Source organism: Colias eurytheme, chromosome 10 (assembly GCF_061535395.1).
Source record: "Colias eurytheme isolate Ceu_HAF_F1 chromosome 10, ilColEury1 Martin Lab GWU primary, whole genome shotgun sequence".
Classification (NCBI taxonomy): domain Eukaryota; kingdom Metazoa; phylum Arthropoda; class Insecta; order Lepidoptera; family Pieridae; genus Colias; species Colias eurytheme.
The window spans coordinates 1,921,818-1,983,481 of record NC_142989.1 but is presented as its reverse complement, the minus strand read 5'-3'; the positions used below and the strand labels follow the sequence as shown (position 1 = coordinate 1,983,481).

Here is a 61,664-nt window from a genome sequence, read left to right as displayed (position 1 = left end):
TAATGCTTATATATGTTCCGTGAAATACATCTTCTCATAAACGTCCTGACTATTGTATGTCTGAAGTTCTGAAAGAGAAATTAGTGTCTTGTTACAATTGCTTCAGTGTTCAATTTAGATCGTTAGTATAAGATAAATCGCATAGAGTGTATAAATATATGTTGTAGGCGCAAGGATAAAATCGTTTGAGACAAGTATTTACTAATAATCTCATACAATTGGTTTATATCATTAGTTGGTGTTTAGAAAGTAAACGTCTGAATATTGTCTGAAAGGTGACTTATAATTTATTTACCTGCGTGACCGTGATAAAGAAAGATATAAATTTCAAATCTCTACATAAAAAATGAAGACATAAATGATGGTGAATATAGCAACTAGAAAGGATATTATCTGAAATTAATGGTGTGAGAGGACTACTAAATAGGTTGATCTTTGACAAAGAAACTAGAAGAGATTTGAATGGATATAAGTCGAGTAAATTAGAATAAGTGGTACCTAATGGGATGTTGTGCGATGCAGGTGAAAATTTGGCATAGGTATGATAGACGTCTGGCTTTAAAAAAGCTAATATATTGCGAAGTTATGAAGCGAATCAAATACTGTGAAAAGATACATACAGCTTGTTTCAAAACGATTTTCTTCATTGGCCCTACATAAATATTTTGTTAATTACATAGTGTGTAGTCTAATTTATTTTTCTAGATATAATATCTGTTCGTAGACAAAACTGTCCGTAGGTATCGCTTTACTAATTAGGTGCTAAATAACGTATACATAATAGATGTGCACTTATTCATTTTATATACTTAAAACTGAAATGCAAACGACATTGACAATATATGTTTCTTTGTATTATGATTAAATTCATATTCTATATTGCGTGTTGGAGCTTGCGAGGCGAATTGTTTCATAATGAATCTCATTTTGTAAAATATAGTTTAAACTATGTTTATATTATGTTATAAGTACTTCGTTAATTGAGTATAATCGTTTGTACAGTCGCACGATTTGTTTCTATGTAGCTTAATCGAGATATAATTTTTAAATCATTAGATTGTATTATTAGGTTAGTTTTAATGATTTGCTTTAAATATTTAATTACTTATTCTGAAATAAATAACTCAATAAATTTTAATCAACCGCTATTTGTTTTATTTTAGATATAGTCGCCTATAAACAATGTGATGTATCAAAAGCTGTTTGGGAGAGCAGAAAGCTTACCATAGGAATCTTCACCCTTCCCTGTTTATTCTCTTCCCGTCGTCCAAGCTGTCTAAATACCTAAAGCTAACAATTCCGAGATCCGTTTACTCTTTTTAAATAATAATTAAGTTAATAATCAAGTTAGAACAAATCCTAAGCTCGTACCTACTAATTAAATTTAAAACCATACAGAATCGTAAAAAAAGACGTGTGGCACTCGGGGACTACCGCGGTAAAGCTATTGCATAGCATACTTCAAGCCACACCTCCGTGCCCGTCGGAGTGGGGAGCGTGAGTATTTTCGTTACGGAATTTCTGGATTCGGTCCCCGCGCTCAAGGCCCGCGATAGAAGCTATGCAATAGCTTAATAAAAAAAAAAATTAATGGGAAATATGAATGGATCTATGGAATGGATCTACATTATATTTCCCAGTACCTACGCAACAGGATATATCTCTTTTTAAGAGTTACCTACTTATTAACGTGTAGGCAAATAATATTATATTAGGTATAGTTAAAAATAGCCTAACTAAGCAGTAAGAAAAGCTCCATAGTGTTTGCTTCGTTGTAGGTAGGTATGTAAGTAAAATGGAAAGGAAATTGCTTTCTCAGCATTGGACAAAGACCCTCAATGTCAAGATATCTTACCATTAGTGAGGCTGATGTGAAATGCAAGAGTATAATATTACAATTAGACATTTTTTTAAATTGGGCAAAGTATTTTATAATTTAATTTTATTTCTTTATTTTACAGGGCAGGTAAAATAAAACACATATTTTTCGATGAGTTACTTTTATTGGGACTTTGGGAAGGAAATCTCTTAACACCTTTGACTAGAATAAATGGTTTCACTACTTATTACATTTCTACGTTCACAATAAATATTCTCAAGCCATTTTTACAAACGATTGGTGTAAGAATACTTTAACAGTTATTCAAAGGAAGATTTTCATGGAATTTAGATTTAACCGTATTGCATCGATACATGCTGTGTTCAGGTAGATAAGCCTATTCACTACATTTGAACAAATACATAATGTCTAAGCCTTCATACCGCGTAGAATTCTTTGTAAAACTCGGTGGAGAAACACGAATGAAACTTTCCACGACGCACATTTCTTGTGGCTTAAAATTGTAAAACAAGTTGGCTTAAAATTGTACTTGTTTTACAAAATAATGTTACAACAGATTGTAAAAGTTTATGAGGGAATCACTAGACGGGTTTATATATTTAAACGTCGTTTAAGCCACAGATTAGATCGGCGTGTTCTATGTGCTCCATGGGGAGCGGCGAGAAGGCGAGGGTCACAGAGTTTTGGAAGCGGCCACTGGAGACCAGCCGCACTACCGTGTCTTCGCAGGCTATGGATACGAGGCGGCGGGCTGGAAACACAGATAATTTGGTTAATTTATTATTAAGTATAGCAATTTGATACCTATTAGCGTTATCATTTATTTATGTTGGTAAACATTTACGAATTCTGATTAGACCTTAAACAAGAGAGAGGTAGCAGATGTACAGAAAATAAGCCAGTTGATAATTATTTCCGTTTTCGACTTCTATTATTTTTAGCATTAGACATGAAAATATTACCATCCTTGTTGTTTTTTTTTAAATATACCTATGCGTAATAAATGAATAATACTTTACCTTTTATACCTACTCATTATTGTAATTAAATATACCTAGTTTTAGCTCTATCTACATTCTAACAAGGAAACGCTATGAAAGTCCACAAATAATAAGAGTTATAAATCCTTGGGAATACGAAAGTCAACAGTCAATGCAAAGAAGTAGTAAGTAGTAGAGTATGCAGACTCGTGTTTGCATTCATACTTTTAAAAGTATTTTCTGATCGTAAATTCTACTTCTAATTTCCGTTGATATGTTTCCATAACGTTATAAAAAGTGTACTTATTATTTAGTAGTAACTCCCTTTTGCCTTTTAATTCTTTCCAATTACATCAATACACCATTTATTTTTAGATATAATTAAATTATACCAATTCATTCTTAACAATAATTTAAGAGATTGAAAGAAAGTGTGAATAAAATGAAAGAAATATCAAAATTGATATTAATATGATGTCTCTATAAATTTTATGGGTCAACACGTATTGGTGAAGTTAAAATAGATTTCAACGAAGGTTTAATGAAAAAATAAAACGGAATAATTCCCGCTCTGGTTTATACGTTAAGGGCCGATTTTTCAATGCTTGGATAAAACTTATCCGTCCAATAAAGTATTACACGATAATATTAAAATGTCACGTAAACCGTCAAATACAGGCAATTAGAATACGTTTTTAAAATGGTAGTTTTATACATTATTCGACGAATAAGTTTTATCCAAGCATTGAAAAATTGGCCCTAAGTGTAATGCTGCAGAGATAGTAAAGAATAAAGTTGTCTTAAAAAAAATGACAAACCATTTAAGACACTTGATGATAAAAATGTTTCCGTTGGCAAAAGGAAAATGATGACGTCATCTCAACGTCTATAGACTGACAATAATTGGATTTTAAGTGCACCTTGTAACAGACGGCCATTATCGACTTTTTATTTATTTTGTACAAACAGCTTTTATGCTTAAAAATAGAAAACTTTTTTTTTACTTAGAGATCGCGTTGATTTGTGACATGTGTAGAGATTTCAAAAACTGTATTAATAATAATTTTTAAATAAAAAGCTCGAAACTAAGTTGTAGTTTGATATTAAATTAGTTTTAACACAAAAATAGTTGAAGGGACTTTGGTTTAATATATAACAAGTAGATGGTGATAAATTGAATAAAAGCTAGATTAACTGATGATACTTATACATTTTTCAAAAGTAAAAAGCTAGCTTATAATTATGTATTTTTCAGTTATTTATCAAAAATTCATTTTTTGCGCTCAACTAGTTTTGAAGCCGAGACAAAATTATTAACTTTAACCCCTGTTCCATTTACAAAAATGTTCCATGGAACATTTCTAAAAGTCAGCTTTCATACCTATGAATCAATTGCACATTACATATTTACGAAACAATCATTTTTCTGTTCCGCGTGTTACAGAAACAAAACAATACACAATTTGAACAATATATTACTTTAGCATTTGTCAAACACAATTTGTAACATTTTGTTGTGCAATCAAACTCTTTGAACAATAAGGGCGTATGATTGTATGGAATTGAATGACCATTATTTAGTATACGAGGCCTGAAAGAAAATTCTAATAAGACCATGATTGCATTTATATTATAGAGCATGTAAGTATAATATTTATTATGGTTAAGGCGTAACTCTCGAACCAAAGCCTTTTATTTGTTTTTGGTAAAGGCAAATTAGTAATCAAAAAACGACTATAAAAAGGACAATATTTTATTTAAAAGGCGCTATTCTTTAGTGACCATGAAATATGTTTATTTGAAATCGTCCCAAAATTAATAGCTGTGTTTTACCTGAAAATAAAACACATATTAAATACTTACCTATATTTGAAGCTTACTTCATTGAGAAGGCACCTAGCTTTTTCCGCCTATTCTTCCCTCTCTTTCCGTTGTATGTATGCTATCTCTCTCGCACACCTCTCCACCAGGTGGCGGGGCGCACGATAATGTCGGGCGCTGGATGTTTTTCATTGAGTCGAAATCCACAACAGGTGGACGTTAAGTGTAAGCTTCAAATATAGGTAAGTATTTAATATGTGTTTTATTTTCAGGTAAAACACAGCTATTAAACACTTGACCGTAATTTGAAGCTTACTTCATTGAGACCTGCTTGTTACCCACCTGGTGTACAATATATGGACGCCAATGTGAATCTGAATACATAAGTAATTACTTATTTCTTTATTTGAAAGAGTAAGGTGTGCAGATAGTATACCTACCAATAAATCACACAAATTTTTATATTATATAATATATTAACAATCCCAGATGAAAAGTTAAAGTTAATCATAATGATTAAAAGTATTAGAACTTATGAGATTGGTTCAAGCGTACCTTAGTTAACCTTTTGGGCTTGAAAAGTTAAAGTTACTACAATTTTCACTATCTTTAGCGTAAATCTGCGAAAGCGCCAGTAACGACTTTCAATTACGCATTTAGATGTTACTTACAAAATGAAGCAACAGCTGATCCCGACGAGGCAAAAATACCTCAAACTCAAACCTTTATTTATTCAATTAGAACTCTGTAGAAGCACAATTGGATCATCTTAACATAGAATTACCACCTGTCTCAACTCACACAGTTTTAACCCAACCTGCTACAAGCGGACAAGAAGAGAACTTGGTCCTTACTTTTGGGGTCAGAAATAAATTTAAAAGGTCACCCCTTGAATAAGGCAATAAAAAATCAAAACAGGTAAACGGTTTTAATTATAATACAGATTTTTAACATCCAACCAAACCGTGCGGTATCTATTAATGTTTAGAGCCAACGCCACCAATCATAATCTAAACATGGCTAGTACTTTCAGTACAATGCATGAATTATTTATTTAAAACTGATAGGTCATAAACTCTGTACTGGAAACAAATATACTGAACTGAGACTAAAATGATAAGGAGCTTATCTGTGTCCCAAAACTGCAATTACTACAGCCAAGTACGTTACTTTTAATCAATTCGGTTTTAAGATATAATTATGATTTACATCAGAACTTATATACCGAAAGCCTCGGGACTACATAACGTGACTTATCTTCTTATACTTATATAAAAATGAATCGCAAAATGTGTTGGTAAGCGCATAACTCGAGAACGGCTGAACCGATTTCGATAATTCTTTTTATATTCCTTGAAGTACGAGGATGGTTTTTATGTAGAGAAAACGTAAGTACCACGAGCGAAGCCGGGGCGGACCGCTAGTTTATAATAATAGTGTTTGTGCACAACACTAGGCAGTCAACAGCTATATGAACGTCAGATAGGAAAAGAGCCAAATTTATCCAGTCAGTAACAAAGGATTTTAACTATAGTTACTTTATTCTAATTCAACCAACTACTACTAGCTACTCCGTATGTCTTTTGGATAGACGGAGGCAAAAAGGATTTTTATTCCAACTATATCATTTGATATTTTGAAAATGTACTCCACATTTTCATACCGTCAGAGTCATTTTGCAGATTATAGTGGTGCAGCACTGAACACTGTCTATTAGGTGGCTGATGCTGCTGACCGGGCCTTCAGTTCCGCTTTCCAGAATACCTTCACCCTTCTAGGTGTTACTACTACTGAAATAGCGGTACTCTATCGCGTCGTTCAGGTCTCTAACTGACTAGGATTTCTCATATTATCGTAACAACCCTTGCTCGTTCTAACGAGGATAAATTATCGCCAAGGAATTCTGCTGCAGGATAATGGCAAGAGAGATTATAAGCTTAACTATGCATTATTATGTTAAGGAATATGGTGGGTTTTGAATACTATCGTCGTCTGAAAGTATCTCCTTTCGATTAACTGCATTAAGGATGCAGATCTGATCCCATCTTTGTTCCGTAGGAATGCTACGACAGTCTAAACGTTACACTGAACAAAGAAAATTGCCCTGAATATAGTCGGTTGTTCCAACATCCGTAATATGGCTAGCCTAAGGTTAGTTATCCCTTGATTGTAACTGCTACCAATGGAGGCATCGCTCTTGTGTTGTCCACAGTTGTGCGAGTGCAAAAATGAAGAACTGAGCTCGTGGGGAGCTATGTCGAATGAATCTGTGTTAAGATTATGACAGTATAGGACAGTTAGCTGTGGATGCGAAGACAGGACATTACTTTATTCATCCGTAAACACGCGAGGCAGCCACGGACAGCGATATAGCAAGAACTAAACTAGCAAAGTTTAGTTCGCTTACCAGACTTTGTCATGTTTTAAATGCAGTATATCCTCTGAATAGCATTGCATTTATGATTATTGATAAACTTAATTCACCCGTAAACACGAGAAGCAGGCACGGATAGCGATATAGCAAGAACTAAACCAGCAAAGTTTAGTTCGCTTACCAGACTTATATTTTAAAAGCCGTATAGCCTGTACATTTCATTTATTGCCCCCCCCCCCCCCTCAAAGCAAAGAAATGAGAAGTCATTTGGCAGAGCTTTCTCGTTAAGGGTAGGGGTTCCAAGTAATATCTAATAATAAGAGGCTTTTGTTTGGAAAGATTGACTTTCCGTTATTTATCCTCTATCCTATGTAACTCAACAGTCAGTATTCTCAGCATTCGTTGAGTACTTAAACGTTTTACGTTAATAGTTGTATATAACTTTATTATACAATATAATAATCCTGGTGGGATGACAAAAAACTTGTCTAACAAACGATTATCCTAATCCCTCAGCGATTTATTGTTTGAGCCCCGAAGAAAAATCTCATGGGTGCAATAATGAGGTCAAATGGGTTGAAAAACGAGTCAAATAAATTGCCTACAAGACCGGGCAACTAAAATAGGCCTATGAGAGGTCAACTATACGTAATCAATCGTCATTTGTTACATTCAATCGCTTTGCGATTAAAAAATCTCTTCCGATGTTTGTATATGAAAATTGGTCGGCTAGTGCCATTTAATTACGATACCAAACATACCGTTGACACAAGGCTTGGTGACAATCCTCGAAACCACCGCCACAAATCATCTGCGAGATGATATTTGATCCGACTCGCCTTCCTTTGTTGTGATTAGGCTTTGCATTGGTAAATACAATTTGTTCAATTCCAATTTCCATAATTGGTAAACCAATGGTGGTTTCCTGATTCCTGAAGCGTAAACTTTTAGGATACGAAGTATCAATTTCATGCGCCCATTATTTGACGTATCTAACCTTTATTGTATTTATTAGGTCATTTACTATACTGCCCACTGTGAAGTAGATTTCAAAACCTTTTTCTACCTACCTTAGAAGAGTGAAGATCCGATACGGTCATATCCAAAACTTCTTTCGTGGGTCCTCGTTGACAAAAGCAAATATCTATGATCATTTTAATGATCAATCCTTTGTATATTTGCACCAATCGCCATTAAAGCCCCGCGAGGGCTGATATATATTTGCACCATTTCCCCGTGGGGACGGTTGTTATCAAAGCCCCGCGAAGGCTGATATATATTTGCACCATGTCTCCGTGAGGTACTGTTGTAATCAAAGCCCCGCGAGGGCTGATATATATTTGCACCATTTCTCCATGAGGGACGGTTGTAATCAAAGCCCCGCGAGGGCTGATATATATTCGCACCATCTTTTCCGTGAGGGACGATTGTAATCTGTTGTTATCTTGTTGGTATAGTCAATAAAAACCCAGGTGCACGTTTTACAAGAAAAACTTTATTAAGATGAAAAATATACGTGTTACACGAGCAATGTCCGCAGAGAAGAGGAAGTACAAAACAAAATGTTGCCATTACATGAAAAGTGACCACAGATTATTGAAGGCGCAAATTTATTACAACACTCCTCCTAAATTAATGCCTTCAGAATGCAACAATTTTACAATTTTACAGAAATTTAACTTTTACTGTTAAAAACAAACACATTATAATTATTACACGGTACACAAAAGTTTACATTTACTGCATAGCTCTCATTTAACGTTTGCTACAATACTCAACAATCCTAACTTCATACAAAACAAATAAAAGAAACAACTTAACATTTTCAAAAAGAAAACTAATAACTTAACACTTGATATTTGTTAGAATTCTAACAGACAGTTTACAGAAACAGTTTTACCTTTTATACACAGAAATACATGAAATTAAAATAATTAAAATAATTTATAAACAAAGTTTACATTGGCTTATACAATATAAATAATCAAGTGTTACTGGTTACAATATTGAATTCCAATTTTGTCTCTCAGATAACTAAATTTTACTTTAGACAGTGGTTTGGTAAAGATATCAGCAAGTTGCTCATCGCTACATACATAGTTTAAATCTATAACTTTACTATAATATTTCTCTTTAATAAAATGAAATTTAATATCTATATGCTTACATCTTTTATGAAAGTTAATTTTTTTATTACACTTATGGCACTTTGGTTGTCTAAGTTCAAACATACTGATTTTTGATTAAATTCACCTATATCACATAACAATTGCTTAACCCACATAGCCTCTTTGGTCGCAGCGCAGGCTGCCATGAATTCAGCCTCGGTAGTGGAGAGGGCAACTGTCTGCTGCCTTTGAGAAGCCCATGTGACTGCTCCTCCATTCCTCATAAAGACATATCCCGTGACTGAACGTCTAGTGCTGGGGTCGTTTGCATAATCGGCATCACTATAGCCAATGATTGTGTTAGGTTCAGACATTGGAGTGTAACATAGACCGTAATCTTTAGTCTCTTTTAAATATTTAAAGATTTTCTTAACAGCGCTCCAATGGTCTTTGTCATAAGAATTTAAAAAACGGCTTACCAAACTCACAGCATATGAAATGTCAGGTCGGCTTACTGTAGCTAGATGCATCAATGAACCAACCGCCTCTCGATATGGAATGTTCTTTTCATTTTCCCCTTCTCCTTTTTCTAGTTTTAAATGTGGATCAATTGGAATGCTGTTGGGATTACAATTATATAAATTAAATTTGTTTAATAACTTTTCAATATAACTTGACTGATGTATGAAAATATACTTGTCACTTTTCTCTATTTCCATACCCACAAAGTTTCTGAGTGAGCAAGTTTTAATTTCAAATATTGATTGTAAATCATTAATCAACTCCTTTAATGTTGATTCATCTTTTGAAAATAATAATCCATCATCAACATACAGACATAGGTAACATTTTTCTCCATTGATAGTGCCAATATACACACATTGATCAGCTTTACTATTAACTAGTCCAAATTTCTTTAAAACAGTATCAAATTTAGAGTTCCAGCATCTGGAAGCCTGCTTTAAGCCATATAAACATTTATTAAGCTTACATACCTTGTTTGCATCATAGGTTAAGCCCTCTGGTATGGTCATGTATATGTCTTCTTCAAGCTCACCATACAGGAATGCTGTTTTAACATCTAGCTGTATTATCTGAAGATTCTGTTGGACAGATTCTGAAAGTAAAATACGTATGGAATCATACCTGACTGTCGGAGAGAATGTTTCCTGGTAATCGATACCTTTTGTCTGTGAATATCCTTTGGCACAAAGCCTTGACTTAAATCGTGGACCTGTAGTTTCCTCTTTAATGCGAAATACCCATTTACAACCAATTATTTTCATATCAGGGGTTTTATCCACTAAAGTCCATGTGTTATTTTGTTGATGAGAATAAAGTTCTTCGTTAATTGACTTTATCCATTTAGCAGCATCAACAGAATTAATTGCTTTTTCATAATTATAAGAACTTCATAATCTGGTTGATCTCCATAGCACAGGTAAGAGCTTTCACTTTTATTTTTAATATTTAAACAGATATATTATCATCCGACGAGTCATATTCAATTTCTTCTACATTCTGAGTTTTATTTAAACTTTTATTTGTGGCTGATTCAATAGGCACATAATCTCTTTTCACTGTTGATTCTAAGAATATAGCGTCTCTGCTTTTAATTGATTTTCTTGTATTAGACGCTATAAATCTGTATCCAGTACACATCTCTTCTGGTGTTTTATAAGATAGCGATCTTGTCGGAGAGCGATTAACCAGGTACTCAGCTGTGTACGTTTGGACAACTGTTGGTCTGCGGACAGCTGTAATTGGTCTACGGACAGCTGTTGGTCTACGGACAGCTGTTGGTCTACGGACAGCTGTTGGTCTACGGACAGCTGTTGATCTGCGGACAGCTGTTGGTCTTCGGACAGCTGTTGGTCTACGGACAGCTGTTGATCTGCGGACAGCTGTTGGTCTACGGACATCTGTTGGTCTTCGGACAGATGTTTGTCTGCGGACAGCTGTTGGTCTACGGACAGCTGTTGATCTTCGGACAGCTGTTGGTCTGCGGACAGCTGTTGGTCTTCGGACAGCTGTTGGTCTACGGACAGCTGTTGATCTGCGGACAGCTGTTGGTCTACGGACAGCTGTTGATCTGCGGACAGCTGTTGATCTACGGACATCTGTTGGTCTTCGGACAGATGTTTGTCTGCGGACAGCTGTTGGTCTACGGACAGCTGTTGATCTTCGGACAGCTGTTGGTCTGCGGACAGCTGTTGATCTACGGACATCTGTTGGTCTTCGGACAGATGTTTGTCTGCGGACAGCTGTTGGTCTACGGACAGCTGTTGATCTTCGGACAGCTGTTGGTCTGCGGACAGCTGTTGATCTACGGACATCTGTTGGTCTTCGGACAGATGTTGGTCTGCGGACATTACTCAGTGCAACACATATATTTTTCATCGTCTGAAAGTTCAACTGACCCATTCTCTGGTGCCACAGGTAAGTATCTTGCTTGATTACATCAGATATGCATGCATAGCCACCAGGCATATTTAGGCGATACATATTATTAATCAAATTTGCTGTAGCTATGATAACATTTTTATTGTTCAGTATAGCACAACCATTCTTATTAAATCTTACTTGGCCACCATTGTTAACAATTTGACTGACAGAAAGCAGGTTTGTAGTGAGTTCAGGTACATATAAAACATTTGTAAATATTATTTCATTTTCATGGCCTCTATCGTTAAAAACACTCAAGCTAATTTTTCCTGAGCTTTGAACAGGTAGTGTTTTGTTGTTTGCAACTTTAATTGATTTAATATTTGAAGTATATTCCTCTATGAATAAGTTTTTATGTTTTGTCATATGTGCAGAAGCGCCAGAATCAATATACCAGTAATCAGAGCACTCAGAAGATGCTATAAATACAGCAGCATATGATGACCTGCTAGTCGGTTTATAAGAAATCTTCCGATCATTATTTACTGTATTTGATTTACACTCAGGACTTTTATGACCATATTTGTTGCATGTATAGCAGCGGGGGCCTTTAGAATTTCTTTTACATTTATTATTAAATCTCTGACTTGAAGCAAAAGCTCTATCACTATTTGATTGTTTGACATCCTGTAATAATTTTGATTTGACGGAGTCTGATGAAATTTTCATGCCTGAACTTTCTATTGCTATAATCATTGGTTTATAAGTTTCAGGTAGACCGGAAAGCAGCATGGTGCCGAGCCACTCATCATCTACTTGAAAACCAATATTTCTTAATTTATGAGCAGTAGTCATAATTTTACTCACGTATTCCTCAACGTTCGGACATCCCTCTAGCGTTGTGTTACATAAGTCACGTAGAAGACCAACTCGCCGTGTCAGCCCGGAGTCATCGAAGACACGAGACAAATTTTCCCAGACTTCTTTCGCAGTTTTAGCTTCTTGTATGTGCACATAATTTACCGGATCAACTAAAAGAATGATCTTTGATCTTGCTTTTGTATCTTTTTTCTTGTCCAATGTCTGATCACCCACAATGCAGTCCCACAGTTCTTCGTGTTGAAGATATGTTTGGACAGCAAAACGCCATGTGGCGTAATTATCGCGGCCTGTTAATTTCTCAATTAATGCCAATGTGTTTGACGACATACTGATATTGTTGTTGAAAGAACTTTACCACGAATCTTTACACTTCAGAACACGTGGCGTGACCGGTACAATTATTGTTACTTTTTCTTCGTAGGTTTTTATACTGATTGACTATATTTTGTTTCGTAGCCTGGGCCCATAACCTGTTGTTATCTTGTTGGTATAGTCAATAAAAACCCAGGTGCACGTTTTACAAGAAAAACTTTATTAAGATGAAAAATATACGTGTTACACGAGCAATGTCCGCAGAGAAGAGGAAGTACAAAACAAAATGTTGCCATTACATGAAAAGTGACCACAGATTATTGAAGGCGCAAATTTATTACAACATAATCAAAGCCCCGCGAGGGCCGATATATATTTGCACCATTTCCCTGCGAGCGACAGCTGCGCGAGGGATGTTTGTAACTAGAAATAAGTAGGGCCTGCCAAAAAATGCTTAAGAGACACCCTGCGAGGGTGAATTTGACCTGGCTAACCCCTGCGAGGAGTAGTGGCCACATTTATGTATTCTGCTTCGAGCAAGAATACACCTTAGTGCTAATATAAAAATAGCAGTAAATAATCATTTAAATAATATAGCAATTAACAAGGTCCTTTAACTTATTTTCCAATGTTAGCGACATTTAATAAATTCATAATTCAAATCAATTCACTAAATTTTAAAATGAACTTCGATTCATATTTATTTTTGTTCATGCAATCGATGTAACATTTAGTTGCTTTATATCCGTTAACATTCCTTACGAACGCAACCATACCGTCGTAGGACGTTATATTTAATTGCACAAAATAATCTCCACTCACCCGCAATTTTTTACTTTTTGTCAAGGTGTACAAGTTTATAATATTATTCTAAAACGTTAGAAGTGAATTGTAAATCCTTTGAAATAAGTGTATCTAAATCTAATTTATATTAAGATATCTCGATAATTATTATACGATAACCCTTTCAGCACAAGTTCAGTAAACCAAAGAATTTAATTGCAAAATTTTTGGTACTTACTCGTTTTAACAAAAAAGTTGCATCATTTGAACATAGGAAACGTAATTTTCAATCAAATTAGCCGTGTGTAATATGTCTATTTTCACATAAAAACGGATCAGAATAATACTCATAAAAGGACACGTATAGACTACGGATAGTTTTGAATGTGTGGAACATTCATGGTACGTATCTACTATACATGAGCGAATTCCATCATTATTCAGTTGAGCGGTAACTCCCGTACGATTTATAAAATAATATCACAACGTGTTCTGACATGTCGTGACTTCTTGGAGCTGACTCATCTCGTTCGATAATTTTTAGTAATAAACTATGATAGGAATTCCGAACCGTTCCTAGCGATAACGACAATGTAATAAAGTCGTAGCAATGGATTGTATGTGTAATTTTTCCACGAAAAATTCACTTGTACCCTTGTAATAAAAACACATTATTAAAAATGAAATAAAATATTAAAAATATCTATATACAAGAGAGGGTATTTGATATATCTAGTAATATCAAATAATCACAAAAGTAATATTAACGATTCGAGTAAAGCCGAACGGTAACACCGTTAAAATAGCTTTACTCACAGTATTAAAAATTCAAATATTAATTAGTACATATTGCATAATGAAATATTTCAAAAGAAAAGTTACTATTTCAAGTAAAATGTAACGGTTGTATCGTTAATTTTAAATATCTTTATTCATGCTATTAAGTATTTAAGCATATTGAAAAATAAACTATTGCTGAAGGATTCATTAAAAACCTCAGCATTTTAAATAAAGTCCAACGATTATACTATACCGTTGACTTTAAAGATTTTTACTCATTTTTAAGTAAAATATTATTAGAATAGATGTAAAAATAACTCACTGTACCGATCCGACGGGATACACTTTTTAACACTTTTAGCACTTGCTTTAAGCAATACTTAATACTTAATAGCACCAAGGTTGTAGTCTTGTAGACAACCTTCTCGCGGCGGAAGCTAGACGCCAATGAAACCATCCAGCGCCCGACATTATCGTGCGCCCCGCCACCTGGTGGAGAGGTGTGCGAGAGAGATAGCATACATACAACGGAAAGAGAGGGAAGAATAGGCGGAAAAAGCTAGGTGCCTTCTCAATGAAGTAAGCTTCAAATTACGGTCAAGTGTTTAATAAAAAATCCGCCAAACAAAAGGAAATTTCAAAAAGAAGTTTCTAATACAAGTTTTAAATAGGAAAAAAAACTGTTCCCATTTCGCAAACACATTATAAATGCAAGTTGAAAAGCCATTTATTTTTCTGCAGATCATTCATCAATCAAATGTCCTTCGAGATCAGACGCCAACTGTCAATCTATGCTATTTCAGACCCACCATTTACTATTCAGTATGGCTTCAGTAGAGTCATGATATTTGCATATATTTTTTACATGTCTTTATTTATAGCTGATGATCAATAACATAAAGTCACATGTGCAGTTTTTAACGTTTTTTAATGTTCGATCAATGTGTCTGTTTATTCCGATAAAACCTTAAATTGGCTTAACTAGTCAACGGGAACTTCTGTTTATAATGAACAATCTATTGGTACATTATTGTTCGGGAAGATAATCAATATTATAGTATTTAATCAATTCTGGAAAAGTGTTGAAATTTCAATGTTCTTATTCAAACTAAACGTGGAAAACAATATTATAACCTGAACCTATCAGTTTTTGTTTTATGAAAAACTCTGCCCACGCAACAAAGTAAGACTTATACCTACGTGAAAAACGTGTCAAACCGTTCTGTAAATTTATGTCAAAGATCTAGTTATGATTCCTAGAACTATTAGCGTGCATTAGCAATGGAAGCTTCTAGGAAAAAATAATGCTGCATCATTGTGATATCTATGAAAGTTTTCGTTTATACGTAATTCTTATGTCTTATGGAGTTATACAATGTTTTTAGGGTGCTTCATAATAATATTATAAAAATTTTCTTAATAAAATTCAACATAATATTAATGAAAATGAAATAAAAATGCCCAAAGAATATATTTATTTCAAATATCATAAAAATAAGAATAATAATGACCATTTGTCAAAAGCCGACCATTGACCATCGCAATCCCACAAATACTGTACAACAATTCAAACTATAGCTTAAATTCTAACCTGCACTTAAACCTAAGCAAAATGTACATTTGGCTTATAGTACTATTAGCTTTACCTTCATTAGAGTCCAGTCCACACACGCTGTCGAAAACCTCCATGCTAGTATGGTCCAGCCCGCTCGCACCGCCTATCTCCACGAAGTCATGTAATCCCCGCTTTGTGCACTAACAGGCCGAAATACCCTCTAATTAATCCTTAGGTACGTATTTTTAATATAACAAAAGAATGTAAATATAGAATTCGGAACAAAAGAATTTCGCATGCGAGAGGGGACATTTTTTACACTCATTTTGGAAGCTTATGATTTCTTTGACATATATTTTACTAGCTTACTGCCCGCGGCTTCGCCCGCTTTGTCGAAAACCTAATAAATTATATACTAAAACCTTCCTCTTGAATCACTCTATCTATAAACCGCATCAAAATGCGTAGCGTAGTTTTAAAGATTTAAGCATACATAGGGACAGCGAAAGCGACTTTGTTTTATACTATGTATAGTAGAGCCATTTTAATAGGCAACATTTGACAGTTCAACAAAATTCAACAACGTAACCTAGTAACGACGACATAGAATAACATGATATTTCGTTTTGTTAGAACTGCACATTTGCTGAACTTTTTTCAATTACGACTACATATTTATAATAATAATGACCGATACAAGTAATTTTAAGATTTCATTTTACTGATAAACCATTCTAAACATAATAAACAATTTCTGAATTGAAGAACTGACGTCACTACAATTTTGTGTCAATAAACCTTTTTTCTTTTTAAATACCAGAGACGTTACTCTAAAAATCGAAATCTGACATCTTGAATCGAATGCATTGATTACTTGTGAATAAAAATCATCATAAATTAATAAATTCGATTGACAAATGTTTCAAATCCATATCGATTAATTCACTTTAATCGATGTTTTTAAGCAGGTTACCTCTCTTCGAAGATAAAATTGATAGACGTCAAATGTTGCCTATTAAATTGGCTCGACAATAGTGATGTTTCGTTAAAACAATTGCTCAGAATTCAAATTGAACTAAATACCTGAAGTTTGCATAATATATTATGAGCTGATTATTGTAAAATGATCAATTTTTTTACACACAATAATATGACTGAACAACTCGACTCATTGATCATAGAAACTCTAGAACTAGATCATACGAAACTTTACAATGTGTCCTTATAATCAATACCAAGTACCTTTGTTATAGTTAACTGTATACTATCACACCTTATTTCATAATAAAAAAGGAAAGGGCTCTAAGCATACCTACTGAATATCTTAATTGTATTGAAATCAGTGAAAACGTGAAGATACGATGTAGAAATTCACCTTACAAAGTTACAATACAAACACTAAAGTCGTGTTTCCTACCACTAAATAATGAAATAATTTATATAGTAAAATGGGATTAATTTGTTTTCTTACATTTTATTAATTAATAAATTATCCATCACTTTATTAATTATTTTCATCAAACGGAATTTACATTACCGAAGTTATCCTTTATTACAAAAATAGAAGTCCATTGACCATTTCATATAAAATACGAATATAAATTATAATTCTAATAGAAAAAGCTTTCCAAATCATTGGTCTGTATAATACAGGGATTGAAACGTGTTCCTCAAAGAAATAAGTGAATGAATGTGGGTGTTTGAGTTCAAATTAATTAAAATTTTAAATACAAAGGAGAGAAAAATGATCAAATCGATTACATACACACTCAATAGAGTGAACAATAGTGCATGAATCTTTTATAAAGCTTCTTCGTGTATATGTTTAAAATGTAATTACTATAATAGATTAATAATCTCTATATAGATTTCTTAAAACGGAAAATGAATTAAAGATACAATGTGGTGACAACATTTTTCAATGAATTTAGAAGCACTATTCAATTGTTAGGATGGCGAACCGAATATATAAGATCAAAGGTTAAAAATATTAACATTCTTTGTACGTTGGTTATTGCAAAAATTAAAATAATACTTAAACCTTTTTTATATTATATTCCTATATTACCTACGTAGGAACACGATAAAAGCGATAGTTAAGAATTATTTTTAAACAATATTCACTAATTTTTGCATGCATACATTACATGCACAGTTATCATAATTTGTTAAAATCTGATTGCAATTATTTTTTTATAACAAAACCATAATATTTCAGACTGCCACGAACCTTATGATATAACTATAGACTCTACTACTATTCATCGCACCGGAAATAATTTCTCCCCAACGATAAAACGATTGACCGACCCCTATTACCTAAAGTCCTAAAGAAAGAAAATCCAACTATTACTTATCATACAAAGACATAAAGACCCACTCACTCGATGTAAAGTCCCCGTCTCCACATACAATAAAGTCCCACGCTTCACAGTCTGGCCGACGTTGAGGTCCAGAACTCGTACCGTCGCGGGAGATATAGCAATGAGTGAACAGTTGCCGGTCTCCCCGTGGTTCCGTAGCGTGTATACGCCCTCCGAGCCGAAGAGCATTAGATTACAGGCTAGAATAAATCATTATGTGTGCTACTTGTATTGACAGAATGAGCTATAATAATAATAGTTTAAAAAAAAAACTAAAAAACACGCTTTTTATAGAAAACCGAGCTAAAAAATATAAAATTTTATCAAATTAGTGTATTGTCATCGGTCCTCAATAAATCTACAAAGTTTGAACGAAATCTGGCCGTTTAAAGTGGGTCAAAATCGCGCCCAAAGAAGTCGGTTACAAACAAACATACAGGTGAAGCTAATATAAAGCGTGTAGGTAAAAAAGATGTAGACTAACAGTGCGCCACATCTAAACTTGATCAATAAAATATAAAAAACGTAGTAACTATAATATTTCAGGTTTTGTATTGACTGCACAAACAATAAATATGCTTAATCGAACGTTTCCTAGTAAACTAAGCAAAAGCTTCATGGTGAAAACTAGGCAAGTATGTTAAATTATCGAGCATATATATGCTCGAAGTTATACACAAATATAATATATTCCAATTAAATGAATGATTTGTTGAATGATGATTTTGAGTTGCGATTTCCACACAATCGATTACTTACCATTTACCATTACTACTAACCTAACTATTACTATAGTTACTATTGTTAGGTGCTGGTCCAGCAATTTTACCGATAAATTCTATTTGCAATTCAATTAGGGTTTGGCAAACTCATATAAGTTAATAATTTAATTAAATATTCTGCTGCATATAAATTCAATGATTAATACTCAATTGAATGATCCATAACGTTCATATTATGCATCCTTTCTAAAAGTTACTTTGATTGCAATTTTACAAGCTTAATCATAAATTGTTGTAATGACAATAAACTAACAATGCTGTAGAAATAAACAAGAAACCGTGTTAAAATAAAACAAGTGGAAATCTATTACATTTAATTTGATTTGCGCGACAAACAGAATCCCAATTGTTCTCTATAATTCGATATCTAGTTACACAGAAATAATTAAGAAACGAAATCACCTTGTTGGAAAGCAATTCGTAATACAATGTAACTTAATATACCTCCATACTGTTTATATAAGACAATGGACAATCTATTACAGTTACTTGGATTGTGAACCATTTTTCACGATCAATTACATCTATTTATAAATAGTCCTGTTTCTAATTTACTCGGATTCATTTCAATTTACTTGGATTCATTTCAATTTACTTGGATACATTTACAATGTACACTGTTGTTTTTACGTTTAATTTAGACAGTGTCGTAGCAATCGTTAAAGAAAGCATTAAAACGATGGATAACGTGGTTTGGGAAACAAATTGCATTTGAAATTCGTTACAATTACAGAAACAAAGGTCAAATTGAAGAGTTTGAACTTATTGTTACAATAAAATCACGACACAAATTAATAAGTAATAACAAAAAGCTTTTTAGTTATTACCTCAAATTCATTTTTCAGAAATAAAATTATAGAATACAAATCATTTAGTTATAAAATAACTTAAACTTATAAGATTTTTAATTATTTAATATTAATAATATAATATGACTTTAATGCTCACGCGAAAAACATAAAAATAAAAATGCCAATAACGTCACATTATAGGAGTATAAAATTCACATCTCTTCCAAAAAAGTTAACACCATGACAGGACAAGGGTCTCATTTAATAAGCGTATCCCAAAATTATTAAACATTAAACTAATTATAAGTTCACTCACGTCTGCTATTCTTGATGTGACGTATTGTGACAGCAAAGCCCTTTCCCCTGGCTGGTACTCTGTACTGTATCAGGGCTGCGTTCTGTCGAGATATCAGCTTTCGCTGTGGCCTTCTGTCGCAGGACTCCACGACTCTGTCGTCGTCCCACGCGTCAGCGGGCCAGACTTGACCGTTTAACTCCCAGCCATCTATCCACTAGAAATTATTAGATTTTTATAATTGGTGTTACGCATATATTCTGGTCTTATATGTCAGTTAAGATGACTATGTTGGAAATAAACGCTATTAGGTACAACATTTTTAGCGAGTGTTAAAACTGACGTTAAGGTCATTAAAAACATTTTTAATTAAAATTTTTATTAAAATTAGGACGCATAAAATAACAAAAATGCCGGCTCTATCGATGTAGAGCCGAGGCTAATTTTTCTCCAAATATAATAATAAATGTAATTTAATTTTTACATCTAAGTATCAATATTTCATAAAATGACTGCATATTGCTGTATTTGTAGCGATTTATCCAACTACGTTGCTTAAGTTACGTAAAACAGCATATTAATTATTACATTAAATAAACTTTTACTCCAGTCAGTCAAAGCAGGCTTTATTTCTAACAATATAATTGTTTCGTACATTGAATACAATAGGGAAAAAAGTTGTGTTTATTTACGGAAATGCGGGCGCCAAAAATCGTCCATTAGTAATATTACAATATTGCGGAAACAGAGAGCTTCACAATTAAATATTGCATTGTTTCTGTGTTGATTTGTTCATAATATGAAACAATATAATAAATAATAATATAATATAATATGTAGATATATTAATGAAAATCTAGTGTGATTTTTTTTTATTTATGCTATCTGTGGCGAAAGCTGTATGAAATGACGTTAAAACTGGTAAACACGATTATGCAGCAAAGGTAATCAGATTATGCCTGCTCGTGCGGAGGCATGATACCTTTAGTTGAGAAAAACACCATACACTTTCATTTTTATATACTGACTTTGTAAATCATGAAATATGTTGTTCACACACAACAGCATGTAATTGTTTAACAAAGAACAATACACTAAAAACATATCCTGTACTAATTTTACCATACTGTTTGATAAAATTTACAACTAGGTACAGCAAATTCTTATCATGTAAATATCTTAGCAACTTATTGAGTAAATATAGTTAACAGTACTTTACGTATGAAAGTTTACAAATGTAGTTAATCTTCGTCAATTTCAATGTCTATGTAATAAATTGTATTGTTGTGTGTATGTATTTTCTATATTCGTAATCTTCGGTACATTTCGATGCATCTATAATCCTATAAAAACATAACTCACAGCCACAAGTCCGCCATTGTCGCAAGGCACGTCGAGGTAGTTGAAAGTGACCTGGATTCGCTTATCTGGCTCAGCTATCATGTAGATACCACACACCACCGGCTCGTCGGAGGGCGACTTGAAGAACAGCTCCCCTTCTTCTGATGTTACCATGAAGCAATCTATACAAAATTGGTACCTAGTTAAGTTTTGAGCTATAATTAAAAAAAAAGTTCGATAAAATTGATCCATCGTTATAGATTTTGAAACTATTCAATACATAATATTATGTGGGTACAAATGAGTTCAATGTAGGGTAATCATTTTCCAATATTTTATGGAACGTTGCTAGTTTTTAGTTGGCTTTATTTGTGCTACTGAAGTTTCATGGTATTTTTATATTGAAATAGCGCTCAAAAGTGCGTAAAACTAGTAGATTTATATGTCATAAAAAATACGATGTATTATTATAATCTTATTAATTTAAATTAATTAACAGTTCGTTCTAACTACGCTTTATAATTTTTGAAATAGCCAATAATAATTATATGTATTAGCATAGCGAAAAATTAGGGTTTCAGATTACGCTATTACTAAGCGTATTAACATTGACTTGAACATGATTCCGGATCATATTCAGACTCGTATAATTTCTGTTTCAGGTAGGTATAATGTTTCGTGAATTATCTCTGAAAAATGTATGAGCAATTACATTATGTGTTACGTTCTAACCTCACGTTAGTACTAACTACTAACATATATTTAGGCAATACGGTCATACGGTTTGGGTGGGATGAACTTAAAATGGCTCCATCCCGCAACCATTTTCCATAGGCAATATGTAGGTATAATATATTATGTTATGTATAGCGATTTCTTTAACGGTGTCGTTTAATAATTCTATAAATATATGTAGAGGAAAGAAATAATAGATATTATTAAGTTTCAATTAGTTTCCATTGTCTGTATATTATATCGACATTTGTAATAAATACAAATTATAATCATGATACAGATTTAAGGAACTTAAAAATATTATAAAAGAAATAAAATAATTATTGATACATAGGAACACATAGTTTCAACTATGCTCAGTTTTTCCCACACCCGTCTATCACCCGTCAAACTTAACTCTATCATTAATTAATATATTATACATACTTATAAAAGGTATTTCTTTAATATTCAATAACAACTAACCTTCATTTGGATCTATGACGCGATGTGTCAGTACAGGCATACGACGTACTCTCGAGAACCACGATAAAGGCGCATCCCTCGACGCGTACCGTAATCCCTGTACAATATTACATGAGTACAAAATAATATTATAATATTACTATACTATATTAATAAGAGGAGAAAGCTTTGTGCACAAAGTTCATAATAATAAGGTGTTCATGGAACTGTCTTGTCTAGAATTCTCAACAGGTTTATTATTAATTACTATACCTAGTGTAATTACAGAATGAAAATAATTATACTGCGTATAATTTAATCCTTCTCTAGAACAGAACTGTTTGACCAAAATAAAGTTAAAAAAAAGATTGTGCATAGCTTTAATCTTAATATATCTTAATTTATATATATATATATATTTATATATAAATCTCGTGTCACAATGTATGTCCTCAATGGACTCCTAAACCACTTAACCGATTATAATAAAATTCGCACACCATGTGCAGTTCGATCCAACTAGAGAGATAGGATAGTTTAAACATGTAGGTACCACTGGCGAAGCCGGGGCGGACCGCTAGTTATATTATAAACATTATAATACAAACATATTTATAGAAATGTATGCATGACGAAAAATGAAAACTAAAAAGTACCTATGCGTCCTAGAAACGATGTCCAACATACATCTATTGAACTTTATTTTACGTAGGTATTCGTGTTACAAAAGTTCCTTTCATAATATTTTTTTTTATAACACCCGTTCATTTCCCGCGATCACATCTTTTTTTTGTTTAAATAACGTGGGAAACTTTAGTTTCAATACAAATGTTTCATTCGTTCATTCTTTCTTTAAACTTTTAGATTTTTAAACGTTTTTCAGTCTGAAAATATTGGCTGAAAATATTGAATTTTTTATTTAAAATAAAGGTGGGGAATACCCCACCTTTATTATAAATAAAAAATACATAACGTCAACCTGATGTCCGGTGTAAAAGTGTAGTCTAGCCTTGTTTCTATTTTTGCAACAAAGTTGATTACGATCCTATCTGTTTTTTCGTGGAAGAGTAAAAATCCACCCACACCAGCTTTCACATTGGAAACACTCGAAGTACAAGGATGTGCTAACAATTATGTGCGTGATTATTAAATATTATTAAAAACATATAATTGAATGAATTGGTGGTGTATGTTACAACTTTACTGCAAGAAAATAACACTTTAGAACAAAAAATTGTTATTTATACAGTTTTATTAAATGTAACCTAACCTTAACTTGACAATGGACAAATTTTATTTGAATAATACTATATTTTTTGACATGTATTATAAATATAGACAAGTACATTTTGTAGAGTTAAGAATATTTTGGCTTTCGGAGTAAATTTGTTTCGGGTTCCGCTAAAGCATAACGTCCTCATTCTGATGTAAATGACTTCCTAGCACACAAAAAATGACCTTTGAAGTGTACATGCAGACTAAAAATGCTTTTAGAAAACAATTAAAAAGAAGGAAATTTTATTCACAACAACAAAAGAAACTAAAAAAAACATAAATTATTACATGATTTACAAACGCAATCTGAAAAAGTAAATTTATTTAAAAAAGATAATTTTCAGCAGATACTGCACAATATTGCGCAGCGCTGAATTTCAATAGTCCTAACTTGTAGAGCTAGTCAATAAAATTTCATATTAATATTATGGTGTACTTAATCGTTTAGATATTATAATATAAATAAGGATTATTTATATTAGGCATACGTGACAAGGATTACATGGAACGTGTTAACTGATAACAATACACTTCTTCGTGTGTCAAAACAATTCTTTGAAACAGTAAAAATATTCGGATCTGGTTTTATATGACTGTCTACATCTATTAATCATGTAAGTCATAATATGAAACAAATTCGCTTCCCGCTGTCTGTCTGTCTCTCTGTCGTATGCTTAAAATTAGTCCTTATTATCTTTAAAACGTTTTTTTAATAAATAGAGTGATTCAAGAGAATTTTAGTAAACAATTTAATAAGTTTTAAACAGCACGGACGTAGCCACGGGCAGTAAGTTAGATCGATTATAGTTAAAATTATAAGAGGAAATATAACTCCCATTCTATCTCTAGTGGTTTGAACGTGATAATACAGCGAAGCGCGAACATTTGAAAGAACCTTTATGAATAGCCATAAAGAAACGACAATAAGCTTAAAATCTTTTACTACAGATAAAGAGCATTGTTGTCGCACGTGCTAATTTTTCAGATAGCGTAAGTATATTACAGCACTATCCGCCCGCGGTTTCGCCCGCGTTTTCAAAGAAAAACCTGTATAGTTAGTTCCTGTTCCTGTAGGATTTGAGGGATAAAATTAGCGTATGTCTTATTCTATGTCTTCGGCTACCTACATACCAAATTTAATTGTAGTATTATTATTTTATTTTAGTTTATTCGGTTCAGTAGTATTTGCGTGAAAGAGTTACAAACATCCAAACATCCATCATCACAAACTCTCGCATTTAAAATATTAGTAGGATGTTTGCAGGCACTAGTGGTAACAAACACTGTTTTTGGTTAACATTTGTTTATTCTCGAAACACTTCTGTTAATGAAACCAGGATCTCGATTTGCGTACGTTTACGAGCAAACGAAATTTATCGCTTGAACGAATGTAAATAACGTTCTATGTATATAGTAATTAAAGATTTTATACTGAATTGTGGAATGAGAATTACCAACTAAATATAGACATGAAAGTTTCTATGGAAATGCGTACATTTGTTTGCTATATTGTAACCTCCTGAACCAATTTGATTGATAATATGTATATTTGGTTCGGAAATAAAGGAGCAAGATGGGAATAACTTCTTGTATTTTGCTTCTTGTTAATGTTATTATAACCGATCGGTAAATGTGGGTAGGTAAGTACATTATAATGTGGCTTTTTAAAAGGTGATTAGATATTTTAAGAACAAAGGTTTAAGATAAGGTGAAGTATGAATAAAAATAGATATAAATGGTCCCTCAAATTTAAATCACAATAATGTGCGTGCTTTATCTTGCATCGAATTTAACGCTTAGATAATCCCTGATAATTAAGCTCCAAATAGAAAAATCGCTGAAAATGGGTAATTATTATATCTACAAATAATTGCGAACAATAGAAAAAAGCATGCTGTACAGTGTTCCGTTCCAGCCTTTTAAGACGTCCACTGCAGGACATGACATGTACGTGGTCGCCATTCGAGAACCTTTTTGCCCCAACGGCCATCGGTTCTGCGGGCTATATGCCCGGCCCAACGCCACTTCAACGTACTAATACGGTGGGCTATGTCGGTGACTTTAGTTCTTTTGCGGATCTCCTCATTTCTGATTCGATCACGCAAAGAAACCCCGAGCACAGCCCAGTACAGTGTACATTTTTTATATTATACTGACATAAATTTGTACAGGGTAATAGAAAAGAGCGCCTCATTCAATGAAAACTACTTTTTGAATCCTGTAATTGAAAAATTTGATCAGTGAAATAGTTGCCAAATGCACACACACGCCTGGTACACTGGACTTCAATTGTAAATGCTGTAAAATAATTAGTGTAAAAAAACTAACAAATAAAATATTTATAAAGCTTCATATTCCTCTCCTAGACTAATTTTCTATAAGGACATGATCAGCCTTCCATTTCCTTGCAGACGAGACTTTAATTAGTCTAGTTTTTCTAGTTTTTAATTAACCTCGAAACCAATCGACGAAGGTATGACGAAAAATAAAACTAATAGTATAAATGCACTTTCAAAGGAAAAAACTATGAAAATTAATAACTGAAGAGATTGTTTGGTTGAGCTTATTTTTCTGACTTGACTAATTTGTTTGTATTGGATAGTCTACTTGTATTCCTTATTATTGAATGCCATAATATAATAAATCTATATATAAAACTCAAAGGTGACTGATCGTATGACGTATCGGGCTGAAATTTGGCATGCAGGTAGATGTGAGGACGTAGGCATCCGCTAAGAAAGGATTTCCCGAAATTCTTGCGGGAACGGGGAAAAACGGGGATGCACGTACAAAGTCGTGGGCGGAAGTTAGTAATGAAATAAGGCCAATAGAAGCGAAGCGTGATCGAAAAATTAAAAAAAAAGTCCGTTTGAGAGCAGATAGTGCAGGGTCAGTTAAATTAAAATCAGACATTATTGGATAAGTTTGATAGATCGGATCAGTTGTGGTTGGATAAATTTCTTGATCAAATATGGACATTTAAAAGTAAATTTCACATGTAACTTTTAGCTATGTAAGTACGACCTGTTACTAAAATTCAAATATAAATATTATATTTTATTTAGAGATCTGCTTATTTTCCACAAAAATTGTAAAAGTAGTGTTGTTGCTGGTATATGATACTATCATCAAAATCAATCCAGCGGTTTCATAAATTACTCGGAACACATAAACAATTAACCATAATTTTTAAAAATATTTTTTACAAATGGACACTTCAAATGTATTCTTATCTAACCCCATGAAATTCTATCCTTCTTTTTATATAATTTCTTCGCATATCTAATTTTAATTAAGTTTACTAAGAAATGAGCTAATATCTTCCTTCATACTTAGCTTTACGTTGACGGATTTCATGAAATTATAATGAACGTAGCCGCTAGTTACTTTACCTCCTAATCCGTACTTTAAAATGTACATCTCACTTAAAAAGGAATTTATATGCGACATCAAATATTTTCACTTCTTACACCACCTGTTTACGATATTATCGTATTCGGATTAGTGTATTTATTTATTTTTTTTTATCTATTCTGAGAACTTACCAAGTGTTTTAAGCATAAAAATAACAGTTTTATCAGTATTTTAAAGAATACTATTTATATAGACTTTAGTTCTATAGTGCTCCGAAATTCTGGTTTTAAAATGTTAAGCAGGAATAATATTAAACTTTTGCTAACGTGTTTAATTAAACTTTGGAACTTTCAAAAGTAGCGTGAACGAGCTTTCAATGTTGGTATATAATTAAATTATTAATTATAAGAGCCTCAGGGCTTGATTTTAGGTTATTATCCCTTATCATTAAGTAAAAAAATTTAACCAATTTATCTACGTCCTAAACATTGAGGAGTTGTTCAAAAACTAATTATTAATTCTAATCTTACTAAATTTGGAATATTAATAAACAATACTGAAAACAAAATTGGAATATTTGGAATTTTTAACCTGTTCGATTTAATGCCAAAAACGGCGATGGTTGAAAAATTATTGCTTTTGCAGTTTTAAAAAAGTCGATAGTTCATTTTTCTTACATTCGAATAGGTACTCGATGAAAACAAAACAAAAATAACAGAAGATATAAGATATACCTACCTACAACACCATATTTATTAAACTTCGCTTTCCATTTTATTGGAACGATAAAAAATAAAGGGTTTTATATTTTGCTTAAAAGGCTTTTAAAATAAGCGATATTATACGCGTTTTGCAAATATGAAATCAACCAATCTAAATCTTCAGACAGGTATCGAGGAGATAATATTATAAACATTTCGGAATAAATTCTCTAAGTGTCATAAAGATGCGTAATGTGTGTAAACACATAATATTTTATTCCCTTTCACAAATAGTAGTATAAGTACCAATATTTCAATTTTCATTGCCATAAAAATATACACGACACGTAAAAAGCAATTCGCTACATACGATAATGTATGACCACATGACGTAGCACTATTTGACATTTATGTAATAAATTGTGACTCGATATTTATTCAACTCTCATGGGAAGTCCCTATGTCCCTACAGTGGAAACAAATATGACTAGCTATGCCCCACGGTTTTACCCGCAGTTCTCCGCTGCTATTGTTAATGTGATGATATAATATATGCAATACTCGCTGGACTATCTAACACTAAAACATAATATGTTCTAATCCGACCCGTAGGTAATTCCTCATATTAGAAAAACAAACACACTCTTCAGCTTTATAATATTAGTAAAGATGATGTTGATTAATAATTCATGAAAGCTTTGAATAACGTAGCGTAAATAGAAACACGAAGCGAAAAGTTCCTTCACCCTTTGCATTTACGTTACATTGATAAGAAGGAGGAGGAAGGAGCTTTCCGTGCGTCTAGTCTTTATCTATGTAAATTAATTTTTTAAAGTTTTAATCGCTTGTATATAATGATTATAAAAATTAGTGAGTGCTTTCGTTCGTTTTTTTTTATTCCTAATGCCTGAACTAATTTCACTGTTTGTGTTTTAAATTATTAATTATTGAAGTCTAGATTTAGAAGCTAGGTATATGTTATAAAAACATAACTCATATGAAATTCAAGAAGGCACATAATTTCCTTCTCCTAATCTATTCTTCAGTTCTTCTCTATTCCGCTAATTCTAGTAATATTACAACTCTTTCACGTAAAGACAGTGATCGACTATGTGTGTATGTTATACACAGATAAATTATAGTGTATGGTACTACGTGGTCTAGTTTTTATTCGACTAAGACACTAGTGATAAATAGTAGTAGTACAATGCTAGTTTATTCTGCAAACCAGAATAATTATTAGAAACATTATAGCCTTCAAATCTAGTTAGAGAACAAATTTACGATTCAACTAATTCGGTTGTTATTTTTATGACACGTGATAACTTTTATAGTTAGTACTTAAGTTGCAAACGTGCGGTTATTTTCCTGTCAGTAAAATACGATTGCATTTTGATCTCTCCAAAACTTTATTGGTATTCGAATCTCGAGTAACAGCTTCAAACTTAACAGATCGGTTTTATAAGATAACTATCTTTTCGCCCGCGGCTTCACCCGTTTTATCCAAAACCTAATAAATAATATACTTAAACCTTCCTCTGGAATCACTCTATCTATTAAAAAAACCGCATCAAAATCTGTTGCGTAGTTTTAAAGATTTAAGCGTACATATGGATATAGGGACAGAGAAAGCGACTTTGTTTTATACTATGTAGTGATATAAATAATGTTATATCAAGATCTACATATTCAAAGCGAAAAATAACTCGTAGATTCTGTTCTTGTACGAAATACGTTTAGCAATGAATTAGTTAGTCCTCTGAAGTATTGCATACCGATTACAGCCGAATGAAATAACTTAGTAAAATGTTATAGGTATTAGGACAAGATTGCTATGTTAATTCGACATTATAAAGGCTTATTATATTTCACACATTTAAAAATTAAAATATACAATACAATTTTGTCATTTAACTATGGCCTAAAATTATAACATGAACATTAATTTTTACTTTTTATAAGTATTAAGTTCATTTTCATTATGATACCACCTACGGGACTTCTAGGACTGTATTAAAATGAAGAATTTGATTTATAACCAATTATGTGAAAATGTATAAAGTCCTTTAAGAGATAAAGAGATTGGATAAGCTTTAAAAGTTGATAACATATTATATCATCGTCAATCTTTGTTTGAAAGTTTAGCAGGCGAAGAAGCAACGTTTTATGAGTTTTTTAATTTAATATTAACCTCAGTTAACAAGCCTTGTAAACAAGAAAATATAAACCAAATGAAAAGTAACAAGTTAATTATATCGTATATTGTTCTAGACTGTAACAGTGTTATAATGAAAACATCCTGTATAAAGACTTTTTAATTAAAACCTTTGGATATCAATATAAAAACAAACAAAGTACATATTTAATTACGAAAGCATGTGTAAAAGAATGTATTCCTGTATATTCACTTCAATAATTATGACTTATTTTATACTTATTCATCCGTGTGTATTAAAATGTTTCCCGTTCGTTATAAAATATTTTTTATCGCAAGCCGTTTGTGAAAAACTCGTATTTAAAAGGTGTTTTTCGACATTTCTAAGATATTAACGATTGATATTTCAAAGAGCTTTGATTGATTCCTCGTTAACGTATTTGAAGTTAAAAAGGGAAACGGTAAAATAAATATATTTTCTTCGAAAGTTATAATTGATACGACTCCAATAATGGGGGTAACATGTTGTAGAAAATATTTATTTTTAATACAATATTAATAAAATCAATTAATTAATTGGTAATATATATACCTGTATGTGTCCATTTATCTTATCAAATATATTCAAAGGGAAACCTTTAGAGGAATAGACAATTGATGTAATATACTTAACTTGTTTGAAGTCAAGCTTTGAAATGTATGCTATTTACTCCGCCTTGCTTCCCTTTACTCGATGAGAATTAGAATTAGAGAAATAGATTATTAAAGCTACTAATATAGTTAGACCTTTATAAATAACTAGCTGTGCCCCGTAGTTTTACTCGTATTTCCATGCCTTCCTGGATAAATAGACCATCTACTATTGAACTAATTTTGCAAATCAGACCCGTAAATCCCGAGATTTGCGCGTTCAAGCAAACAAACTAACTCTTCAGCTCTTTAATGTAATAGTAAAGTGTATAGTATATAACAAATTAATAATCTTTCGGTAATCAAACATTCAGATCTATAAAAAAACTTTTATTCTATCAAGATTATAAAGTTCATATCGAATTTGGAAAATCCATCATCAGACCTAAGATAACCAATATAACACTTTTGGGACGGATAGACCCTTACCATCGTATATTTTATAACCTTTAATTAAAACCGACATTGTTAATTACATATATAAATAATGAAGCATGCAATGTGTGTCTAATATGGGTCAAGAGTAATTAAAAAGACCGTAAGAAAAACAAATTATGATATTTTTATGTAGGTACAAAAATAAGATACTTTTTCTACCTTCGCAACTTGGAGCAAATTTTCCGACCGTATTCACTCAGAAATATCATGAATAAAAATATCTACGGCAAGAAGGGCTTTATCTCACAGTGTTACTTTATTGTGATAAGCATTTAATTTTAGAGATTTGTTAAACCTACAAAGATATGACAAATACTTAATTGTAGTTATAAGATTAAACAAAGTTGCGTTTACAATTTTTATTTATTTAGTAACAATTATTTTTAATCGTTACAAGGAATATCTAATATATTTTTAAATTATAACTGAATTTTCATAAGTTCCTTACATAGGCATACTTTATAAATGCAATGCTGTAATTTTTTTATCTTAAACTTAATTTTGTTGGAAATCGCACAAAATGTGTACTAAATTTCGCTTCAAATTTGTCTGTACTCCAAATTATTATACAATATATTATCATATCTCGATCTCGATACAAAAAGTAACAGTTCCAAAGAAACTTTGATAAAAAAAAAACTTACCGGCAAAAGCAGGCCACTAATACCATTGCACGCGAACACCAAACCAACGAGACAAAACACCGCTCTCATATCGAACTTTTTATATTCACTATGAAATTTTATTAATAAAACTTCCAAAACTTGAAGCAACTAGTGACGTCGGCGTCCCGCAAGTTGTGAATGGAGGCGGCTTTTCAGTACTCCCTTTATATGGCCGCAAATTCACTGCGCATCCTCCTATGCGCTTTACGTTTCCTCACTTATTTTTGTACTACACGGTCTATTTTATTCATATTGTGGGAAATACTTCTATGTGTAAGTCAATTAGAATTAATAACAACTACATATACAATTGGCAATGAACCAATTAATTATTTCAGGCACCAAATTGTGTTCAGAAGAGAACTTACTACGAGTAAAGTACTTATATTTTATAAATTTTATGTAATATGTTTACGGATTTCATAACCATACTAGTGTGATTATCAAACCGAAGAAACATACTACTATAGTTGAGAAGAGATCTCAGTTTTATCACACATTGTTTGCTGAGTAAATATTTTGAGCGCAAACGGTTAATTTGTTTGATAATTACGGGATTATTAAAACGCTTGGTGTGTGTATTATTTCATTCAAAATAATATGTTAAACGCGTTTATATGGACTTAGGTAAATAAATTGTTGTGCTGATTCTTCTGTAGAAATTGTTTTCCGAACCGATGGTCAGTTCTTATTTATCAGTATTAAGGCTTTTGATTCTTCTAAAAAAAATCTAAAAAATATTACTTTATTTGTAAATATATCTTTTTTTTTCTATTTCAAAAGCACTTCGAAACGACTAAAAACGAGTTTGAATTTGAAATTTATTTATTTTATTATCCTTAAAATTGTTTGTTCAATTTATTTTCTAGAGAACCAATTTTCATGATTCTATTAATGAAGCAGCCTCCTGTTCTAGCCAATTTTGAGGCAACTAACCACCTGAAATAAGATCTCAAACGAAGGTAATTACTGCCTAGAAACAAGAACAAGCTAATTACTATATAATTTTCTTAGAATTTGCTGATTTTTAAGTCCTGGTTTTAAGTCCTTAAGGTGAGCAGGTTATTGAAAGGCCCCAAGTTCGAGTCCTGGTCATACAGGTTATATTCGTTAAAATAAGGAGAGAACAATGTTACTTTATTATTTTATCGAATGTTACAACATTGATCATCCTTAAATTTGTAAAAAAATAAACACAAAAATATATAAACATTAAAAACATAAGTAGATACATATTAGATTCTAACCAGCCTGCTTTCTCAGTTGGGTAACTGAAGAAAATGTATAAGATTTTTTGTTGTATAGATAACTAGTAGTCCGCCCCGGCTTCGCCCGTGGTACATATTTAGTATCCTATGTCCTTCTCCTGGCTCTAAACTACCTCCCTGCCAATTTTCAGCTAAATCGGTTCAGCCGTTCTTGAGTTATATGTGGAGTAACTAACACGACTTTCTTTTATATATATAGATGATATTAAATTATGTATTATTGTTAAAGAATGTTATTGTATTTATATATGGAATGCTTGTCACGCAAAATATGCTTCAGTCTTTATTAATTTTGATAGGGTCCGGAAAAGGGTCACCATTTGCATGTAACGAAATTAAATAGGTATCGAAAATGTATTAATCATAACCTAAAAATCAATTTTATTACTGCATGCCAACAATAAATAACAATGCAAAATATAATTTGAAGTACATAATTCCATACAAAAGATTCGTGTACAGACAAAAGCTCTAATTGCAACCGTAGATCAATTATTTTATAAATGCTACTTCAAACAAGTGTTTTATTGGTATCTTTATTGCACAGGGAGTCCCTTGGATGAGAAATGCCAATATTATTACTCTCAATGTATAAATCTCTTTGAACGACGTTTGACCATGAGGCATGGTCTCTATAGATACGATTATATGAATTCTGTGAGGGACTTTGTTTGCTCAGTAAAGGCAAGTAAGGAGATTATCGGACTTAGTTAACAGAAGACGTTATCCTTAATGTATTCAAGAGATTAAGATTTAATTGCTTCTTAATCCCTATTTGGCTTTATAAAGGCTTCAAGATTGGTCCTAGAAGTAATATTTTGAAGGATAAATATGTGATGTGAACTTGTTTTATGTATTCATATGTATATTAAACTCGATTTTCGACTCTAAGGTAGACTAGATACATTTTACTACTCAAGACTGCTCCTTTTTTCCTAGTCTTAAAATAATAAGTGCCTATAGTATAGTACTAATTTCTGACCCAGGACTAGTTAATGTACTCGCATTATTCACGTTACTAAGTAGGCCGTCATGGATTATCTACTGCAGCTGCATCGTCATTTAATAAATCTTGTTAAATTTCTTACTAGAGAATATATAAATTAAAGTTGAGCCATAAAGTTTTCTAACAATATATTATATTTTCATAAAATTCTAAAGCTCTGTTCTGATAATTTCGCGGTTTTAAACATTCAATTTTTGAAGAAAATTAACTTTAACTTTCACCAAGATTTATTCTGTACAATAAAGAAAGAGGTACAGAGAACATAATCGTAAAAACGCTTTATATACCTACAATTATTGTATTTTCAAAATTACCTAAAAGAAGCTACGAAAATGATTTCACACACAGAGACACAAACATACAAGAAATAAAAAAATATAAGCTATTTCTGTTATTATAACTGCAACTGCTTTTTACTCTACTACATCAGTATGAAATTTGACGTCACCATATGAGAAGGTTCCAATATCCCTAGAGCTTTTACCAAATTCATATCAAATTGTATCTATTGGGAATATAATAATAAACACTTTCCGCGTATTTCACGACGTTTTACCCAGAATTATAGGTACTTATTATCCACCCACAATTCGTCAAGTTACAATAATTAAATTAAAATAATTATACCGATTTACAAGTTACTTGTAAATCGGTATAATTATTTTAATGTCCTTTAGATGATGATGGATTACTGATGCTCGACTCCTGATTTGCGTTGAAAGCAGTCTGTTATAGAGGTCTCAAAACTGGGGAATTAATCAGGCTATAATAAATAAGTACACTTCTGCCGATTATGAGCAAATTACGGCATTAGTTACTTGTTCCAGAAAATTGAGGATCTTCGAGAGGTAATTATTAGTATATTATGAATAATAGTATCATTATATGAGCACGTAATTAATTTAATTATATTCAACTTGGATAGGTTGATGAAGATTGAAGTCTTCATTATATTGAGTGGTTTAATTTTATTTATTATGTCTTTAATTTAGCGTTATTACGTGCTGTCGTAATACACGACAGCACGTAATAGCCAAGACATAACATATTGCAATAGCAATATGTTATGTCTTGGCATAAATAATTATTTTTATATTAAAGATCCTTGACAATTATTATAATCAACATAATGCACACGTTAGTCATGGATATAAATAAAATACATTTTATACTATTTACTTATTGTCCTGTTTACGAAAGTGTCGCTGTGAAAGTACATTAAACACATCTGTTAATGATATCTCCATTAGTATTTATTATGGCAATAAAAATTCTGTAGCTTACCGAGTCTTAAAGTGCTTAATGTCTACCGGTCTCCTACAGCGAACCCCTATTTAATGGTACTAACTCACACTATACCTTCTAGGGCAGTAATAAACAGTTTTTAATTGATATTATTTATTCTATCAATATACAGTGTACACTATTTGCCTGTTAGGATACAAAACTTGGCCAATGTAGGAAAATATACTGGATATAACATTGAATAGTGCCTGAAAAAGCGCAACGAACACATCAAGTTGAAACGACAGTATTGGGACTTTGAAAATTCAGTCCGTTGTATGGTAATTCGAGGGAATAATCAGCTTGTACTTCCCCAGGTCTTGATGTTATATCTTGAAGAGAAGAGGAGGAATATAAATCATTATTGGGAAATTGACGTGATACATAATTTTCTTTGCTATTCGCTGATATTGGGTTCCATATTCCACTGTTGGTTTGTTTGTCAAAAATCTCTCCTCTATGAATAGTAGGTCTGTTATTTTTATAAGTTTTTATAGGCCATTGTTGTTTTGTTATCGGGGAAGTTCCAGGGAGTAATGCACCATCGTTACTCCTTTTGTCCAGATGGTCGTAAGGATAGTAGTTGTGGTAGAAGCCGTAATTCAACGGACTTGAAGCAATCTGGAACAAAACATCTATTAACCGGTTATCTTTGCTGTTTAGTAATGTGCTGGATAGCGAGTTGTGTGGTTAAATAACAAGAGAAACACAATTTTTACTTGATAAAACATATTATAACAGTAAAGAAGTGTAACTTCTAGAGGTCTAGTTAGTATAAAATTAGTTAGTTAAAAAGCAAATCTGTATATGTTATTTATTACCTTTCCCCTGGCATGAAACCCTTGATACAAAGTGTCTACCTAAAAGAAAATGTGAACGTTAATCTGTTAGTATGTTTGATTTGTGAGGTAAAATCAACACGTTGATTATTGAATTAGTAAGAGCCCCCGCAGACCACAGACTTTTTATCGGCCGATAGTTTAGTCGGGTTGGCCTGCTAGTACGCACACCGAGCCAACTAAACAGTTCAGTCGGTTATGAGTGCGCAAACTATCCAACAGTCTGCCGACTATTTGCTAGTTTCTAACCAACTGTTGAAAAGAGTGGTCGCACCGCACAATGAAAATTAATAAAACATTGTATAGAATTGTTATTATTGCTCTCATACACCGGAGGAGGAAAATTAAAAAGAGAGCCGAGAGTATTGGGTGCATCCTATCTTTAGTGATAGATTAAAATGGAAAATTTTACACTATGCATTCCAAATTACTCCATTACCCGAAAAAATTTTCGCCTTTTATCGAATGAGCATAACTAGCTTCAACCAACTTGTCAAATACAGAGTACCTACTCTTTTAAGTCTTTCTTATAAAGTGGAGGGCGTTTTTCGACTTCCTCGATCAAAGTTACGATCGAAAATTCCGAAATAAGCGACTGAGAATTGAGCGACGCCATTTTACAAAACACGCGCGGTTGACCATTCGCTGTCAAAGCTCGGAGCGAACTGAACTATTGGCCTAGTCGGCCGACTAAAAAATCGTCGTGTTTGCGCGTGTGGTAGGGAGCCAATACTGATTATACAGTCGGCCGATAGTTTGCCGACAGTATAGTTTGAATTGAATCGGGAAGCCCATCAAACTTGTTTATCGGCCGATACCTAATCGTCATAGTGTGCGCATTTGCTTACATCTGCGTACTGATTAAGAGCCCGACCAAACTATCTGCCGATAAAAAGTCTGTGGTCTGCGGGGGCTCTAAATGCGCGGGTGACGGGGCGGAATTAAATTCGCTCTGACATTTTAATACCTATTAGTACGTAATGTCACGTAATGTGCTTGATTTTAATAGGGTTGCGTTATTTTCGTAATACGTTTAAGATATTAACGACTGACTATTGCTTTACTGACTTTTAACGAATTAAATTACTACATAGATAATTTTATAGGCAGTTAATACTCTACAATATAATGTTATAAGATAAATCTTTGTAATCTTTCATGTATTGGATATGTCTTCTAAGGGCAATATCTATTAAATATTGGAAAATTGACATAATAATATCAAGGAGGCGCTACGAAATTCGTCGTAGTTTGTGAAGGCCTTTACATTTTTGTATGCTTGCTACGAGATTATTTCGCTTATTAAGAATTGATATTATATACATACTCCATTTCATAGTTTTTAGTTTATGAGCAAACATTGATTTTATGGAAATTGATTGGACGCTTAAGCAAGTAAAATCTACAGCGAAATATTATTTGTTAAATTTTTTACAGAATAGTCTAGAAGGTGAGTTTTTATTTCTAAACACAAAACTAAATAATAATTACCTTTTTAAGTCCCTGAATTGATGCAAGAATGAGTGCCATTTTCGCGAGCAGCAAAGCCTTTCCACCGAGTACAGCCAGAAACTGGAATCCCATGGGAATAAGAACCATGCCAATGGAGACGATACCGAACATCATCATCGTCATCATGTGGTGACGACGACGCCCTCGCTGTTCTACTAGAAAATATGTATAAATTTATATTATAAACGCTTAAGTTTGTAATATATGGTTTTACTCTTTCTCGCGAAAACCACTGAACAGATTTTGATAACACTGCGTAGTTATGTAGCTTATGTATTTAACTAACATAAAAAGCTATAGAAAAGCTTACCGCGCCACACAGTAAGTGTAACATAATTATTCTATAATGCATAAAAATAGGTAGGTATCTATTAAAATTATATCTTATTTCTCACTTTAAAGTTTTTACCATTAATGATCTAGGTATTTGATAAAATTTTATTAAAGGTATCTTATCTACATAATATTGTGATAAAGTGGGATAGGTTAGTAGCGATGTGTTAATATAAACTTTGTTAATAAAACGATCTCCAATAAAATTGTAATTTCTAGTTCATGTAGTTTTAAGAACCATTAACGTATATTATACTACCTATATAGGTTGTTTATTTATAGAATAACAAGAATCAGCACCTACGTATTTATTGAAACAACTATTATGAAGTATTGGTATAAAATAATTGTAAGTATAATTTAGTTTTACGAACTAAGCGAAATCGCTCAAATGGTAAATTACAAATTTCAACGTTATCCAAAATCTATTTGGATTAAGTCACATTTTGTTTGATTATACATAATTATATAACTTAAACATAATATTTCTATGAATTAAAAGTTTATAATAAGATTATACCTAATATATACCAAACGTTTGAATAGGTAATGCCTTTAGGCTAATTAATTTAGAATACCTCCTTCCATGGTTTTAAATTCATCTAAATCAAACTTGACAACATGAGTTCGTAGCACTTTGGCGATACGTTGCAATGCTAAAGTCCGCCAATCGGTTTCATTTAAATCCTTCTCGGACCATGTACTGAAAAAAATTCATCAATTACATAACATATATAACAATAACCAATATATTTAAGTAGAGAAGTAGGTACATAAATAGTTAAAAAACTATTAGTATTTATTGAAAATAAAAATATTTTTTTATAGTCAGCAGCGTTCCATGCTGAATCAGCGAAATGTAGAAAGGAATACATTCGGCATGCAAAATATAATATAATAATAAAATACCGTTATTATGCTTTTATAAAGCTATCTATTCTAAGTTGTGTTATTTTTTTTACTAAAATTTATCGATAAATGCATTCTGACAACATGAATTATTTGCTAATTTTTTGTATTTTTACTTAAAAATAAATGAGTCAATATGGCCACTTAAACAACCAGCTTTACTTGGTGAGGCAAAAATAGAGAAGCTGAGATATAAAATGCGGATGATATCACAGAAAATATCTAGTATGTAACAATGTCTTCACTCGCTTGCTCTTTTATAATGATATGAAATTGTTTGTGTAAGCATTCATGCATGTTACTGTTTGTCTCGTTCTTGTTATTTTTGAATGAAAATAATTTATAATGTATGTGATGTTCATGCATCAAAAGTTAAATATAATTTTCCTTTATTAAACCGTAAAAGAAGAATTTATACTGAAAAGAACTTGAGAGTGCATTCAGGCAGATGCATTTTCATTTCTTTAAGGATATGCTGGCAATATTATGTCGAAGATTGAATTACAATTAAAAATATTGACGAAGTTCATAGAAAATAATTGTTTGTAAATAAATATTCCCGGGTATTCCTCTCAATGCTCAGGGATTATCTCGGGATTGACTCGAAAAATAATTATCTTATATTTTTTCCTTACTTTACAAATTTTAGATGTGCTTATGAATATCGTTTTTTTGTTTTATTAAACTAACACTTATTTTCAATATCACTTCTATTGAGAAGAATTGGCAAGAAACTAGATACCCGACTGTTCTTATGAAAAGTAATTTTAGCTTGCGACACCCGTTCGACGTACTAATTTCCACCCTTTTTGTAGACTCTCAAAGTTTTGTTCTCGCGACAAAAATAGCCTTAAATCTAATTTATCTCCTTGCTCAACTTTATCACAACTGATAACCTCTTTAACATAATAATTACGTGAGAGAATTAAACAACTATGGTATTACCACAAAAAAAAATTTAAACACAGTCTAACTTTTAACCAGGGATCTGTGACTTTAATAGTTTTCTATGTGAAATACGACAAAACTAGATTAAAGAGAACCTGCGCTTAAAGATAAACACTGTCTAAAGTTTTTTGTGGTAAGACAGGTTCGTTTTGTCAAGGTTTTGTCATGTGAAATTAGGGACAAAATTTTACAAATATCTACATTGAATAATTACGTGTTCATTTAAACAATTGTTCTATTTACTCGCTACAGTAATGTTTTACTACTTATTTGCTTAGCTCACAAAACTACTGCGATATTGCTGAAAGTGGAGCGAGTTTGCGCAATTTAATACGAAGCCCCGTTTGAACGTTTTAACGCGACGTTGACAAATAATCCTGAGGTCATTCACTCGCCCACGAATGAAATTTATTAACCGCGTTTTACTTTTGTGAATCTGCATTGGATAAAACGCTTTGATCAAGAGAGTGCTATAAATAAAGTTTCGAACTAACAGTACATAATATTTTAAAAGCATCTATACACGGTAATAAAGAGAATAGCCCTATAATTTTGTTTATAAATATAAAATTCTTGTTTATTGTTAATATTGGCTCGAATTTGACTAAATAACAATAAAAAAATTGTGGATATACATTTTAAATCTACTTTGTACTTCTGTGTTATTGTCTTATCTTATTATGAAAAAATTGGTAATCAGACTTTCAAAGAGAATGACGTTTGATGCAGTAATTTACCACAGGAACCAAACGTAGGACCTATCAGTTCATACACTTTCGCCAACAACTAAAAAAATCGTAGTTTAATACGTAGATATAATAATATAAAGCTAACCAAGAACATAACTCTACATTTTAAATTATTCTATCAATAACGCACGTATAATATAATTTACATACCTTGAATTATTTTCATGAATCACATTACCAGAGCGGTCCACCATTTCAAATTTCACCAAGTTCACACCATCAGAAATTGGTACCACATCGAGACTCAGAGATCTGTCTAAAGCCCTTAATGTCTTTCTTTTCATACATCTTGTGAATTTTGGATAATAATCCATCGTCTCGATAGAATCTTTGACGTCAGCAAGCTGAAAATATTACTCTATAAAAATATGTTACTATTATATTCTAAAGTTAAGTAAGGTAGTTAAAATTTTATAAAGAAACTGATGCACAAGATCTTGAGTAAGTGATGAAGGTTAGAGGTAAGCGGTAAATAGATAAACAACTGACGTAAGCTTCATGGAAGAAAGTAAAAGATCAAAAATATATAGATATTATGTTAAGTGGAGTCTGAATAAATGATGAAATGAACAAAAATGTATAAAAGTTAACGACAATTATTTCTTAACAGGTGTGAAAAGTAAACAAGGTTTACTGATGTATAAAGGTGTTGTTTATTAATGTGTAAAATATAAAATAATGCTCCTTAATAATTTATAATTAAAACAAATTTATTTTAGAAGTATACAGTCTATAATACAGTGGCGAGTTTTTCAATTTCAACGAGTAAGCAAAATGTATCTAAATAGCCTAAAATGTAACTACACCAATCTTAAATGGAAGTGTCATGTCCTATAGTAGATTAACCGAGGATTAATGTTTCTCCAAAGAATTTCTCTCACTATAATCACTTTGTGAGTGTATGATCCTTTTTCTTAGTGGTCAATAAGTAGGTACCTATTTAATTAACTTTTTAACCTTTTGTATGTAGATAAAGAAGTAATAACTTTTATAGAATATAGACGATACATTCAAATGTAATATTACATGAAACCTTTTCAGTATCTGTTTGTCAAATGGAATTCTTTATATCAATTCTCTAGAAACCTATAAAAATCTGTATATTTATCAGTTTTCCATATTCATTGTTATAAAATATAAAGGGAATAAATCGCAATCGATGTTTATTTTTCGTATTGTTTTACGATTTTACGTAGATTTTTATACAAGGGTTTTATTAAATTTTTCTGTCAGACCTTTTTTGTCCCCCGTCTTTTATTTTACCTGGCGTTCCTTAACTTTATAAAGGTAACATTTTCTTACGAGATTAAACTTGAAACTTGGCTATTTATTAGATTTAGTCTTAGTTTTAGTTTATAACTCTAAGTTTCAGTAATTTTCATATTATTATAAAATTATTCGGGTATAACGGCTAATAATTAATTCTCTTTTTCAGGAATATAATTAAATGATTATTAAAAAGTTAAATGATTAAGGAGAAACTCATTGCATGAAAAAATCTAGTTTTTCAATAGCCTAGATGAAATCATAAAATAACGATTTTATAAGTATTTATGAGTGTTGTTTCTTAAAAAGCAGAGCCAGCAAAACAATTGATACTTGCCAATTATAATTTATATAATAAAAAGGTACGAAGAGTCAGCAACAAAATACTAAGACAAAATAATATGACGTAGTGGACAGAATCTCCTTATTTATTATGAATATTATATACATATAAGTAATTTAATTCTAATTAATTAATTTCTACATACTACCTGTTGTAAAATATATTCAAAACAAGCATTCTTATTATGGCAATTATCATAGTTTTCATCAATTAGACGGTCTATATATATATAAAACTCAAAGGTGACTGATATAGTGATCTATCAACGCACAGCCCACACCACTGGACGTATCGGGCTGAAATTTGGCATGCAGGTAGATGTTAGGACGTAGGCATCCGCTAAGAAAGGATTTCCCGAAATTCTTGCGAGGATGCACGTACAAAGTCGTGGGCGGAAGCTAGTACTAAAATATTAGTATTTATATGTATTTCTGTACATTATATGTATATTAAAACGGTTATCATTATACAATTTTCAGTAGTACATTGCTAATAAATGCCGCCAACACATCAAGATTTTAAAGTAAAAGATATTTTAAATGCCATTCAGGGAAAAAATCATGAAAACTTTTGCTTTGTCTCACTAAGTGAAAAGTTAAGACAATAGAAGTTTTATAAGAACTGTAAGTATTCAATTTTACTGTGGTATAAAAATTACCCTAATTTTAGGGCCATTAATAGCCCATCTTGTATTAGGGAATAGTATAGAGCGGAATATTTCCTTATAATGTACCACACGTTTTATTAAGAAGCATGATAAATACTTGAAAAATGAAAATCTATCAATTCAATCTTCTTGAAAACTTATAGGAAGTGAAGACAAGATAAATGAAAAAGATCACGTTCTGTTAAATTTGTTCCATCTACTGCAACATACATTGGAAGCGGATCTTGAAACTATATTGTTAATTTAAGAAGACGTCCTAAGTAGGAGTATAAGGCTTGTATATGTTATGGACCAGGTGATTAATGCGGGCATTATATTTTATAATGCCCGAGCATTATGAATAATGTCTAGCTTTATTGGGCTAAGTGATTAATTACAATCTTAACTTCATTATTTATCACATTGCACGGTCATTATTATAATGCTACATGACAATTGGGCAATTTGATAATAAAGCTATATTTAACCAGGACATAGAGAATATGCTGAGTACGTGGTTGGAGGATAACAACACTAAGAAATGGTCGGAAGGATTATGTTTTGTACAATTAATGAAAAATAGAGCCCATCACACAGGTATTAACTGTACTCCATATAAAGCCATGTTTGGAACGAAGTTGAAAGTAGGGCTTAAAAGTTCTTCTATACCACATGAGGCTCTGCTTGATATTAATTCTGAAGAAGACTTAGAGAAACTATTATCTACTGAGAGCACTATTACTGAAAGGAATCAAGTGGTTGTCAACGAAAATGATCAAGAAGAGTCCGCCAAAAATGATCAAGTAGAGTCCGCCAAAAATGATCAAGTAGAGTCCGCCGAAAATGATCAAGTAGAGTCCGCCGAAAACGATCAAGTAGAGTCCGCCGAAAATGATCAACTCGAGCCCATCGAAACTGACCAAGTGGAGTCCACTCAAAATGATTCAAACCCAATACCCACAAACGAAAACGAAAACCTAGAGCGCAAAAAAGAAAATTTTATGGCAGTTAGGAATGTAGCTTTACAAAATTTGCAGAAACAAGCAAATAAAATGTTGGATGTATGAAGCGCTAAATATCCCATGGCTGCAATTGGTGACACTGTAAGAGTCCGAGTTCCCGATGTTGATCGCGCTCGTAGCGATAGAAGAAATATGCTTGCTACAGTTATTGAATTAACAGCCAATAACCTTTATAAACTGGGAACAAAACAAGGTGTTTTAAACCAACTATATTCAAGAAACCAATTTACTGTCTGCAAGGAAAGATTTGTTTCGCCTGAAGATGTTCCAGAGACACAGATTTCGCTGAGAGAGTGTTGTAGAATGTCATCTAGATGCGGAGGGCAAGGTTATAATAGATGTGGTTGTAAAGGTGGTTGCAAGTCGGATAAATGTAGTTGTCGCAAAGCCAAAAAGTTGTGTACCTCAAAATGCCATCACAGTGGCAGTTGTTCTAATAAATAAACCTGTTACTTGCTACATTTGCTACATACTTGCTTGCTACATACAAGTAACAGGCTACATATTGTATAATTATTGTTTTCAATTTTAGTTATGTTCTATTTTACTTCTTCACATTTCGTTTATTAAGAGTAATTGCTAATTATGCCAAATAATGAGTCTGATTGGTTAAACTTTAGTTTATTTTATGTTTCATAATAATAAGTCATTTCTATAAAACAAAGGTACGTTGTGAAATTTTTGTTTTAAATTTAATTAGGTATATTTTATGTTATATTTTTAATATGACTTTCCTTAAGTTTTAAATGCAAAAACTAGTGGATTTTTAAGGTAGAAGTCCTTGGTAATTAATCCAAATAATGAGCCTGATTGTTTAAGTGGTTTAATATTTAGTTTATTTTAAGTTAAATGACAATAACAATAAAAAAATAGTAATTAAATATGTTTGTATTACTCTGCCCAAAAGGTGATGGGCAATATGTATAATGCCCGGTCAATTTGATTATTTGAATAATTATTATCAAATTGCACTCTCATATTGGGCATTTTTCATAATGCCCGTGCATTATGTATACTGCCCAATTTATCACTTGGTCCATAACATATAGATACGTTAGACGGATCCACACAGAGCGAGCAGCCTCACGTAGCAATTACTGCACGAAACAGCTCGGTCTGTGTGGGCGTGACTCGACCGAAAAAAGCGCTTGTACCAAAGCTTCTGCAACACTGAGGCAGGTCCACATAGAGCGAGTACCCTTTTTGGAAATTGCTTCGCGAGGCTGCTCGCTCTGTTTGGACCTGCCTATTAAAGAGCAGTATAGCTAGTAGTGTACATAGTAACAATAGCGCACGTTAAAGCAGATTATGGAGATCCGGAAGAGATTAAGGCCTTCACAAGATGGACGGACGCTTGCTTAATGTTTAATAGCTGTATAGTTTTGACCGGCTCGTTAAGTGGCTAGTAAGCTGGAATATAGCACTGGATTTCGATATTGTAATATGAATTACACTGTTAATAAATATTCGAAGATTTCTTTTCTTTTATCTACACGTTCTGCTCTTATAAATCTAAATATTTACAAAAATTTACGGTTGTTTTGCACAACCGTCAATAAATAAATTACTGCAGTCGTCAGTCTTGTATAGTGTGTGCAACGAAAGTAATTAATAATTTATACATTTAACTTTAAAGTTCGTGAGTTCGAGTTAACTCATTAAATACCTTTTTAGAGCAATCCCGCCAGATAATTTTAACCACATCGGCGCCTTCAAGCCACAAGTCTGCCAAAAAGCGGCTTAAGTAAGTGTCAGTGTCTTCCACTCCTCCTGCCAAACTATCTTTAAGTGTCAAAAGACCAACAAGGAAGAGAATCTGAACTTTCATTCTTCTTAAATGCATGACGTAATTTTATCTTGATATTTTCTCATCTCTTCCGAAATCCTGAAGAATCTGAAAGTCGGTAAACCTTTTGGAATATTAATAGGTTAATTTGTTGTCATTCTACGTTTAAATTTAATCTGGAACTTTAAATGAAAGAAGTTTCTGGTCGATTAATTTAATCTAATCGTTTTCTGCGATGGATGGAATTCTGTTGTCACAAAAGTATCGAAAAGTATTTAATTCTAAAATACGTTAGACAATCAACAGCTATGATCAATTCCAAAAACTTTGCATAAGATACATATTCCAAGATAGAAAAGTAAACTTAATAATGCCCAACTTCACCAAATTGAACCAACCACCAAATTCACCAATTTTCTTTCAGAAAAAAATGACTTTAAACTTAAAAATGTTTACATTTTAACAATGCCATAAAATCAAGGTATTGTAAATTATAATGTATTTACAAGTAATAAAATAAGAGTGAATGAAAGTAATTAATAATCTTTATCATAATATTATAAAGGATGATGTATAGTCCATTCTAATAACAGAGTTGATTTTGACTATTCAGAATTTCAGCAAAGTTCAAAGGTAAGTAAATAAAATAGAACAAGAAGACATTTGATTCTATATTGAAATTATCCAAAATCAAAATAAATGGGTCTAACGAATTTTATTCAGAGGAAAATCTGTGAAATTTATCTTCGCTAAAATATATTAATTGGACTCATAAAGTTTGAATAAGATGTTCAAATATAGTATTGTTAATTCGTCTTGTTATTTCAAAGAAAATAAATTCGATACGATCAAAATCTGAGCTATAGAAACAGTGTGTATTATTACAAATTCGACGAAAATTTCTAATTTATAACCGTCTTCAAGAAAAGCGATTGGTTGCCAAGTTCGCACGAAACTATGTAATGTCTCATAATAATACTTATCTGTCTATAATATTCCTATACATTATGGACCTACATAAATTTCGTAAAAACTAAACGAACAAGGAAAACAAAAAAGTTCAATTCGCAACTATGGAGTTTGTAAATCTTATAAATTCAGGATTGGAGAGCTTGCTTTTAGAACTGTTTTGTGAATTGAGGTTACTAAAGGCTTAATAGGGAAACGAGGGCATTTACGAACGCTGAAACTGATCTTCTCTACTATACATGGATTGTTGAATTTATTTTAAAGTATCTGTAGTCTATACAAAGCGCGACAGTCTACACAATTTACCATTTACATAATATGATATTGTAGTTGAAAGGTTCAGTTATTTTCTTCTTCTTGACATAGTCGAAAAAATATAATCAAAATATCATAGGTATCAAAGATACAAACGATTAAATGAACTTCTTTTTATAACACCTTAGTTTTTATCACAGTAGCCAAACCTAACACGCCATTAAAATACGACGATTAATGTATTTTTTTTCAATCAACAAAAAGCTCGTAAGTAGTTTTTACGCAGTAGTTGAATTGCGTTAGATTTGTTGATACGTCTATTGTGTATACAGAACCCTTAAAAGAATCATTAAATATAAAGGTTTAAATATATAAATAAAATATGTATAGATATTACTTATATACTTTATATACTTTATAGAAAACATAGCCAAGCGGAAAAATTCAATCGAAATGCCTTATCCACTTACCAAATCCGTAATCCTTGAATTTTATTTTCTTTTACAATCCACAGGTGCCTTCGGTCAAGGTTACTCCAGGAGTGAATATGATACTTTGACCTGCTTACGTTTTATGCTCGAAGAAATCAAACCATTTTCTAGATGACTGCAAAGCATATCAACTTAAATATACATTCACACTCGGTTGCGTTTATGCGTCAGTGCTCTTATTACGTGAATTATGAAAAGCATATGCCATTGATAGGTACTGTTATTGTAGGTATGAATTTGTCACGGAGGAATTCAACCAATACCCTCGGCCCCGGCTCGATGGAACACAGTGGGGTTTTAGTCGACGTAGTAGTTTAGGAATTCGACATAACCCACGGCTCTTATCTTATTCTATCTATGCAACATGTCGCCACTAAAAATATGAATAATTTTTTTTGAAACTATTGTTTTACTACAGTATGCAAGTGTAATAATATGAAAGTGGGCGCCAGTGTGGGTGACTGGGTAAACCTTCTTAGAAATGTTGATTCATATGCTGAAAGGGTTCCCTATCATGATAAGAGCATTATCATCATAAATTCACGCCTACATTATATGTTATAGGAATTATATATCACATTCTATAAACAGGTTGCAACATTATTACAACATTACAAGATTATTGACTTTTAAACGCTAAATAACTACTAGAAGTGGAAATTTAAAATGTTCATGTTGCGAAACAAACATATTACTGCCCTACTGTGCGTCTTTTCACAAAAAAGTTACGTTACATTGGAGTATATCTTTTCTATATCTTTGTTTATATCTATATAATAAAAACATTTCAAATTAACTTTATTTATAAACTAATTGTAGCAGTATCTGAAGCAAATTGTTTTACACACAAACTCTCAATTAGGATCAGATCAAATCATTATTTACAAACAAAAAGTTCAATGACAACTTACTGAACATCATAATATAATCCGATCGCTTAACAGTCAGCAGAAGTAACGTCATTTGGCATTCGACACCATTGCTTTGATCTCTCCCCTAGTTTTTAACTTCGTCCTTTTTGGCTTTTGTATGTGATTTTTCTTTTCCGCATCATATGACGACCCACGCAAAACTTAACGTTTTCGTGTTATTTATGGAGGTATGATGGAGTTCCTTTATGTGGTTTTCATGAAAGCGTTTACTTTAGAAAACCCTTGCATATTCACATAATGACATGATACATCATATGCGTATCGATGGAATCGATTGATAATAAGCTGCATCTGCAAAATATTACATGAGTATGGAGTTGCCACCTTTGCCCAAAATATTACTAAGTACCGTACCTATATTTTACCTTAGATAGATAGGTTGACCACAAAGTATCTAATCGAGTCCATTTAGGCTATAAAAGAAAATATACATTTTTATTTATTTTTGAATAATATAATAATTCGGAATTATAACAGAAACATAAAAAGGCTCAGTATGCTATCGATACCGTTACATTATCGATTGGATCAGACATTATAATTACTAAATTATTAAATTAAATATTAAATATTTCTAGAAGTAAACAAAAGATAATATAATAAATCGCACAGATTGTGTACGTGGAAATTAAATAGAACAAAGAGTGTTAAGCAATTTAAATACAATTGTAATATGAAATAAGCGAAATAAAGGCGGTGTAAGCAATTTTAATCTACCTGCATAATACGTATTAGCATAAAATTAGTTGTTGTGTAGCCATGGTGTTGACAGGGTTATTTTAGTAAATTAAAAATGTGTTTTTAGTGGCTAGTGTATTTGTGTGGATATTTTACCGATAAATTATTATTGTAAGTACTTACGTAATTATCCTCCTCCTCGTTTAATTATGTTATTATGGAATATAATATTATAGGTACTTATTTATATAAAAAAGTTCATCAACATGTTTCAAAATATTTTGTTTAGAACTGAATGCAGTTAAAGTTTATGTTATAAAATCGTTTATCGATCACTGCATATTATTTTAAGGAGTTATTATTTTATCCAATATCATGGTGAATGCAGAACTTAAAGCTATAAGTAAATTAATTTAGATGCATTCCTATTTATTTCGTAGTACGTAATTGATATTTAATTGAGATCAAAAGAATATGACACATAGTAAGGATTACAGCAAAAATAAATATTTTATGACTTAATTAGAAAGCATCATTACTATTTTTATATGTATATAATTCAGCATGTATATTAAATTTTCCTGTAGTTACGTGTATTTATTTCAATGTGTGACTTATTATTTTTTTTATTTTACAATACATAAACTATATGGCAAGGATAATTTTACATTATCAAAACATATAATATGTATAAATAATTTGGAAAATCCAAAAGTGCACGCCTCATAATTTTTTTTTAATAAATATTTATTAATTATTATTTTTGTTTATTTAATAACAATTAAACCACATCGAATCAGACCCTGAAAAATGAAAGGGTTCTATTCCTGAACATACTCAAGCGTAAGAGAAAAAAAAAGACTCGATTAGTAAAGTATTTCGGTCGCTATCGTGTTAACAAGAAAAAGGATCCGCACATACAGACACACGGACGTCCAAGACAGAACTTTTTTAAACTGTTTTTTAACTAGTTTAAATAACAAAAATGATATCAAAAATATCATGAACGTTAAAAATAGTGTTTTTTCTTAATATGTGTGTGTATGTATTATCTTACAAGTGCAATGTATGATACATAAAGACATTTTAAGTTTGAAAAATCAGATGTTTTGCGCGAAGTGACAGTAGTACCCACCTCAACGCTTCGCTTATGAGGCGTGCAATATTTCACAAAACCTACGTTCCACGTCCTCCTGAAAGCGACACAACGTACATAGCACAATAATGCCCTAAATCAAGCTAAGATAAAATATCTTCAGCAACCCCTAACCACGGGGGTCGCTTCATTATAACAACTACGTAATAAACGATATTGTTTCATCTTACCATACTGCAATAACAATTGAATATATATTACGACAATGTAACTATTTATCAGTTTGACCCTTAGGTTTGACCGAATCGAAGATATTTTAGAATATTATTTTGTGCATTTACTTCGTTTTGTTTACTATTTGAATTCTTAAGATGACGAGATAATTCTTACGTCTTCATTTCAAGTAGTATTTTGTCATAATAATTTTAGATAACCGTTATACAGGGTACGGGCATAGTAAAGGGATTCTAGTACTATTGCATGATGTAAAATTAAATGGAAAGAGGATCTTCTTGATCCTATTAAAAAGGATGTATTTTTTGTCCCTTTCCACGAGACTTACATACTTTCTGTGAGATTATATAATATATTATTATATATATTATATTAACTGTGGTTTTTGCATAGGATATACCTAAATCGAAGTTATGTAAGAGAAAGACATCTAATTTAATTGTTTGTTCGATTGTTATTTTATACAGATTTTCGTTATAAACTATTTTGACCTTATCGTTTATAAGATCCTCACGCTAAGATCAATTATTAAGCATACCTATTAACTGTAATATCCTATAAACTTAACTTAGACTATTTTGCATACTTCTAATATAATATTAACTAGAAGATACCCACTCATGATAGTTTAGACTCTGGTATCTGGACCATTCACAAGACCCGACTAGCAAACAATACTTACCACAAACTCCATTAAAAGCAGACCAGTATTTACATATATTATACAAGTTCATGAATACTATTGGGGTTATATTGAGGGTATAGTTTAGTTTGGATATTTACTTCATTTGCATTTACTCCTTAGATCCTTTAGAAGTATGCATATTATTTACCACTACTACAACGTATCTACTAGCTATGTCTCACGCTTTCACTTTAAAACGAGTTCTATTAAACTTATATTTTCTTGAGTATAAACATTGATTTTATTTTTAGGTTAAACATGACCAATAAAAAAGAAGGAAAATCAAACCCTGGTCTGCCCATGGGCTTAGCTGAGACAAATGAAAATGGTAAAATCAAATTTTGAATAATTTAATGCCTTAAGTTATTTTGTATAATTTTCATTTCAACGAAGTTATTGGTACTACCTTATTGGTTCATATAAATTAAAAACGCAATTATATTTCATAAAAATAAGTTCATAAGAAGTTGCTTTAAGAACAATAAAACTTTTAAGCTTTGTGGTTCAATTCAGAACAACAAAGCTTAAAAGTTCCTCGCAATAGAAATTTGAAAAAATTATATAGGCGTTCCTAGAATATCTGTGTATCTTTATTAATAGTTTTTATATTCATATAATTTATGTTCCTTTCAGGACAATCCTATGATCAAAGGTGTCTGTTTCAAACTTTTCAGAGAATTGTTATTGTTTTATTGCTGGGTATTTTTGTCGTAGTGGTATCTGCATTAATTTTAAAATATATAGAAGTTGATGGTAAGTTTTTTTATTATTTTTTTATTCATGATTTATAATAAAATAAGGTGCAATTATATTTTTTTATATTTTTTCATGAGCACGCAAAGTTTTATATAGGTATTTCATTCGTTTTAGAAATTTACGTTGTTCATAATTTTCTATTGCAGTAGAAAATGTTTACAGAACGGAAACCGTATTTATTTCAAAACAGAAAGAACCACCCAACGACGCCTTTTTATCTAAAAATATCAAGGCACATTATCAACTTGAAAACATAGGGAACTATCCTGTTAGAAGTAAAAGAGAAATTTCAACTTCTAACAAAAAATTATCAGGTAAAAATGTAAAATTTAGAGATAACAAACTTCAAAAAGCAAGAAAATTATTAACAGAACATAACATTTTATGTAATGGAAATGAGCATAAAGAAGCTTGTAAAGAAATGATTAATCAAATAAAATTACTATCAGAAGGAAAAATATCTGACCATGAATTTAAAACAAAAAGGACTGATAATGTGAATATATTAAAACCAAAGACCCTTGTAAAAAAAGATAGAACGAATGATGAACATTCTGGAAATGGTGATTTATCAAAACGGGAACTAGGTACAGATATGCATAACTCTGAACCAACTGCACTATTTAAAATAAATCCAGCAGATATACCATATCCTATGGATCCGTCCACGCCAGGACTAGCGAGCACGTGCCTGTTAGCTCGCCTTTTGAAAGACAGCAGTAATTTATATGGTATGATTTTATTAATACTTCTAACATTTTTTTTTATTTCAATTTCAAATACTTGAATATGTTTTCAGGTTATGAGAGAATGGATTATGACCCGAATTCACCAATCCATCCCAGGTAGATATAGTTTACGTTTAAATAGTTTATTGGTTTGTTACGGACTTTATATAATCCATATCTAATAGGTATTTGCTTTAGTATTTTTTTATACAATTAAAGCTGAAACAATGATTCAATTAACTTAGTTAGGTATTAGATTTCAACTATGTACACATCATATCATATCCCTTATCATATCCTATAAACCTTTCAGAAGAATGCCGATGACTTTTTTACCTCCGTATTTACAAAGCCATCATCATCACTCAGATAAAATTGCACATCCACAGGATATTCAAATTGCGATGAAGATGAGAGCAAAGTAAGTCGCAAATGTTAAAAAAATAATAACGCTAATTATGAGAACAAAAAACATGTATGAATTTCAATTTTATAGCATTTCCTATTTTTGTAACGACTAACGAACTTTTATATTTTCAGAGAAGTTTTATCAAAAGATGCAGATTCAAATGACCTAGTACGCGTAGAAGAATGCCCTGCGGGTAATGTGTCTTGTGACAACGGAAATGCGTGTATAAGTGAAAGCTCATGGTGTGATGGAAATGTAGATTGTGATGACGTCAGCGATGAATCTCACTGCACTTGCAAGTCCCGCGTTGATAAGTCCAGAGTGTGCGATGGATACTTCGATTGTCCTTTTGGGGAAGACGAAATGGGATGTTTTGGTAATATTTGTATTTTTATTTTAAAGCCTAAATAGCTATAAGTAGTCGTTTTAATAGCTTTATTCACACAATGAAATGTTTTCAAAAATTATGTAAAGTATCATTATTATTGGAATACGTTTTTTTGGTAATTAGAAAATTATTGCAATGGTAATCAACTCATCGAAACCTATGCTTGAGGTCTGCATTTTGTTTTGCTGCTAAGAATTCATTTATGAAGAGAAAAAATTATAGGAAGAAGGTGGGTGCTACGTGTAAAAATGTACGAATATGATACGAGAGTTCTGCTCAACAATTTTCCCATCTTATAAGAATTTAAGATTTAAGTGGATGTTTCTTGATCTATTTATAGGTTGCACTGGAGAAACTTTCAGTTGTGGTGACCCGGATTCCATTTCGGATAATATATGTTTCACAAAAGAACAACGCTGTAATAACATCAACGATTGCCCCAACAATAAAGATGAAATCGACTGCAGCATGTTATCACCTAGTCTTCATAAGAAACCTGTAAGCGTCTGCATATTTATTATCAATTTATTATGCGCTGTATATCATTGAAAAGTTTTTCAATTCCAACTTTGTTGTAGCTGTTCGCAATTTCGAACACTGAGGGGTTTTTGCATAGGAATTTCAAAGGGACCTGGTATGCGGTGTGCAACAATCCATACATGTGGGCACATGATGCGTGTCGACGTGAGACTGGACTTATTGTCAGGTGAACTATTTATTAACTTTATATATTTCTATTAGTTCTGTTTGATATCCATGATTTATAGGTAATAAACGTATTTCAAATAGATATACTTCTATTGTTATTAAAAGTATTTTTTTTCTTATAATCCTTTTCATAGCGATAGCAGTGTGCCGTGCAGTGCGCATTCTTGATTTTTTTTCTTTTTTAAAGATCAAATTAATATTTTTTACTTACTTATATTTATAAGTACGTTGTATTTCAGACCTCCACACATTCAGTTTCTCCATATAGATCCATTGCTCAAAATAAACTACATCAACACAGCACCCGGTGGTTTAATAAATACCAGTACTACATGTCTTAATTCTTCTGCAGTGTATGTATCCTGCCCATACTTATTGTGTGGCACGAGAATATTAACCACATCCCAACTTTTACGGGAGGTAAACTTTTCTCCAATTTGTATATATTATAGTGTATAAAGGTTGAACTGTACGCATATTATATTTAAATTGTTTTCCCTTAAATAATGCAAAATTATCTCACTTATAACAAATATGTCTACAAGTCTTTATTAGTTTAGTGACAAAGTTTCATACTTCATCAGATCAACTTTATTAATTTTGGAAAACCGTTAACAATCTTCTATTATTAGATGAAAATCCTTAAGCTTAGTGAATAAAATGTTACCTTATCGCAACAATATTTCCTTGAAATGGACTTGAAATAGTATTGAAGAAAAATAACGTCTTAAACTGAAGGAAATGTTCTTCCATTTTTAGAACTAAAATGAAAATAATATAAAAGACTAAAACGCCTCCGTTCGACTTGTTTAATTTATAAAAATCTTTACTATTATAAGATATAAATCTCAGGAACTAGAACTACTCCTTCAATTCGAATATAATGCTTGTGTTGTATAGTTATTTTTGTGTTAAATTATACCATACATCTCTATTTCTGTTTTCAGAAAGCCGACATAGAAAATCAATTATTTGGACGTAACAAACGATTTCTACTAAATAGTGAACCTTATCCCTTTTCATTTTATGATACTCCACTGTACCGTCGTAAAAGAGATGTATCGTCAATGTCTACCATGCTTGAAAAGGTTTATAGTAACGACGATGACAAAGATAGAATAAAAAGAATGGAAAGTAGAGTTGTAGGAGGTAAACCTAGCCAACCAGCTGCCTGGCCCTGGGTGGTGGCTTTATACCGAAACGGAATGTTCCACTGTGGCGGTGTTATTCTAAGTCAAAATTGGGTCATGTCAGCTGCTCATTGCATTCATAAGTAAGTTTAACATATCATTATCTATATAGAGTTTTAACGCACGCTGATTCTTGACAGCTAATATTTAGCATTTTTTAACATAATTATTCACCAATACAATTTTTCCGAGAGATAAGCTAAATAGAACATACCCAGGAGCAGAAACCACAAGTAAGCCTTTTATTTACAACATAAATTAAAAAAAAACCCGTTGTTTAAGGTTCTGGGAGCACTACTATGAAGTCCAAGTGGGTATGTTGCGCCGTTTCTCTTTTTCACCTCAAGAGCAAATCCATCGGGTAACTCATGTTATTATGAATCAAAATTACGACCAGGAAGATATGAAGAACGACCTCTCTCTACTCAGAGTAAAACCTGCTATTCAGTTTAGCCGTTGGGTTCGTCCTATTTGTTTACCTGGACCTGAAGTAGCTGGAGAAGACTGGAAGTGGGGTCCACCTGTGGGCACTATTTGTACAGCTGTAGGCTGGGGTTCAACTGTTCCACACGGACCTGATCGTATGTATTATCTAACAACATTTTATTATAAAAAGTTTCCTTGTTGATCTAAAATAACACACTCCCCGCAGCTGATCATATGCGTGAGGTAGAAGTACCTATATGGGATCAATGTAATCATCGAGAAGATCAAGCTGGAAGGGAAATATGTGCTGGTCTTGCTGAGGGTGGAAGAGATACTTGTCAAGTGAGTGAAATTAGTAGCTAGTAGATAGAAATGGTGCTTTGTTTAAGTGAAAAATAAAAATAGAGAGGTCCAATTATACATGGGTCGATTACTAATTTTACTAGTATCAATACCTACTACATACTATATCAATGAGTTTATAGTCAACTAGATTGTTTAATATAATATCGAAAATAACAAATTTAGGGTGACAGTGGAGGACCGTTGTTATGCAGAAATCCATCCAATGCTCAACAATGGTACGTAGCAGGAATTGTAAGCCATGGTTATGGCTGCGCACGTAAAGGCGAACCTGGTGTTTATACGAGAGTGAGTCTCTTCGTCCCATGGATTAAATACTTCATGTGTGAGTATTTTTGAGAAGATGTAATATTATTGTTTTATGACAAGTAAATTTTACTCCAGTTCTAAATGCTTTGATTTGATCTGATGGTGATATCGGAAACGAAAGAATATGATTTTATTAATAAATCTATTTATATGTTAATTATATTGATCTATATTTTACAGCTTTAAAAACGTTACCAATGATTCAACCAAAGCAAGAGTGCCCTGGATTCCGGTGTGAATCTGGAATTTCAAGATGTCTTCCGAAAAAGCGAATGTGTGATAAGATTATAGATTGCTTGGACGGAGAAGATGAAATCAACTGTGAAGAGCAAACATTGAAAAAGTTCGAACAAAACATTCTTACTAATATATTAGGTAGAGATGCCAATGTTACAACAAATACAGAAAGTGGTATTGACGAAGACATCAAATCGAGTACACCATCCGAAAATATAAATAAAACAATTACAACGGAAATACCCACTTCAGTGGAAACAACTACAAATATACTTGTAAATGCCACAGATTTAAATCATCTTTCCTCCAACAATACTTCAAATATAAATACAACTGCTCCATTCAATAAAACAGATACTGAAAAAATAGATAACGACACTCAAGAAACCAGTGAAAATATACAATATATTCCAACAGTTGATACTTCTGGATCTAACGATGAAACGGAAGTCGGAGATGTAGATAATTCCAGTGAACAAGTAACAGCGGATCCTATTAAATTATTAATAACTGAATCTACAATTTTACCACATGATATTAACAAAATCGAATCATTGGTAACGACAACAAAAAATTTTACTCATAACATAGAATCAATAACATATTCAAATAATATGACCACTGCTCATCCAATTACTACAACTGAAGAAGTAGAAATAGTTACGCCTATATCTAATACTCAAATAAATTATCTAATAACTACTACACCTGATAGTATGCTAGTGGAAAATTCTACAACTACAATACTGAATAATAATGACACTTCACATATTTTGTTAAATATTGGAAAGAACGACACAAACTCTTCTAATGAAAATTGGCCAGAAACAACAACAGGAGCTGAATATTTAACAACTACTATTAATTTCATAAATGAAATCCATAATACTACAACCGAATTTCCTAGCACACAACATAATTTTATTGAAGGAAATAATGATTCTATAAATGAAGTGATACCACAAGTACCACAAAATTCTAGTGAGCATGAAATCAAACCAGCAAGTGTAAGGAAAAAACACAAAACTCCATTATTCTATCAATGTCGTAGGTATGTATATTGTATGTCTATAATAATATTATGAGACCACAATGTTCTTTTAAGGAATATAAAATTTTTATGTCCCAAATTGTTTATTTTTTTCAAGAATCGATCAGAGCATTTTATACAAATACCGATGTGATCACAAAGCTGACTGTGAAGATGGTACAGATGAACTAGACTGCACATGTACAGATTATTTATCTACATTCGAAAACCAATTACTTTGTGATGGGAACTTCAATTGTGCAGATGGTCAAGATGAAATCGACTGCTGTAAGTATCTCGATAAAAAAATAAATTGACGATAGTACTATTCGTAATATTATCTCATTGTTTAGAGCATTTCTCTTATTACAGTTGGTTGTGAAGACGGAGAATTTCTCTGTAAACGAAGTCAAATTTGCGTCCCAAATAAATACGTATGTGATGGTAAACCGCAATGCCCTTTGGGTGAAGACGAGCTTGACTGTAGTAAGTAAAACATTTAATTGATACGTCAAATTTGGTATGTTTCAAGTTTCAAATAAAGATGTTAATTTTCTTCCAAATATATTTCAGTTGCTCTGACAAATGGTAATGAGATTACATTTGATATGGATGGTAGACCTAAAATCCGATTTGAAGGCTATGTAACTAGAAAAATAAACAGCGATTGGCACGTTTCTTGTGAGGATACTATGTCTATTCATGATCAAGAAGAAGAAGCTACTAGTATTTGTAGATATTTAGGATTTAGGTAATGTATACATAATTTTTGTGGCTAGTTCCTTTTATTCTTTATCTTATAATCATTGTACAATTACAGCGCTGTCAACAAGTTTAAAATAAAATACATTAACCTGAAGGAGAATAATCTCGTCGAATTAACTTTAGATAGCAAAAGACGGAAAAGATATAAGTCGGATAAAGAACCAGTGTTATTCATCTATAAAAATATAGATCTCGAGGACGAATCATCGCGAAGTGTCGTGATAAAAGAACCACAGTTTCTAAAGGAACATTGTGTCCCAAATGTGACAAAAACATGTACCGCATTGTATGTTGCTTGCGACCAATCGCTATTCACAAATTTTGCGATGTCCCAAGAACTTTTATTCGGTCGCGAAGCCGAAGAGTCATTTAATCAACAGTGGCCTTGGGTTGCCAAATTATATATAGATGGACATTACAAATGTACAGGTGTACTTATCGATATATCTTGGAGTTTATTCAGTAACGAATGTTTGGATTTAAGTTTGTGAGTACCTTGCAGATACCTGGTAGTTGTAAAGAATTTTAAATTTGTTGGTTGCATTTCGTATATTTAATAATTATTTCAGGCAGAAGCGTCAATACATAACGGTAATTTTGGGAGCACACAAAACATTACACTCAACGAAAAGTTTTTATGAACAAGTACGCAGAGTAGATGGAATTAAAGAATTATATAGCAGCAAAGTCGTACTTTTACATTTGCAAGAGCCAATTGAGTATTCAGCTATGGTGAAGCCAATGATTCTACCAACTACGTAAGATTTTGTCAATTTGATATATATTCTGGAAACTTCCAATAGATTCTATAAATCTTAACAATGAATTAACTTCCAGGTACATACATGATCAAATGAAAACAGTTTGCGTCGCTGTCGGTCAAGACGGTGGTAATAATACAGTGAGCGTATTACTTAAGGAATCAAAGGAAGCGTGTAGCGTAGATAATATGTGCTTTGAGAGGCAGTCCACTGTAGATGTTTGTCCGGTATGAAATTTATTGTACCTGATTACCAATGGCGGGTTCACCATTAGCCTGATTATGATAAAGCCAATATCGGCAAAATTTGGATGCGATAAACTTTAAAATAAATTATTTCAGTGTGATATACTAACTCTACCATTTTAGTATTTGATATTTTATGCCTATCCTTCACCATTTATATTTGTGAATTATATATACTTAATTTATAATTATTATAATCAAAATTAGAATAGCACGCTCACGGCAAATGTATAAATCTGCCACTGATGCTTGTTTATATAATATAAAGGGAAGTTTAAATTAACGAAACTTTTTCAGATCGGGTTTACCGTTGAAACAAAATGGGCGGGAATAATTAGTTGCCATAGTAAACAGGGCTGGTACCCTGCGGCAACTTTTATGACGTCTAGAGGCGAATGTAATGTGGGTAACCACATAATTGCTACTGAAATTGGAAATTTAAAACATCAAATAAAGTTCTATAAAGGTACGAATTTATTAGTTTCTTGTTAAGAATTTGTTAATGCACTTCTGTGTCATTATCATCATACTACATATTATCTTAATCTAATATCTAATATTCTAATATTCTAATATATTCTAATATCTAATATATATTATAAAGGCGAAAGTTTGTAAGGATGTATGGATGTATGGATGTATGGATGGATGTTTGTTACTCTTTCACGTAAAAACTACTGAACCGATTACAATGATATTTAACACACATATAGAGGGTAACTTGGATTAACACATAGGATAATTTTTATCCCGGAAATCCCACGGGAACGGGAACTATGCGGGTTTTCCTTTGAAAACGCGGGCGAAGCCGCGGGCGGAAATCTAGTAAATTATAAATGTGAAAGTTTGTATGGATGTATGGATGTATGGATGTTTGTTACTCTTTCACGTAAAAACTACTGAACCGATTACAATGAAATTTAGCACACATATAGAGGGTAACTTGGATTAATATATAGGATAGGTTTTATCCCGGAAATCCCACGGGGACGGGAACTATGCGGGTTTTCCTTTGAAAACGCGGGCGAAGCCGCGGGCGGAAATCTAGTACTACCTACATATTTTTAATTGTAGTGGCTGAGCACAAAACTCCTATGAGGATTTTTTGTATCCATTCATGTTTTATTTATTTTTATTCAGTCCTAACTCCTAATGATATCATATCCAGTGCCGAATACGGCATAATTTTATTTTCCTCCATGTAACTTAATAATGTATGAGAATATTATCAATTCAATAGCGTCGTTTTTCATCATTCAGGGTATCTGCATCCCAATATGAAATAATTTGGAAAATCCAAAAGTGCACGCCTCATAATTTTTTTTTTAATAAATATTTATTAATTATTATTTTTGTTTATTTAATAACAATTAAACCACATCGAATCAGACCCTGAAAAATGAAAGGGTTCTATTCCTGAGCATACTCAAGCGTAAGAGAAAAAAAAAGACTCGATTAGTAAAGTATTTCGGTCGCTATCGTGTTAACAAGAAAAAGGATCCGCACATACAGACACACGGACGTCCAAGACAGAACTTTTTTAAACTGTTTTTTAACTAGTTTAAATAACAAAAATGACATCAAAAATATCATGAACGTTAAAAATAGTGTTTTTTCTTAATATGTGTGTGTATGTATTATCTTACAAGTGCAATGTATGATACATAAAGACATTTTAAGTTTGAAAAATCAGATGTTTTGCGCGAAGTGACAGTAGTACCCACCTCAACGCTTCGCTTATGAGGCGTGCAAAACGATATGACCTTAATCCTAATATTGATATATATTTTTTTAAGTAGTTTATAGGCTGTAAATTCCGAACTTGTTTTAGTAGAATTTAATAAAAATTACATACAATCAATTATTTATAATTCACATAATCGTTCTATTCTATACCGTCTGTATACCTGTGTATCGTCTTCAACGATAATAAGCTATAAAAGGAAAAGACAAGGAGAAGGGCGAATATCCTATTATACTCCTATTATAAAGGCGAAAGTTTGTATATGGATGTATGGATGTTTGTTACTCTTTCACGTAAAAACTACTGAATGGATTTGAATGAAACTTTACCACAATATAGCTTATACATCAGAATAACACATAGGATAGGTTTTATCCCGGAAATCTCACGGGAACGGGAACTATGCGGGTTTTCCTTTGAAAACGCGGGCGAAGCCGCGGGCGGAAATCTAGTTTTAAAATAAATCATTGTCTTTTGTGATCCATCTATTAACTTTATAATATGT

At 32.0% G+C, this 61,664-nt stretch overlaps 3 protein-coding genes across 3 annotated transcripts in view; 1 reads left to right on the top strand and 2 right to left on the bottom strand.

Moving 5' to 3' along the window:
- Positions 1–1,983: 1,983 nt before the first annotated feature.
- On the bottom strand, positions 1,984–32,097 carry LOC149905022 (corticotropin-releasing hormone-binding protein). The gene is made up of 7 exons (XM_090106467.1): positions 31,829–32,097; positions 22,593–22,689; positions 21,414–21,574; positions 20,073–20,268; positions 18,205–18,383; positions 15,912–16,020; positions 1,984–2,591 (listed from the first exon to the last, which is right to left on the bottom strand). The coding sequence occupies exons 1-7, from the start codon at positions 31,895–31,897 to the stop codon at positions 2,440–2,442; spliced, it is 963 nt and encodes a 320-aa protein (XP_089962593.1). The 5' UTR covers positions 31,898–32,097; the 3' UTR covers positions 1,984–2,439.
- Positions 32,098–35,571: 3,474 nt separating this feature from the next.
- On the bottom strand, positions 35,572–45,817 carry Osi23 (DUF1676 domain-containing protein Osi23). Its single transcript, XM_090106713.1, has 5 exons — positions 45,641–45,817; positions 40,848–41,041; positions 38,670–38,794; positions 37,738–37,913; positions 35,572–36,028 (listed from the first exon to the last, which is right to left on the bottom strand). Exons 1-5 carry the CDS (start codon positions 45,815–45,817, stop codon positions 35,639–35,641), a joined length of 1,062 nt encoding a protein of 353 aa, XP_089962839.1. The 3' UTR covers positions 35,572–35,638.
- Positions 45,818–51,358: 5,541 nt separating this feature from the next.
- The window catches only part of ndl (serine protease nudel), a 13,290-nt gene continuing 2,984 nt past the window's right edge, over positions 51,359–61,664 (top strand). The window contains exons 1-21 of the mRNA XM_090106359.1: positions 51,359–51,428; positions 51,734–51,853; positions 52,003–52,587; positions 52,656–52,701; positions 52,898–53,005; positions 53,125–53,369; positions 53,722–53,879; positions 53,960–54,087; positions 54,329–54,509; positions 55,037–55,362; positions 55,562–55,860; positions 55,932–56,047; positions 56,234–56,393; positions 56,558–57,665; positions 57,763–57,932; positions 58,017–58,130; positions 58,218–58,395; positions 58,465–58,896; positions 58,979–59,167; positions 59,247–59,397; positions 59,713–59,881. Of these exons, the coding sequence (XP_089962485.1) occupies positions 51,359–51,428; positions 51,734–51,853; positions 52,003–52,587; positions 52,656–52,701; positions 52,898–53,005; positions 53,125–53,369; positions 53,722–53,879; positions 53,960–54,087; positions 54,329–54,509; positions 55,037–55,362; positions 55,562–55,860; positions 55,932–56,047; positions 56,234–56,393; positions 56,558–57,665; positions 57,763–57,932; positions 58,017–58,130; positions 58,218–58,395; positions 58,465–58,896; positions 58,979–59,167; positions 59,247–59,397; positions 59,713–59,881 (5,053 nt within the window). The remainder of the gene's footprint in view (positions 51,429–51,733; positions 51,854–52,002; positions 52,588–52,655; positions 52,702–52,897; positions 53,006–53,124; positions 53,370–53,721; positions 53,880–53,959; positions 54,088–54,328; positions 54,510–55,036; positions 55,363–55,561; positions 55,861–55,931; positions 56,048–56,233; positions 56,394–56,557; positions 57,666–57,762; positions 57,933–58,016; positions 58,131–58,217; positions 58,396–58,464; positions 58,897–58,978; positions 59,168–59,246; positions 59,398–59,712; positions 59,882–61,664) is intronic.

Coding starts and splice junctions, on each gene's coding strand:
- Osi23 (XM_090106713.1), bottom strand. CDS start 45,817: ATGCATTTAAGAAGAATGAAAGTTCAGATTCTCTTCCTTGTTGGTCTT. Junction 41,042..45,640: donor GGCGGGATTGCTCTAAAAAG/GTATTTAATGAG, acceptor TAATATTTTCAG/CTTGCTGACGTCAAAGATTC. Junction 37,914..38,669: donor ATTTAAAACCATGGAAGGAG/GTATTCTAAATT, acceptor CATATTTTCTAG/TAGAACAGCGAGGGCGTCGT.
- LOC149905022 (XM_090106467.1), bottom strand. CDS start 31,897: ATGAGAGCGGTGTTTTGTCTCGTTGGTTTGGTGTTCGCGTGCAATGGT. Junction 22,690..31,828: donor TTAGTGGCCTGCTTTTGCCG/GTAAGTTTTTTT, acceptor AATATTGTACAG/GGATTACGGTACGCGTCGAG. Junction 20,269..21,413: donor ACAATGGCGGACTTGTGGCT/GTGAGTTATGTT, acceptor AATAATTTCTAG/TGGATAGATGGCTGGGAGTT.